At 42.3% G+C, this 72,089-nt stretch overlaps 1 long non-coding RNA gene and 1 pseudogene across 3 annotated transcripts; one reads left to right on the top strand and one right to left on the bottom strand.

Annotated features, from left to right (window-relative positions):
- The first annotated feature begins 16,941 nt into the window (after positions 1-16,941).
- LOC118656303 lies at positions 16,942-56,995 on the top strand. Of its 3 annotated transcripts, XR_004967577.1 has the most exons (5): positions 16,942-16,980; positions 20,703-20,816; positions 43,740-43,838; positions 52,956-53,095; positions 56,890-56,995. It is a non-coding gene; the product is annotated as an uncharacterized LOC118656303 (long non-coding RNA). The 3 variants fall into 3 exon arrangements; XR_004967571.1 differs by lacking the exon at positions 52,956-53,095; XR_004967583.1 differs by lacking the exons at positions 52,956-53,095; positions 56,890-56,995 and adding an exon at positions 54,356-54,531.
- Positions 56,996-60,685: 3,690 nt separating this feature from the next.
- Positions 60,686-64,917, bottom strand: LOC118664603 (annotated as a pseudogene).
- Between the last annotated feature and the right edge of the window lie 7,172 nt (positions 64,918-72,089).

The following is a 72,089-nucleotide window of genomic DNA, read 5'->3' as shown; positions in this document are numbered from 1 at the left end:
CAGTTCCTCATGTTGTAGTGACCCCCAATTTCATTGTTACAAATTGAACATAATTAAAGCATAGTGATTAATCACAAAAACAGTATGTAATTATATCCGATGGTCTTAGGCGACCCCTATGAAAGGGTCATTTCACCCCCAACGGGGTCTCGACCCACAGGTTGAGAACTGCTGGATTAGAGGCCTGGTGCATGAAATTCATACACTCGGCGGGGTCCCTCAGCCCAGTCTACACCTTCTCACAGTCTGGGAACCCTTGGGGGATGTCCGAATGACTGTGGGAAGCGGGCCTAAGCTGTCAGTCAGACATCCTTAGAGCTGCCGCGGAGGCAGGAGAGGCTCCCGCCACTGCCACTGCTCTCGCCAGCCATGAGCCTGGCTTCTGGCTGAGCAGCACTCCCTCTATGGAAGCACATTGACCACCAGGGGGCAGCCCTTACTTTGAGCCTCTGCCCCCTGGTGGTCAGTGCACATCATTGCTAGCAGTTGATCAGTCTTAGCATATTGTTGACATATTACGCTTTGATTGGTTGAATGGAAGACTGGACAACCAGACACTTAGCATATTAGGCTTTTATTATATAGGATTAGCCCTCAGTTTGGGTGTTTCCTCATGACTAAATTCAGGTCTTTGACAGCAATGTCACAAAAGGGATACTGTGCTCTTTTTGACTACATCCTAACAAGTGGTATGGGGTCTTGATTGTTCCATTATGGATGTCATTAATATGTTGACATGATTAAGGTGGTTTCTCCCTGGATTCTCCACTCTGGTGACATTTTTGTGTCATAATTATTAAGTGTCCTGTGGGCAGATACTTTGAGACTATATAAATATCCTGTTCCTTACCAAACTTCCAATATATTCATCTATTCATATCAATATGAACTCATGGTTTTATATTTTAGTCAAACGGATAAAATTATTTACATTCATTATTTATTTTGGTGTTCCCATTGTTTCTGATATGTCCATGTGGGAGCCCCTTCAAGCTACTGGCTGTGTCCTTTCCATATGTGCCCATCATTCTATGAATACTTCATTCCTTTTAGCACAACAAGGTATTCCAGAGCTATCTTGTACTTTCTCAGTCTCAAATCTGGAATCAGCCATTTCTCCAAGGAACTCTGGAGCCTTTTAGTTGATAATGGTATTTAGAAATAATATCTGGGGACTAAGTGGGTTCATTGTCCACACATACCCACATTCACATCTACATTTATTTCTATAGTTATCTCTTAAAGATATAATTAAAACCATATGTTCACACCAATACCTCCAAATCTAATCTATGTCACAAGGGTACTTCTAGTTCTTTTAGGTTTGTTTTTTGTTTTTTAATCCGTTTGTACAACTCCCTTCTTTTTAATATACTTATTTGTGTTCTCAGTGCTCCATTTATGTCAGGCCTCCCATGCTGCTGGCCCCATCCCCTCAGAGATGCCTTGACCCTACCTCAGCCCCAATACCTTCCCTGGATATCTCTCCTACATGGATTCCTTCTTCACCCCACTCCAACTCTGATGCTTGCAGGCATCCTCCTTATTCTGCTCATATTTCAATACCCCATGTGGACTCTAGACCGTATCAGCCCACTTAGGCTTCAACACTCTGTTGAGGACCACTGCACCTCTCCTCACTCCTGCACAGATTCCTTGCTCTGTGACCTAAATGCTTTTGGACTGAATTTGTCTAATAATATTCTGGTCTTGCCTCCTTCCCAGAATGGCTATAAATGTTTGATGGAACAAGAGGTTTCATCAGTGAAGACTTTAAAACTATGGAAGATTTAATGTCCTGGCTGGAGAACTTCCTTTAAACTGTCAACCTTGTCAAGCACCATACTGGCTCTCTTTTTTTAAACAATATATTTTTAAAAAATTTTCCAATTATAGTTGAGATACAATGTTATATTAGACTCAGGCGTATAATAACCCAGTGATTAGACAATATGTAACTTACTGAGTGATCACCCTGATAAATCTAGTACCCATATGATACCTTACATAGTTTTTATAATATTATTGACTATATTCCCTATACCAGTGATGGCGAACCTTTTGAGCTCGGCTTGTCAGCATTTTGAAAAACCTTAACTTAACTCTGGTGCCGTGTCACATATAGAAATTTTTTGATATTTGCAACCATAGTAAAACAAAGACTTATATTTTTGATATTTATTTTATATATTTAAATGCCATTTAACAAAGAAAAAATCAACCAAAAAAATGAGTTCACATGTCACCTCTGACACATGTGTCATAGGTTTGCCATCACTGCCCTATACTGTACTTTACATCAATCTAAAGAACAAAATAAATGAACAGACAAAATTGAAACAGACTCATAGACATGGGAAGGAACTGATATTTGCCAGAGGAAGGAGGTTGGGAGGATTAGGTAAAAGGTGGGAGGGGGGTGGGGGAATGGGTGAAAAAGGTGAAAGGATTGGAAAGTACAAATTGAGAGTTCCAGCCAAGATGGCCGGGTAGGAAAAGGTAATATTGTGCCTCCCACAACCACATCAGAATTACAACCAAAATACAGAACAACCATCATTCAGAACCACCTAAAATTTAGTTAAACAAAAATCCTAAAGCTGGAGAATTAAGTAAAAAGCACATCGAGACTAGTAGGAGGGGCAGAGACTCAGGGTGGAATCGTGGAACCAGCTAGCCCCACACCCATGTGTGGCTGTTTAAAATTGGGAGGGGTATTATGGCTGTGGAGGTTTCCCTGAGGAGCAAGGAGTCACAGCCCCACACTAGGCTTCCTTGTCCAGAGTTCCAGTACCAGGCAGAGAAGTCCCTAGAACTTCTGGCTATAAAATCCAGTGAAGGTTGTGGCTCAGTGACACAGAAGCTGTCGGCCCTAGGCAGTTCCTCTTAAAGGGCCTGAGCATGGACTTACTCAGATTCACTCCCTCTGAGCTCTAGTGCTGGGGAAATAGTTTGAAAGGAACCTGGGACATTCAGGGAGGAACTAATTTGCCTGGAATCAGGGCAAGAGCTGGAAGGGTAGCTTTCTCCCAGACAGAAGTGCTGGCGGAGGCCATTGTTCCTTTGCTGAGCCCTCCCCTCCAGGCAGATGCCATATATGAATTTCCATCAACCTGGCTCACAGGTTTCACCCCACTCTGGTGATTCCCTGTGACCCCACTCCTCCCTACTTGCTGGCTCATCCAAGCCATTTCCAGTGGCTTTTCCATACAACTGACTTCTCTTGCCTCATGCATTGGACTATCCTAAAATCTCTCAAACAAGAGGCTGGTCTCAGCATGCCCATACCTTTAGCTAAGTGGCCCCAGGCCTGGCACTAACAGCAGCCTGCCTTGGTTCATAGCTTGGCCTCTTCTGGGTACCTCTAAGCCTAACGCAAGTAGCAGCCATTTATAGATTGCTTTGAAGCCCATACTGGGTGGTCCCTTGCAGGGCATAAGCAATGGCTGACTTTGCACCTCCCAGAAGGCTTCAGAACTAGAGCACCAGATGGTCAGCTTCTACCACGCTGGATTACAAACCTATCACCTCCACCAGTGACACACTCAAGGGGTGGACTTGGTGAGCACCAATGCCCCACTGAAGCAAGTTCTGCATAGGAGCTCTTCTGTTGTAGTCACAGCTGATTAGAAACTATTTGGCCTGGGGGTCAATCCTTCCCAGTGATGCCAACACCAACCAAGGATCAACTACAATTGGAAAGTGTATACAGCTCATACAGGGGCACACACTGAGTGCCCACCTCAGGTGACTAAGGAGGCTGAGCCACTGGGCACTACTGAACACCTATTACACAAGGTCACTTTACCAAGTCTGGGAGACATAGCAGATCTACCCAATACATAGAAAAAACACAGGGAAACAGCCAAAATGCAGAGACAAAGAAACATGTCACAAATGAAAGAATAGGAGAATTCTCCAGGAAAAAAAACAACACTAAATGAAATGGAAATAAGAAAACAATCAGATACAGAGTTCAAAATAATGGTTATATGGATGCTCAAGGAACTTACTGAGAACTTCAAGAAACTTACTGACAACATCAACAACATAAAAAATGACCAGTAAGAAATGAAGGATACACTAACTGAAATAAATAATAATTTACAGGGAATTAACAGTAGAGTAGAAGATGCCAAGAATCAAATCAAGAATTTGGAATATGAGGAAACACCCAATCAAAACAGCAAAAAGAAAAAAAATCCAAAAATATGAGGTTGTCTAGGACAACTTCAAGCATACCAACATGTGCATGATGGGGTGCTGGAAGGAGAAGAGAGAGAGAGCAAGAAATTAAAAACTTATTTGAAAAAAAATGACAGAAAATTTCACTTGCCTGGTGAAAGAAAGGGACATACAAGTTCAGGAAGCACAGAAAGTACCACACAAGATGAACCAAAAAGGCCTATACCAAGACACATCATAATTAAAATGCTAAAGGTTAAGGACAAAGAGAGAATCTTAAAAGTAGCAAGGGAAAAGAAGTTAGTTACCTACAAGGTAGCGCCCATATGACTATCAGCTGACTTCTCTAACAGAAACTTTTCAGGCCAGATGAGAATGGCAGAAATATTCAAAGTGGTGAAAAGCAAGGACCTACAACCAAGATTACTCTACCCAGCCAAGCTATCATTTAGAATTGAAGGTCAAATAGAGAGCTTCCCAGACAAGAAAAAGCTAAAGGACTTCAACACCAAACCAGTATTACATAAAAAAGTTAAAGGGTCTTATTTAAGAAGAAGAAGAAAAGATCATGAAAAGGAACACTACAATGGCAATAAATAGATATCTATCAACAATTTAATCTAAAAGTCATAATAAATGAACAAACAGAACAGACACAGACTCATAGATACAAAAGACTTTTGGACCATTGACAGATGGAAGCGGGTTGGGGGACAGGTTGAAAAAGATGAAGAGATTTAGAAATACAAATTAGTCATAGCCCACAGACACAGACAATAGACAGGTGAAGGCCTGAGATGGGGTGGGGGATGGATGGAGGGGGCAAAGGGAGTAAGGTGGGGAACATCTATAATACTCTCAACAATGAAATAAATTTTTAAAAAATGGGAAAGAAAGAAGTACAAATTACAGAATAGTCACAGGGATGGATCTTAAAATGGGAGTGCCAGTGCACTCCCTTCTCTGTTGGCCGCAGTGCTCAACTCTTACTCCTTCACATCCATTTGATGGTTTGGACTTACCCTCAAATCTCATAGCTTCTCATTGCTACTGTCCTAGCCCCAGTCTTGGCAGGAGTTCACTCTCATAGAGAACTACCTACCTCTACTATGCTCTTTCTCCATTGTTTTTCAGGACAACCCCCACAGGGCTTACGTTGGCTTCTTGGGGAAGATCCAGGCATAAATGAGAATAAGATATTGATAGTGATGTTCAGTATACTCTTCCCATCTATTAGTTAAGATGAAACTGGTTTCTGTAGCAAACAAACCCAAAATATATAATAGATCACACAAAATAAACTGTTTTACACTTCTGTAAATTCCAAATGGGTGTTTACATTAGGTGGATGGCTGTGTGAGTTGGCTAGACTTGCTGTAACAAGTACCATAAACTGGGTGACATACACCAAAGAAATTTATTAAATAAATTTTTTTATATATTTTTATTGATTTTTTACAGAGAGGAAGAGAGAGAGATAGAGAGTTAGAAACATCGATGAGAGAGGAACATCGATCAGCTGCCTCCTGCACATCTCCTACTGGGGATGTGCCCGCAACCCAGGTACATGCCCTTGACCGGAATCGAACCTGGGACCTTTCAGTCCGCAAGCCGATGCTCTATCCACCGAGCCAAACCGGTTTCGGCCCAAAGAAATTTATTGTCTCACAGTTCTGGAGGTTAGAAGACAAAAATTGAGATGTCAGCAGAATTGCTTCCTTCAGAAGGCTGTGAGAGATGGATCTGTCCCAAGACTCTCTCCTTGGCTTGTAGATGGCAATCTTCTATCTTTACATTTTTACATGGTCTTCCCTCTGTGAATGTATTGTTTCTCTATTTTTTAAGGATACCAGTCATATTGGGTTAGAATCAACCTTAGTGAGCTCAATTTTAACCTGATTGTCTCTATAAAGACACTATCTCCAAATAAGGTCACATCTGAGGTACTGGGAGTTAAGACTTCAACATATAAATTTTGGGAGAATAGAATTCAGCTCACAACAATGGGAGACCCAATCTCCTTCAATCTTGTGGCTGGACCATCTTCAGCAAAAACTTCCAAGGTTTCTGTGGTAGGGTCAAGCTGGTGAGAGGGAAAAGAACAGAGAATATCAAACATTGACAGGCTCTGTGGGCCCAGTCTAGAAACAAGCATAGCACTTGCTTTCCATTGGCCAGAACTCAGTTGCATAGCAGAGAGATGGAGAATGTGGACTAAATGTGTGTTCAGAAAGAAGAGGAATTGGCATTAGCAATCAGCTAGGTAGTGTCTTCCACATTCTTCTCTATTCTTTTACCCAAGAAAGGAAATTAAAATTAGAATGTTGGTTACAATTTCTTTAAATAAAAAGAAAATATAAAAGAGATGATTTCTCTGTACTTCTTAGAATACTCTCAGTGTTTTAATTACCAATGTGTGCTCTGCCAAAAATGGATGCTGAAGAAAAGAGAGGTCAACCATTGTCCAATACAGCCTGCATGTTTTAGCACTTATGAGATCCTGCTCTTGGGTGAAAACCCATGTCAGACTCTGGCTTAGTTGATGCTCCCTTTTGTCTGTCTGGATTGTTCAGATCTGGATCAGAAACTCAAGCATTCTCTTGGGAGGTCATTCTTCTTTCTCTAGTGCTCTTGTTGTCTTTATTTTATAACTAGTGACCTGGTGCACGGATTCCTGCCCATTGAAAGGAAATTAATCAGAAGGTGGCCAGTGGGGCAGGACTGGGTGAGACGGGCTGGACATGCCCTGGAGCCAACATCCCACGGTCCCTCCCCAGCCAGCCACACCTGGGGTGTCACCATGCTTGAAAGGTAACTGCAGAGTGAGTGGGGTTCCTCTGGCAGGTGGGGTCCCTCAGCCTGCCCTGCGGGGATCAGGCAGAAACTGGCTCTCTGACATCCCCCGAGGGGTCCCAGAGTGCAAGAGGGCACTCTGCAAGGTTACTATCATAAGGGTGTGAAAAGCAAATGCAAGGGTGTGCAATAAACCAGATTTGGGCCGACTGTGCCCCAGCAACAACATAACTCATGGCCGTAGGTGGAATCATGTGGCTTTGCAAGGGATTGGGCTCCTTCCTCTCTGGTTTTGGGGTGTGTCACCTGAGAACTGCTGCTGCCAAGTCACTGCAGCTCTGCAGCTCCTACATTGAGCGTCTTTCCCCTGGTGGCCAGTGCACATCATAGCAACTGGTCAGATGTTTGGACACTTAGCATATTAGCCTTTTATATAGAGAGACTAGAGGCCCAGTGCTCAAATTCTTGCACGGGTGGGGTCTGTTTGGCCCAGATTGGGGCTGGGACTGTTGGGAGGAGATGGTGGGAGGTTGGCCTGCCGGCCTGCCCTTATTGGGGCCCGATCAGGGCCTGATCAGGGCCCCTAATCAGGGCCAGGACAGCTGGGGGGAGGGGCCATGGGCGATTGGCTGGCAGGCCCCGCTCCCGATTGGGGTGGGAGGGGGGTATGATCGGGGGCCAGCAGCCATGAGTGGTTGGACGGCCCACCCTGGCCAGGGGGAGGGGCTGCAGGAGGTTGGCTGGCCAGCCCCACCCCCTATTGTGGGGGGGTGGCAATCAGGGGCGGGGCTGCAGGCCAATCAGGGTGGTGAGGGCCCATCAGGGGTGTGGCTGGCTGGGGGGAGGGGCTGCAGGAGGTTGGCTGGCCAGCCCTGCCCCCTATTGGGGTGGGGGGGTGCGATCAGGGGTGGGCTGGCCAGGGGGAGGGGCTGGGGCCTATGGTGGTAGGGCAGGCTGATCAGGGTCGCATCTGGCTGGAGGAGAAGGAAGGAGGCATTTGGCTGGCTGGCCTGCTCTTGATCGAGGTGGGAGAGTCTGATCAGAGGCAGACCAGCAGCGGGGAGAGGCCGTGAGGTTGGCCTAATCCGCTGGTTTGCTGGCCACAATGGGCACCATAGTGACTGGTTGTTAGGTTGTTATGGCCATTATGGTAGCTGGCTTTATCCTATCTAATAAAGAGGGAATATGCTAATTGACCCTCAGTGCCCACAGCCAATAAGAAGGGAATATGCTAATTGACTGCCCCACCCTCAAATATGGTGGCGCCCACAGTCAATAGGAGGGAATATGCTAATTGACTGCCCTGCCCTCAAATATGGCGGTGCCCACAGCCAGTAAGGAGGGAATATGCTAATTGACCACCCACAACAACAAGATGGCAGCGCCCAGTCCCCTCAGCCCTACCTGCCTCCAGAGTCCCCCAGTCCCCTCAGCCCCCCAACCACCCAGGGACAGCCCGAGTCATAGACAACTTCAGATGGTGGCTGCCCAGCTGCCCAGCTGCCCAGGGCTGCCCGAGGCTCAGGTAATCAGGGCTGGCCAAGGCTTGTGCTGCCGGCAGTGGCAACAGCAGAGGTGTGATGGGGGCATTGCCTTCCCCTGATCGCCGGGTCGCCTCCTGTCCCTGAGGGCTCCTGGACTGTGAGAGGGGGCAGGCCCAGCTGAGGGACACCCCCTCCAGTGCATGAATTTTCATGTACCGGGCCTCTAGTATATATATAAAGATATTAATGATAAATGTAACCACCAGCTGGGCAGTGGTAAGAAGAGCATTATCTTACAAAACTGAAATTCACTGCTGGGAATTTTTTAACACTATTATTCATAACAATGTTTTTAATGGGTGATTCCTACCAACTGATTCACAAAATTCTTGTCATTTTTTAAAGCAGAATTAAATTGTGCCAGGCAGCAGAGTGTGTAAGGCATAAATTACAGATGGCAGGAGGAAAGACATTGTGTGGTGAATAAATTAAAGTCTTCAATTATGTGGCCAGTGAGAGCCATATGAGGAAGGAACGTTGAGGCCACTAGAAAGGAATGTTTTCAGATGACATTGCAATCAGGTGTGAGTCTGCCAGCTACTAAGACCCAAGGACTAAGACTGTACCTAAAAGAGATCTTTGCTACAGAACAGAAGCATTTTCTTGAACATAAAACGTTACCATAAAAATGTAAGCATTTAAAAAAACCTTCCACTAGATTGTAAAGTCCTAAGAAGATAGGTTTGAGTCTGGTCATGTTTATTGGGTGAACAGAGCTTATAGGTGAGATGAAACATGTAAATGGCTAGACACTAGTCCAGAGGAAGTCTGAGCTTGCCTTAACTGCAACCTCAAATTAAAATGCAATCCTTTTTGATAACAAGAGATTTGGTGGGTGATTAGGGAAAACATTTGATTTCTTTGTAGTCCCTACCTTTGTCAGCTCTAGAATGTATATATCTTTAGCCTCTCTTGCCATGGCTACTTATAACCTATAAATAGTCCCTCTGCCTCTGATCTCCATCTCTTCTCCCACCCTTTTCCTGACTCTCCATGTTGCTGCTATAGTCAGGTTTTCTAAAATACAAGACTAATCATGCAGGTCGAGTCATAATTTACTTACATGAAAAACTGATCCTATAAGATCAACCCTCAAATTTCTAACATGCTTAAAAAGATTCTGAAACCTTCTCTCCAAGCTTGGCTCTCTCTGCAGTCCATGCTTAAGCTTCACTAGGCGTTCTCAAATATGTCATACTCATTTTCAAATTCTTGACTTTACACAGATTATTCTAGGACTACTGACAGAACATGTAGAGCATTTGTGCAAATCAGGAAAAGGCTCCTTCCACCAGCAGGATGTACCTCTGGGCCAAGGCACATTGCTTGTTGAGAAGAGCTGGGTTGGATTTCAGCCTTCCCTTCCATCATCTGCACAATCATTCTCTAGATCCTGAGCTGTTCCTGTAACAACTGCGATCTTTCCCCTTCCTCCTTCTTTATAAAACAGATCAAATGTCACTTACAACTGCTCCCAGGCACAGTGTCACTTTTTTTGTTTATACAACTAGTATTTGTCACTCTATGTTCTAAAAGACTGTAAGTGCAAAGCAAATTTATTTTATTTTTATATCTCTTTCTTTTTAATCCTCAACGCCAAGCATACCACCTCATGTAAAATGGCTAGCTGCTCAGTAAGTGTTTAACAGAGAAGGCAGGCAGAAGAAGGGAAAATCATTATCTAAACTTGCAAAGAAAACTGATAAAAGATAGATTTCCAACATTACTAAAGAAATTAATGATTAGGAAAAAGCAACATTAGATTACCATCACACACTATATTCTGGAGTAAAAATTCCAAAATAATTAAATATTTAGCAGCAAAAACAATATGGAATTATAAAGTTTTTAATTTCAAAAAGCTTAAATATTAAAAAGAAAAATTAAATGGAATTAAATATTTCTTGAAGAAAACAATACTGTGACGGCAATTATATATATAATATCAGGATAAGAAAGTATGTTCTAAGCATGGTACCAAAACCAAGAACCATACGGGAAAAGATTAGTAATGATTACATAACACAAAGTGAAGTGACATATAACAAGCTGGAAATATTTATTACATATAACAGACAAAGGATTTATAACTTTCTTATAAAAAATATATGTAAAAAGCTCTTATAAAGCAAAACAGGTGAAAATACGAAAAGAACATCCATTTTAAAAGATTTACTTATCTTGACTTTCTTTTATATTAATGTTTGCTTCATATATTTGAAAGTTTTTTCAAGTGTATGCAAAATTAGTATTATTGTACCTTCTTAATTGGTTGACTCTTTTATCATTATAAAATACTAGAGGCCCGGTGCACAAAAATTTGTGCACATGGGGGGGTGGGGAGTGGGAGTCCCTCAGCCTGGCCTCTGCCCTCTCACTCACACTCTGGGACCCCTCGGGAGATAACGCCCTGCTGGCTTAGGCTTGCTCCCGGGTGGCAGAGGGCAGGCCCAATCCCTAGGTGCAGCCCCTGGTCGGGCTCAGAGCAGGGCCGATTGGGGAGTTGGGGTGCCACCCCCTGTCATGCACAGAGCAGGGTGGATCAGGAGGTTTCAATGCCACCCTCAGTCACGCTCAGGGTAGGGTCGATTGGAGGGTTGGGGCACCGTCCCCTGTCACACTCAAGGCAGGGTCGATGGGGAGGTTGCGGCGCCACCCCCTGTCACCCACAGAGCAGGGCCAATCCAGGGGTTGGGGCTCTGCCCCCTGTCATGCACAGAGCAGGGCTCATCAGGGGGGTTGGGGCTCCTTACCCTGTCACACACAGAGCAGGGTCGATCAGGGGGTTGGGGAGCTCCCCCCTGTCACGCACAGAGCAGGGTCGAACATGGGGTTAGTGAGCTCCCCCTGTCACACACAGAGCAGGGCCCATCAGGGGGTTGAGGAGCTCCCCCCTGTCACCCACAGAGCAGGGCCGATCAGGGGGTTGGGGCGCTGCCACTGTCACACTCAGGTTAGGGCCAATGGAGAGGTTATGGCTCTACCCCATCACACACAGAGAAGGACCCATGGGGAGGGGGTTAGGGGGGGCACCGCACCCTGTCACACACAGAGCAGGGCCGATCAGGGGGTTGGGGTGCCACAACCTGTCACATACAGAGCCGCAGGGTGATCAGAGGGTTGGGGAGCTCCCCCGTATCAGGCACAGAGCAGGGCTGATCAGGAGGTTGGGGTGCCTTCCCCTGTCACAAACAGAGCAGGGCGGATAGGGAGGTTGTGGCTCTGCCCCCTGTCACACACAGAGCTGCAGGGCAATCAGGGGGTTTGGGTGCTTCCCCCTGTCACTCTGATCCTGGTTCCGGGAGGCCTCTCAGCTCCGATGATCCCGGTGCTGGGAGGCATATTACCCTTTTACTATATAGGACAGAGGCCTGGTGCATGGGTGGGGCTGGCTGGTTTGCCCTGAAGGGTGTCCTGGATCATGGTGGAGGTCCCCACTGGGGTGCCTGGCCAGCCTGGGTGAGGGGATGATGGCTGTTTGCAGCTGGTCACACACCCTTCAGGGTGGGGGTCCCCACTGTGGTGCCTGGCCAGTCTGCGTGAGGGGCTGAGGGCTGAAGCTCCCAACTGCTCCTTTTTTTCTTTTTTTTTTATTCTGGGCCAGCTTTAGCTCTGGCTCCAGCTCTGAGGCCTCTGCTGCTGCTGAAAGCAGGTATCTGGTTTGTTTGGGTTCTATAATCCAAACAATGTATAACTCCAGCTCTGAGATCCCGGCTCGCTGAAAGCAGGTTTCTGGGGTTTTGTTTAGCTTCTATATTTGTTACAATGTTTCAAACTGCAGGCTCAGAGGCCGGCAAGGCAGGCGGGGAACGTTGGTTTCCTCCGTCACTGAAGCAAGCAAGTCTCATGTTAGTTTCAAGCTGCCTGGTTGCTGGCCGCCATCTTGGCTGGCAGTTAATTTGCATATCGCCCTGATTAGCCAATGGGAAGGGTAGCGGTCATATGCTAATTACCATGTTTCTCTTTTATTAGATAGGATACCTTTTAGTTCTAGTAACATTTATTATGTTTAAGACTATGTCATCTTATATTAATACTAGAGGCCCAGTGTACAAAATTCATGCACAGGGGTGGGGGCGTCCCTCAACCCAGCCTGCACCCTCTCCCATCCGGGACCCCTTGGGAGATGTCCAACTGCCTCTCGCAATCTGGGACTACTAGCTCCTAACTGTTTGCCTGCCTGCCTGCCTTCCTGATCGCCCCTAACCCCTCTGCCTGCCTGATTGCCCCTAATCACTTCTGCCTGCCTGCCCGATCACCCCTAACTACTCCCCTACTGGCCTGATTTCCCCTAACCACTCTGCCTCACCCCACACCTGGGACCCAGGATTTCCTCCTCCGGCCAGTTGCAAGCACCTAGGACCTGGGCTTCCCTCCCTCTGGCTGGCCACAGGCACCCAGGACCCAGACCGGCTTCACCCAGGCCAGCCGCAGCCTCAGGGGACTGTGGTCAGGCAGCTTGTCCCTTTCCCTGGCCAAAGCCACAGCCCCAGCCCCAGCCACTGGTGCCCGGGACATTGGGCAGGTGGCTTGTCCATCTCCCAGGCCACAGGCGCAGGCGTAGTCACTGGAACCTGGGACCATGGGGTGAGCGGCTTGTCCCTCTCCCTGGCCACAGTCTGGCTGGTCCCCATTCCTCTCTTGCTAGCTCATTTGTGCCTGGCTGGTCCCCATTCCTCTCTCTCCAGTGTTGAGTGTCTGAGCCATTACAGCATGGCGGTGTGAAGGCATGATGACCATTTGCATATTAGCTCTTTATTATACAGGATAGCAGTTCCATCTTTCTTAAGATTACTGTTGGCATGGAATCTTTTTTATACTTTTACTTGTAATGTATAGGTATCTTTATATTTAAAGTATATTTCTCATAGACAACTTATTTTGGATCTTGTTATTTTACCTATTTTGAAAAATCTCTGCATTTTAATTGGGGTATTCAGGCCATTTATGCTTAGCATAATCATAAGTACTCTGTTTAAGTTTACCATATTGCTATTTGTTTTCTAGTTGCCTCATCTGTTCTTTGGGAGGTGTTTTACCCCTCTTTTTATGCCATCCTTTGGATTAATTGAAGTTATTTTAATGGTTTTTCTTTTACATCTACATTTGGGATTTTTAGCTATGTCACTTACTTTGCTTTGTTTTGTTTTGCTTTAGTGGTTGTTCTAGGGATTACTCTATGCATTCTTAACTTATAGTCTGTCTACCTCCAAATAATATTACATCACTTTCTGTAAAATCTAAGAACCTTACAACATTATACATGCCTTCCCCACTGTGTATCCCTGTTCATATTTACCAGGCTCACAGCATGGAGGAGGGAATTATATGATCATCCCAAATGATGCAGAAAAATATATGATAAAATAAAAACTTATAGATAACTAAGAAGAAAAGGCACTTCTCTAATCTGATAAAGAGCATGTATGAAAAATATGCAACTAACATCATACTTGATGGAAGACTAAATGCTTCTGCCTCGAGGTCAGGAACAAACAAGGGATATCTTCTTTTCCCATTTCTATTCAACATTGTGCTGAGAGGTAGGGAATGGAGTCTTGCTCAAAAAGTTAAGAAACAAGAAATAAGAGTAATACAGATTGGAAAGAGGTAAAACATTTTATTTGTAGACTAGTAGCCCAGTGCATGAAACCTGTGCACATTGAAAGGGAATTAATTAGAGGAAATATTTTAATATTGCTATTTGCCCTTTCTCTATAATAGAAGTGTCAGAGATGAAAGAAAATTAGTAAAATGTATATGAAAATCTTCCTCCTGTCAGAGTCTGGGGCATGCTGTGGGACCCAGAGTCAAGTCCTTGCCCACCCACTTGCTCCTCGAAATCACGCAAGACTCAAACCCAACCAGCCCCACCCTGTCAAGCTCCGCCAGGTGGGGAACACAGCCTCAGGTCCCCTGTCCTGACGCTGGGTGGGGCGCACAACCTCAGGGCCCTCATCAAACCTCACCAGGCAGGGGCGCACCCTCAGGTCCCCCAGCCTGGTGCCATGGCAGGGGGCATGGCCTCAGGTCGCCCAGCCCGGGGCAGAGGTGTGACCTCAGGTCCCCCGGCCCAGTGCTGAGGCAGGAGGCATGGCCTGAGGTCTCCCGACCTGAGCCGGGGTGGGGGGCACACTTTGAGGTGCCCTGTCAAGCCCTGCCGGGCAGGGGGCACAGCCTCAGGTCCCCTGGCATACCCCCAGGTCCCACCCAGTGCCATAGCAGGGAATGTGGTCTCAGGTCCCCCGGCCTGAAGTGGAGGCACGGCCTGAGGTTCCCCGTCAAGCCCCACTGGGCAGGGGGTATGGCCTGAGGTCCTCCAGCCCTGGCCAGGGCAAGGAGCACAGCCTGAAGTCCCCTGGCCTGGCACTGGGACAGGGGGCAGCCTGAGGTCTCCAGGCCTGAACCAGGGTGGGGGGCATGCTTTGAGGTCCCCCATCAAGCTCCTCCAGGCAAGGGGTGTGGCCTGAGGTTCCCTATCAAGCCCCACTGGGTGGGAGGCGCAGCATCAGGTCCCCTACCCCAGCCCAGTGCCATGTAGCCTTAGGTCCCTGCTGACCCCTGGTTATAGCTCATTATGGAAACCCCTGCTTCTGCTGTGGGCTCAGCCATCTTGTGATGGTGTGAGGGTTAATTTTCATATTACCTCTCTATTATATAGGATTTCTATTTGCCTTTTCTCTATAATAGAAGTGTCAGAGATGAAAGAAAATTAGTAAAATGTTTATGAAAATCTTCCTCCTGTCAGAGTCTGGGGTGCGCCTCCATACCCAGAGTCAAGTCCCTGCCCACCCACTCACACCTTGAAATTGTGCGGAAACCCAGACCCGGCCAGCCCCACCCTCGTCAAGCCCTGCAGGGCAGAAGGCACAGCCTCAGGTCCCCCTCAAGCCCCGCTGGGTGTGGGGCACAGCCTCAGGTCCCCCATCAAGCCCCACGGGGTGTGGGGCACAGCCTCAGGTCCCCCAGTGCAGCCTCAGGTACCTTGGCCCGGCACTGGGGCGGGAGGCATGGCCTCAGGTGCCTTGGCCCCGGTGCAAGAGTGTGAGGGCCCGAGGGTGCAAGGGCTTGACAACCATTTGCATATTAGCTCTTTTTTCTATAGGATGGAATAATTGTGTACGTAGCTAATCCTAAGGAATCTACAAAAATTACTACTAAATATAATATGCACACAAAATGCAAGGTCATTATACACAATTTAATTGTATTTCTATATACCAGCAATGAACAATTGAAAGAAGAAAAATTTAAAACAGTACTATTTGCAATAGCATAAAAATAAAATAATTTAATAAAATATGTATAAGAACTGAATGCTGAAAACCACAAAAGTGAGAAAAATTAAAGAGATAAACTATCTTTGTTGATTGGAAGACTCAATATTATTAAAATATCAATTATCTCTAAATTTATCTACATATTCAAGGCCATCTCATGTAATTTTTACATGTTTCCCTATAGAAAACTTACAAACTAATTCTAACATTTACATTAGGATACAAAGAATGTAGGATGCCCAAAACAATTTTGAAAAAGAAGAACATGTATTGCCTGATTTTAAGTAATACCAAAAAACTATAGTAATCAAGAAAATGTGGCATTAGCATAAGAATAGGCATATAGATCTATTACATTATCTATGAATACAGAGTCCAGAAATAGAACCACATATATACGGTTAATTGATTGATTGATTGATTTTTTTACAAAGGAGCCAATGAGAGAAAGCATATCATTTCAGTAAAGGATGCTGAAATAAACAAACAAAATAAACCTCAATTCTTACCTCACACTTTTCACTAAACTATTTCAAAATGGATCACACACCTAAATGTATTTGCTAGTATCAGAAAACTTCAAACAAAACATGGATAATCTTTATAACGTTGTGTTAGACAAAGACCTTAAGTAAAACACAAAAATCTTGAAGTATAATTTACAAAATTGATACTTTGGGCTCCATCAAAATTAAAACTTTCTGCTCTTTGAAATACACAATTAAGAAAATAAAAAGGCAAACCACGGACTAGAAGAAAATTATATATGACAAGGATTTGCATCCACTTCATGTAAAAGACTCTAGCAACTCAATAATAACCCAATTACAAAGCGGGCTCCATTTAAACTGATATTTCATAAAAGAAGATTGGTCAATAGACACATGAAAAATGCAAATATCACTAGCTACCAGCAACTGCAAATTTAAACCACAATGAGATACTACTATGCACCCATTGGCATAGCTAAAATGAATGGATGAAACCCTTCTGTAGGGTAATGCTCCAATACTTAGCCAAAGCCTTAAAAATGTAAATAGTATTTTGATATTTTTTCTCATTTGTTTCTAATGCTTTAAGTAAACAATTTAAATGTACAAAAGTTTAGCTACAAGAATGTTCATCTAACTATTGTTTATTATAGGAAGTATGGAAAACAAACTAACAATAGGAAAAAGGTAAGTAAATTATTTTCATACATCAAATGTCATTCAGCCACTAAAAAAGATAGAAAATTATATTTGTTTATATCAAAATACATTCATAATATCCTACTTCATTAAAAAAACTTCTTATGAGACTATCATATCTTTTTTTTTAAATATATTTTATTGATTTTTTACAGAGAGGAAGGGAGAGAGATAGAGAGTTAGAAACATCGATGAGAGAGAAACATCGATCAGCTGCCTCCTGCACATCCCCCACTGGGGAAGTGCCCGTAACCCAGGTACATGCCCTTGACCGGAATCGAACCCGGGACCTTTCAGTCCGCAGGCTGATGCTCTATCCACTGAGCCAAACCGGTTTTGGCCATATGATCTTAATATTATACAAAAGCTCACAATAAAAAGGTATGAAAACAATGCGTTATTATCAGAAGTTTTACCTGGATGATTAAAATGTTATGATTTTTTTTCTGCTTGTAGTTTATCTACATTTTCTCATTAATTTAAAATATGCATATAATGTTTGTGTCATGGCAAAAAAAAATATAGGAGTTTATGATGGTATTGCAATTGCTGTGTTGTTCTTAAAAAGTAAAATAAAGAGTAGAATGGCTAGGCCAGGTACTATGTGGAACATGATTGAGATAAGCAATATTGATGTAATAGCGGCCTTAGTGTTTGTCTGAAAAAGACACTAAACCCAAGTGGGGAGTATCCTAGGTCCTGCCATTGCCATCTGACCTCTTCCTATTTCAGGTCTTCCTGGCATGAATTTTGTCAGTTCCCTCAACCAATGGGCTCTTTTTGATAAATCAATTTTGAAAGAAAGCTGCTTTAGGAAGAGCAACCAACATTAATGATGACAATATAGTAAATTTAGGCTGAAATGATTTCATCACTTGAGAATGTGAAATCCTCTGCAATATTTAACTACCACGAAGAAAAGAGCTGTCTAGCATACAATATAAGCACCTGACAGCTTTGCCTGGTATAAAGGATAGATGCTGGTAGATCTTAGCACCTAATGGATGGTATGCATTTAAAAAGTCATCACAATAGAATACCTTTGGTTGGAATTCCTTGAGAACCTTTCAAATGTCTCATGGCCGTTTAAAATATTTTGAGCGCTAGAACTGAGAATTGTTATGTACGTGAGGTATGACAGCTATGTGTAGTCTTATAAGGAAAGATTCAAAGAATTGGACTAAATAGCCCGGTGAGAAGAAAGATGAAGAAAAATGCAATAACAATCCTAAAGAATCTGAAAGATTATTATACATAGGCTGTTTCCCAACTGCTCTCAATACATGGAAGGCAAAGCTTTTGATTCAGCAAGAAGGAGTTGAATAAAACATGGTTAAGAACTTCCTGATTCAACACTGAAATAGGCCAAATAGTGGATAAAATATTCATTCTTAGAATAGACAACCCACTGTTTGATTACCTGGATCAAAGAATTAAACAAATGCTCATTATGTTTCCTTCTAGTCAGTTTGTAAAAGCACAGAAGGAAGTTACTGAAATAGCCACAAAGTGCTTAGTGTTAATTGTTCTAAATGTCACATATAAGAATGACATTGAATACATGTAGAGCTCTAGACATTGCAGAAGCTGTATTTTTAGACTTAAAAATGCATCCAACCAAAAATGCTTTCTAATGCAAAGAAATTAAGAATTAGCATATACACTGCACCTTAGAATAAAATTTTGAAGCATGCTATCATACAGCACCAACCACACTAATGTCTAAACTTTTGTCAAATGTCAAGCAATAAATCAAGTGAGTTTGTGTGACCTTCTATAGAAGCCAGGCTCCTCCAGTTCTGGTCACAAACAATAAAAAAGCTAAGGAAATTCATTGATTTTCCTGAACCACTTGAAAATGACACTTTCTTGTTTGGAACTGTTCCAACACCTAAGGTGCAGTGAGGTCTCAGTAGTCAAAATATTCAAAAATAACAAAACCAGCCGAATGGGGTATTAAACACACCCTGGTGAAATTAGTCATCGAAACAGGCTGGTAGTGCATTCAATTAAAATGACTTCAGTTTATTTAAGACTCAGCCCATGAAAAACGTTCCCCAAAGCTTCAGCTATGAATAGTTTTCTTGTGCAGTTTTCCTGCCGCTTTCCAAACCTTAGCCTCAGGGCCCCAAACATTGTGCATAAAGCACAAGAGCTTGGCAGTGAGACTCAAGGGTCTGGAGGTTTGTATTTTCTTCTACAAAGCCTTTAGGAAAACAAGCTGCTAGCAAACTTTTGTGTCCCACTCAAATTCCAGGGTCCCAGAGCAGTAATTAACGATTAGCTTTGGCCCCAAAATAAAGCACCAATATATTTTGGCAAAGAGGCAAACACAACACATAAGGCGTTTCGCATTAGTTAATGAACAATTATTAATTAGTCAACTCTGAAATAAATAGCCATCTTCCATTTTGCCAGAGACTGTTTACTTCCAAATTACTCCCTCATTACCAGTAACAACCAATTTAGAGCTGTATTATGGCATCAATTTTATTAATGTCACACTGATAAGGCTAGCATAATAACTAAATGGCATACAGCTGTTAAAGAGACTTTTTTATGTAGTAATAATGTATTTATGGTAGATTTTAATATTCTATGTCTTCAGCTGCAATGCTTTATATAGAGGACTGGCTAAAAGATTAGCCAGTAATGAATCTATCACTCTTTTCTCATAATAAAGTCTTAAGTAACATATTTTTTGCATTTTGCAAAGATGTTTGTGTATGTAAACCTTTGTTACCAAAGTCTTATTGTTAGGCAATATTATTATTTATAATTTGCAAAACTGCTCAATAAGAAGCTTGGTAATATATTTCTGTGTGATTTATGGATCCCTCTGAAAAGGAGATAGAATAATATATTTCTGTTTTTCCAGTTAGTTCTGTGTAGAAGGTGAGCAGTAAGCAGTTTCTACAGTGACTATTGCAGCTAATTAAGGATGATATTGGGCAGACTCCTAATATTTTTGTTTTACTGGTAAAAAGAGAAAACTTTAAGAAATAAGCATTCAGCTACAAAAATAATCAGAACAGAACAGCTACAAATAGATGGGTTGCACATTTGTAAAATCTATATGTAAAAATCTAGATGTATGTAAAAGACAAAAGTGCTTTTACAAAAAAGAACTCCACTGGAAATCCTTAAAATAACAAGCTCCCCATGGTGGTGTTAACTGTAAGTGTTGATATACAACAAACTTGGCAGGAATACACATCTTACTTAAGAAAGTGGCAGAGAGGAGAGTGGAAAGAGGGCAGTCCTTGTAATCTAAATAGACCTAAATTCAAATTCTATGAGTGTGGGAAATTCATTTCTGAGAACCTCATTCCTCATCTACAAAAAAGGGTTAAAAAGCTATATTTGCAGGGTTATCATGATGATAAAATTACATAAAGTATGTAAAATGCAAGATTTACAGGAAGTACTCAATTAGTACCACACACATATATAAAAACTAGAGGCCCGTTGCACGAAGAGATTCATGTAATAAGCCTTCCCTTCCCCTGGCTGCCGGCATCAGTTTTCCTCTGGCACCTGGGACCCAGACCTTCACTGCTCCAGCCGGAGCCTTCAGTCTCCACTCCACTGCTTCGCGCCTATGTATGCAAATTAACCGCCATCTTTGTTTGGGTTAATTTGCATACTTTCCTGATTGGCTGGTGAGCATAGCGGAGAGACAGTCAATTTACATGTTTGTCTATCATTAGGTAAGATATACTCTAAGGAGTGACAGTGTTGGGAACCTAAGAGGGAAATCCTTCGTTCAGACTATGCACTGAGTAAATTCCAGTTCACTGAGCATCATTCACGGGCCACATGTGGTAAGTTTCTCTACATCTCTCTTTTTCTCACAAAGGTATCTACAGGACTCTATTGGGTGGCGATTTGGTTGTCTTTTTCTTATGAATTAAAATGAAAAAAGAAGAAAGGAAATGACTTTTTCAAAGAAAAATTATGAAGTTATTTCCAGCCAACAAGAAAGCATGAGAGGACAGAGTCTGCAAGGCCCTGGAATCTGTTCCAGCAGGCATGCATGCCCATGGAGAAATGCCATCCTGTGAAATGAAGTGAATATTTATAAATCAGTATTTCTAAATGTATAAAAATATTGAAGTCCAAGCTTGAGGGGTTGATTTTTATACTTTTCCAAAGAAATTCTAGAAAAGCTTCTAAAAGAATCTTCTCAATGAAGGGATGAATAAGAGCTTGGAAAGGGTGTCATCCATGCAAAGGAAACTAGGCTGATAGCAGTGTTCCCTCCCAGCTTCTGATTCCAAATGTCATCTCCTTACCTCTCCTTCTATTAGCAGCTCACTGTGTGGTTTGTAGGTGATCATTCATCTCCTCTGTAACATTATTCTTCCCTCTTTCCTCTTCCAAGGCTAACAGTTTCTGCTTCTGTCACATCTCCAGTACTTTGTTTTCTTGGTTTCTCCTTCCATGTCAAGCAGCTTTAACTTTTTTAGGTCTGCAAATTTCTTCCCCTGACTCCTGCTTTTCCTCTTTCTCTCTCCCCGTCGGGTCTTATTCCATCTTGCTTTTTTCCTTGCTCACTGCAGGCCTTGAAAGGGTGGTTCAGTGGATTTTCTCTCTGTCACCCCCTTTCAACTAGGTCTCTAAAACATTCTATTGGAACTTCTGGAATAAGGATTGCTTTTGCTGAGGAAATTATGTAGACTGATAGAATCAGATTCTTTCTTTTGTCATATAATAAAAATTGTAATTATCATTTATTATGATGATGACAACAGTGATGATAATGATGATGTCTTGGCTACTAGGCAGCTCAGAACAAATTTGCTGCTCAAATGCAGGAACCATTGATAGTAGCTATTGTTGGCTGGTTTTCTAACTAGCATCAATTTCCTCCCTTTTTGTTCCTAAGAGAATCTCAACTTTCCTTTGGTGTGCCACCCACGTTGCATAGCTTTGTTCTTCAGAGGAAGGTGACTTTATTCTCAGGGACAAGAGATTCCCTCAACCTCTCACCTCCCCACACCATCCAATTACTTTACCCACATGTGTACCCGTATGTGTTTGCCACTTCCTCTGTTACCCTGATCAATCTAGTTGAGTCCAAGTAAGTGGGTCCAATCAGGCTATATGGGACCAATTAGGTTCCATGGTTGGTGATGAGGTTTTCCTGTCTCTCTTACTTTATAAAAAGCATGCTGCCCCAGCCATCTTGCAATTGCGACCAGATCCAGCCTCAGGACAACACTCACACTGAGAATAGCAGATTCCAGAGATGGGAAGAAACATTGTTGATCCTTGGACACCACTTTCCTTGCCCTCCCTTGAGACCTTCTGTTTGGTGAGATGACACAGTCCTCCATCAGGAATGGTCATACTTTTCTAGGAAAGGGCAGATAGTGAGTATTTTGGGTTTTGTGGGCCATCGACTCTCAGATCAGCTCTGCCATCGTAGTGGGAAAGCAGCCATTGACAATATATAAGTGACTGGATATGTCTGTATTCCAGTAAAATTTCATTTACAAAATCAGGTGCTAGGCTGGATATGGTCCCTTTGAGGGTTTTTGTTGCTTTTGGTCATCCTGACAGATCAACTAACCCCAGACATCTGACTGCATTACTATCTTCTGGTAATGAGTTCAAATATTTGAAAAAGTGATTGGTGTGTTTTTTGTTTTTTTTTAAAAATATGTTATTTTGAGGGGTTTTTTTTGAAACATTCATGTTACAAATTCTTCAAAAGCAGACAAATTGAAATAATTTCTTATACAATTATATCTTCTTTCTCCAAATCTTCAAATGTTTTGTCACATTTTCATGAATATTTGTCCATGCTTAGGAATCTCTGACCTTAAAATTTTCTTACCTTCTCATCTACTTCTGCTACTGCTATACTTCTCCCCATCTTTGCAAAACCTCTTTTTATCATCTAATAACTTCCAAATCCAGCCTCAATATATATGTAATATTCTAATTAACATTTCTTTATATATATCTCAATAGTATCTCAAAATGAATTCAGTGTATGGCCCTACTAACAATCCAATCACACTAGTCAAAACTAGGATTTGTTGTTGATACCACCCTCTTTTTTATCCCCTTCCCCACTAACTCATAAAATATCCTCTTGATATGACTCTAATTATTCCTTTCCATTCCCTCCACCCCAACCCTAGCCCCAGCTAGTACATTGCTTGCCTAGTCTGCTGCAGTAATTTACCAAATGATCTATCACCTTCTTTTACTCAGGTCCTAAACATCCTTCATGGCCTTATCCTGCCTGTTTCCCCAGCCTCACCGTCCACCCTGACTCTGCATGCACCAGCCTCTTAGCTCCCATCTATCCTCTGTGTTTTCCATGCTCTCTCCCACCATAGGCTGCTGATTATGCCTCCAGGAATGCTAAAGGTTAGGGCCTCAGAGTAGCAGGGAATAAGGGGGATTGACAAATTCTTTTATATGCAGGTCCCTGCCTTGCCATTTTATCAATGTTTATTGAGTGTTTTGTGTCCTTTCTCTCCCACCCTTCCTTCCATCTTCAGAATATTTATTAAGTATTTTCCTCGTGAAAGGCCATGGTTATACATTTTGTAATATAGGATGTCCACTTGAATCACATAGAGCACACGCTGCTAATAGTAAATAGTTGGAAGCAATAGTAATTCTCATAAAGCTAATATTTATTAAAGATTTATTATGTACCAGGCACTGTACTGAGTTCATAGGCTAATCTAACCCTCAGAACAATGCTACTATGTTAAAATTCTTATCACCATTTTATAGATAAGGAAACTGGAGCTTAATTTTTCTCAAGGTCCTACAACTTGCAAGTGTTAGAAACATGACACAAATCCCTTCAATCTGACAGCAATGTCCACACTCCTAGCCCCTGCATGGTGTTGCTTCTTAAGCCTCATCATAAACTTTTTAGGGAAGAATTAAAGTGAAACAAAACCCAGGGAGAAGGGCCAGAAAAAAAAAGGATCTCTTTTTAGATATTTCAGACCAGGACTACCTCAATTTGTGTTGTGATTTCCTAGATCTGGGGGAAGACACAGACATCTCCTGGGTGAAGGGGGCTCCAAGAAAGTCAGCAGTCTGACAGAAGCTGTGGATAACTCCCTTTTTTCTTGTTGCTTTAAAAATTAGGACAACTGGGAAAACAAAGAAGTCCCTTCTCTCCTCAAACATGATAAAACAAAGGGATACTCTGCAGTGATGGTATACCCTACAGCCAATATAGTCCTCAATATTTTCAGAGCACAGTCATTCTTTGATATAACCCGATGATTATGCTTTTCTCCAAACCCCAGAGTACTGGACTTGTCCTTCAGATGGTGAACTGAGAGCCACAGGCTTCCCTCATCCTATCATTGACCAACCCAACCCTGTGCCCTACTCTCCATTCACCTATTAGTCCACACTCAGTGGAAGACCCCATATGATTTACTGCTGAAAGTATAAATGAGCAATAGTAAGTGACCTCCTCTTGTCAAAGGGGTACTTAAAATCACCAGGCAGGAAGGTCACTGCGTGTGCTAGAGACAGCAGTAATTCTTTGCAGAAAGGAGGTGAAATGATTAGAAAGACAGGTCAAGGGATAAAATGGAGTAAGTAGATGAGTGGAGATTTGTGGGTGAACCATCAAGGCCAGTGTTTCCATTTTCCCACCACTGCTGTCAGGAAGCAATTGCTCCTTTGTTCATGTAAATGACAGGCTTTTAAGAGGTGGACCTCAGCCATTAATTTTAAACAAAAGCCTCTCTTTGGTTGTCTCTGGTGGATCAAGCTACTTTCATGAAATAGCAATAAATTGCACTGGTTTCCCTTGGAGTAGAAGACTGTCCCACCCCTCTCACTCAGCTTGGGAGGGAATGGATTTGTTGTTGTTGCTGTTGTTTTAAGAGAAAGAGAAGATGATGAATCTCATTCCTGCTAAAAGTTTAGTAAGGAATGATATACAATTTAAAGTATTTATTTTCAGTACCTTGTTTTGTTCTTTTCTCCAGATTTCACCAGCTCCTCCCTATCCTCCCATACACACACTTGCAGCTTTTTTTCAACCTCATCACAGTTCCATTTATGCTCAGGGACCCAGTCAAAGTCATTTGCAAGGACCATCTAAGATCCAGGGACTCAGTTCCTGGGGTCATTCTTTCTCTTTCAAAGTCATCATGTGACTGATTTCAGTGGTCTCCAGGAGACTAATTAATGGCATTTTTCATCGAGGAGTCTCTCCCTTCTGGCTGATGTTACCCATATCTAGACTTCATCTCTTCCTTTAGGGACACCCAGGTCTGGGGTTGTGGTTCTGAATGGGAACTACTTGAACTAGGAGAGCTCGACTTCATTTTGTGCAAAAGGTGAGCCTGAGCCTTGTTTTCCACACATGTGAAGAGGAAGCTCACACACCTCCTGTGAACTGGGAGAGGCTCTCAATACCAGTTGCTGCACAGAGCAAACCAGTAACGAGTAGCAGAGCCAGTTTCAATCCATTGGAGAGAAATGGTTCCCAGAAGCAGCTCTGAAACCATCAAATAGCCTAAAAAAGGACCTCTTTTTAAGTTAAGATGATTAGGTAAAGCATAGTTAGAAAGTCAGCATTCTGGACAAGAGGTGCACACGTGCAGTCTTCTGAAAATCTAAGAAATGATGGTGTGGTGCTCTTAAATATTTATATGAGAAGGTGAGAACCTGCCAGTTTCCTTAGCTAGAGGCGGCGTATTTTATGCCAAATATGAATCATCCTGTAATTTTCTTTCTCAAAGGGACTATACTACTGGTCATAAATCAGTGCACTAGAGTGATCCAGACACTTTTATCTGTTTATAATCTCTTTTTCCTCCAGTTGCAAAATCATTTTCAGTTTACTTGCAAGAAGTTCTGCTTGGCGTAGCACAGCTGTGCCTCCCCCTTCAACCACCCATGCTTTCTTAAGTAAAAAAAATAAAAGAAGAAGAAGAAGGAAGAAAGAAAGAGAAAAAGAAAAAAGAAAAAGAAAAAAAATGATTAAGCTTTTCAGACCAACACCATAGGAAAAATATATAAAAAAGCTAGTACAGTATTTTAAAAACCAATATTGCATGATGGTTAGGGATCTAGACTCAGTTTGTGACTGACCAACATTTCAGGTGTAGCTCTGTTATTTACTAAATGTGTCAGTTGAGTAAATTATTTTCAGTTTCCTCCACTGTCAAATGGGAATAATAATAAAGGAGTGCATGGAAATAGTACTCTCTACAAGTTAGCTACTCTGATTATTACACCTAGAAGCCCATCCTTTTCTAAAACCAGCTCCACTGATTCAGTGTCCCTAGGAAGAATGTTTATGTCAATCAATAAGACAAATGCCAAGCTGCTCTTGGCTTAAACTAAGCAGCATAAAAACAAAACCAAACTAAATCCATCCTGCTTTGGAGCCATTTTGGCTTTCAGGATTTTGAAAGAGAGAGAAAGACAGAGTGAACTGATTGCATTTTCAAGAGCTTAGTTTATTTTGCTCAAATTAGAGTTAGACTGGAGCAGATTTCTACACGTGGATGGATCAGGGATTCTCAATCTTGCACTATTGACATTTGGGGCTAGGTAATTCCTTATTGTGGCAACCGTCCTATACATTATAGGATCTTTAGCAGCATCCCTATCCTCTACCCACTAATTGCTAGTAGCACATTCCTCCCCCAGGAAAGTTGTGATAACCAAAAATGTTTCTGGATAGATATTTCAAATATCCCTGGGGGACAAAAATGCCCCCAATTAAAAACTACTATGATACATTTTTAGATAAATAGATTTATATATACAGATATAGGTAGATAGAAATAGATCTAAATCTATTTATCTTTTTGTGGATAAAAAATGGGCCACATACTAAACCTGAAAAGCTCAGGGGAGATCTGCATGGCAGCCTTACACACTCAGAGATCTAAAGTAACCACATAAGATGGCCTCAAATTAAAACTTCCTAACTAAAATGAGTCATGGTGGGTAGTCACATTCTCAGGCAGTATCTCCCTGGACAAAGGTCAATCTTTATCTTAACTGAGTCTATCTATTATCTTTTTGCATCTATGAAAGATGCCTTTGGAGTGTCAGAGTAATTCCCCTTTTTCCAGACCCCTCAGGAAATCTTGTTGCCCAAATACCATGTCTATGTGCTATAAATGTTAATTGTTAACTATCCTATACCCACCGATGGAAAAGAAGTATATGACTCTTCATTTTACTCTATTTAATCTCAGAGATTTCCCTGCTTTGCTTTCTTCCACCTCCTTAATCTATCACCAGTGAATGTCATGTAACCCTTCCTATGCCTCCTCCTTTGATTCTAATGTATAAAATAAGGTGCAAAACTTCTACTGTCCAAAGCATTTTCCTTTCCAGCAATTGTCATCAGTGTGACTCAAACTCATAAAAATTCCCTACAGGTTTGGATATCTATCTATCTATCTATCTATCTATCTATCTATCTATCTATCTCTATATATACATATCTCCAAATCTTGGTGGGTGTTGCAAAAATCAAGCAAAATAACACACGTAAAACACTTCACATTGTACCTGCCATGATAAGTACTCAATAAATAGTAGCCATCATTCCTGCTCACGTGTGACTTAAACTTACATATAGCTTTGACTTGCCATGGTATCATTGTTATAAAGATCTTTCAGTTCCAAACCCTCGTCTATGCTGACTATTGTTTCTGTGTCCTCTGTTTAACTTTGAGAGAGAAAGAGAGACTATGAGAATGAGAATCTGGTTGGTCACTGGCTGTCCATGGGCCATGTGCCCTCTGGTGGGCTGTGGCCAGGGGATTGGATCTTCTGGTCAGGAGGTCTTTAGTGAGTTGAACACCAGGTGATTTTTTCAGGTAAAACTAGATCCAGTGGTCAATACCACAAGCCTTTAATGCTGTCGTAGAAGATTGCCATCTTGAAAGAGCACAAGTCCAGGAGTCTGTGAACAAACTTGCATCTATCTTACACAGTTTGAGAAAACTAAGCAGGTCACTTAATTTCTTTCCCCTTCCACTTCTCCCCCCATAAAATGGGTGTGGTAATCTTCATCCTGTCTTCCACCAGAGGCATTTGAGAGGACCACATGAGGTAATATAAAGTAGAAATGCTTTTTAAGCTATACAGGATTACAAAAGTCTGAACCATTATTACTGTGTCTGGCATATTGTGGATTCTAAATAAATATCCAATAGTAAATATAAAATTTTTCAGCATTTCAATTCTGTGGGCTTTTACAAAATGGGGTTTCTCTCCTTGAAATACAATGTAGATAGACTTGAGATAAGAGAGACAGTGTTACTGCATTTTAATATCTGAAGCCTTATTACAGTAACAGAGCTTCACATATTAGAGTGGGGAAGACCTACAAGAGGATTTCATCCAAGTTCCTTGTTTTCAAGGTCAAGACACTATGTCTCAGTGAGATTTCAAGACCAATACCATGCACATGGTTTCCTGGCCCAGTGAGTCCTCAACCATACCATAACATCAGTTTTTTAAATTCCCAACTATAGGTAAAACATAACATCAATAAGCCATTTCCATTTGGTTTTTACACAAAATGCATTCCCATATATTATTTCATTTGATCCTTTACATGTGGAGGAGAGATGTCATGACCCCTTTGTCACCATCGAGGAAAATAAAGTTCAAGTACACAATATAGCATGTTCTGGAAATAACAAATGACATGTAAGGCTTTTTCCTCTACTTGTACTATATATCTCAAAAATCTACAATTTTCGTAAAGGGAGCAGAAGACAATAGTTGCTTCATAGCACACATTAATGACCAGACATCAAAACAAGGCAATTAAGCAAGATTTCTGGGACATAAAATAAAACAAGTGAGGCTTTGTTGGTTTTTAGAGGGAAAATTTTGAAGGAATTGAAGTCACAAGTGGGTGCCAACTTAGGTTAGAGGTGCTGATGTTTTATGAGTTCATTTAAAGAGTAAGCATGACTTGGATCACCAACAAACTACTCTAGACATGTGATTAGATTTGGTATTTATTGTCCCTTAGAGTGAAATGTTATTAAATAGACTGTGCTCTGTAATTTCACCCTAATTTAACTGAAAGGGCTAATTTGTACTATTTAAAGGCAAATTTCTTTCTTTCATCATGGGACATACAGTAAACCAAACGAAGGGGCCATGGGGCACTGAGCAGGAGGCTCCTAGAGAATGAAGGCCATCAAGAAGAGCAAGGGGCAGAGTTCACGGTGTCACAGTACCAGATTCTCCTTCCTTGGATATTTGTTTTTAGAGACATTAAAAAGCAATGTGTCAATGTTTTTAAATACCTTTTGAGACAAAATTGTTTGTTATCCATTCAGTGAATATTTACTGAGCATGTATTTTGTTTTATGAAATAATTGGGAACAAGATGGGCTTATATTCTAGAAGGGAGGGTGGGGTGCTAGTAAATAAGTAAAAACAAAAAAACTGTTTCTAAAAATGAAAAGTGAAGGATACAAAAAAAAAACTATTTGATTGGCAATGGCAAGGAGATAGGGAAGGTATCTCTGTGGAATAATAAGGGAAGGGAGGCCTGATGGATGAGAAGCCAGCCATGGGAAGACCTGGGACAAGAGCATTCTAAGTAGAGGGAATAGAGAGGCAAAGACCCCAAAGCAGAATGTGTTCGTAGATGATCAAGGCGCCAGTGTGGCTGAAGTGTGGGAAGAGAGGCAGCATGGGGTTCATAATAAATTCAGAGAAGTGGGCAGGGGGTGTTTGTAATATAGATTTCATCTTCAATACAATGAGAAATGGCAGTAACAGAGCAGGAGGGTTGGTTAAGCAAGGGAGAGACAAGATCTGATTTACATTTTGAAAAAAATATTTATTGTTGAAAGGATTACATATGTCTCTTCCCCCCCCCCCCATTGGTCCCTTTTAGCCTGCCCCCATCCCCTCCCCAGGCCTTCACTATCCTATTATCTGTATCTGGGTTATTCAAATATTCAGACAAGTTCTTGGGTTGATCTCTTCCCACCCACCCATGCACCTCTGCCTTTCCTCTGAGATTCAACAGTCTGCTCCATGCTTCTATGTCTCTGGATGTATTTTGTTCAACAGTTTATTTTGTAACTTAGATTCCACATATGAGTGAAATTATGTGATAGTTGTCTTTCTCTGACTGGCTTATTTTGCTTAGCATAATACTCTCCAGGTCCCTCCATCCCATCTCAAAGGGTAAGAGATGCTTCTTTGTTACTGCTGCATAGTATTCCATGGTGTAAATGTACCACAGCTTTTTTATCCACTCATCTATTGATGGGCACTTGGGCTGTTTCCAGACCTTTGCTATTGTAAATTGTGCTGCTATGAACATAGAGATGCATAAAACAACAATGAGTTATCACCTCACAGTTGTCAGAATAGCTACCATCAACAAATCAATAAATGGCAATGCTGGCAAGGATGCAAAGAAAAGGGAAGGTGGGAATGCAGATTGGTGCAGCCATTATGGAAAACAGTATGGAGTTTCCTCTAAAAATTTAAATATGGAATTGCCATTTGACCCAGTAACCCCATTTCTAATTTACATTTTAAATAAACCTTGGTGGCTGTGTGGAGATTGAATTGCAGAGCAGCAAGAAAGCTTCCCCAGCAAGAGTTTGTGTGGGAGATGAGGGGCTCAGTGTGATGGGATTGGTACAGGATGATGGAGGAAAGTCTATAGTTTGGGGATTCATTTTGAAGACGAGGGAAAGGCAGAAATGAAGAATGGCACCTATAATTTGGGTGCCATGCTGAGATAGAGAATGTGAAGAAAGACCAGATTGGAGGTGGAGAGACAGATTAAGAGCTCTGCTTTGAACATGTTAAATTTAAGTCACTTAGTCAATATCTTGGCAGTAGAGAGTTGAATACATGCATTTGGAGCACGGAGGTTCAAAGTTCGGGCCCTCAATGTAAGTCTGAAAGTCAATAAATGGAAGACATTTCCAACCAAGAGACTGGATGAGCACACTTAGAATGAGGCTGCATGTAGAGAAAAGAAAATGTTGAAACTAGAACTTTGCATTCCATGAATTTCTGTGTCACTCAACAATGAGAACAGAGAGCACAGTTAATGCAGTAAGAGCAGCTGCAGTTTCTAGAAGGCAGGAGCAACTGCACTGTGTGCTGCGGAAATTTGGGGTATGATTGGATTTTCAAAATACTTCTTTTAAAAAATATATGTATTTTTATTGATTTCAGAGAGGAAGAGAGAGGGAGGGAGAGAGAGAGAGAGAGAGAGAGAGAGAGAGAGAGAGAGAGAGAGAGAGAAACATCAATGAGAGTGACACATTGATCAGCTGCCTCCTGCACATCCCTTACTGTGGATCGAGCCCACACTGAGGCATGTGCCTGACCAGGAATTGAACCAGGGACCTCTTGGTCCATGAGATGACACCCAACCACTTGGCTGTCACAGCAGCCAAGTTCAAAATACTTCCTTTAAGTAAAATGTTAAAGTACCTCAAAATGATTGTTAGCTATGTTCAGTAAATGTTTGTTGATTGAATGGATGAATAGAAGAATGTATAGATGAATACAGAAAAGGCAAAAATTATGGGTCCAACTCTTGGTTCTGTCAGTGACTAATTGCTTAGACTTGGGTTCACTTAAGATGTGAACTCTTTATTGCTGGAGGTTCTGTAACAGAGCACAGTAGTCTAGGTTCTCCAGAGAAACAGAACCAATATGTAAGTGTATACATAAAGAGATTTACTATAAGGAACTGGCTCACGTGACTACGGAGTTCTGCAAGTCCCCAGATCTGCAAGGTGAGTCAGAAAGCTGGGAACTCAGGGAAGCTGATGGTATAATTCCCATCCAAAAACTTGCACACTGTATGGAGAAAAGCCAATGTTTTAGTTTCAGTCCAAATGCAGGAAAGACAAACAAACAAACAATATCCCAGTTTGAAGGCCATTAGGTAGGAAGAATACTCTCTGACTTAGGGTGAGATCAGTCTTTTTGTTCAATTCAGACCTTCAACTAATTGGCTGAGGCCCTCCCACATTAGGGAGGGCAATCTGCTTTACTCAGTCTGCTGATTCAAGTATTAATCTCATCCCAAACACTCTCACAAAACACCCAGAATAATGTAAGCCTAAATATCTGGGCATCCTGTGGCCCAGTGAAGTTGACAGATAAAATTAATCATCACACAAAGGCTTGATAACTCCCTGTCTGGGATTTTGCAGGATAGATTCTTAAGGTTAAAGTATAGGTTGGATTGCTTTTAAAAGCCTCCTCCACTTAGTGGAATGGATGATGCTAGGATTTATAGGATACTAGTGGCCCGGTGCACAAAATTTGTGCATGGGGGGGGGGTGTTCTTCAGCTATGCCTGCACCCTCTCCAATCTGGGACTCCTTAAAGGATGTCCTACTGCTGGTTTACAGGGATCAGGCCTAAACCGGCAGTGGGACATCCCTCTCGCAATCTGGGACTGCTGGCTCCTAACTGTTCACCTGCCTGCCTGCCAGCCTGCTCGCCCCCAGCTGCCCCCCGCTGCCAGCCTGCTTGCTCCCAAATGCCCCCACCACCACCCTGATCACCCCAACTGCCCCCTCTGCTGGCTTGCTGGCCCCTACCTTCCCTCCCCACTGGCCTGCTAACCCCCAACTGCCCCCCTGCTGGCCTGCTCACTCCAAACTGCCCCCCCCCACTGTCCTGATAACCTCCAACTGAACCCCACTGACAGCCTGCTTATCCCCAATGGCCCCACCCCCCACCAGCCTGATCACCCACAACTGCCCTCCCCTCTTGGCCTCTAACCGCCTCTACCTCGGCCCCACCACTATGGCTTTGTCCAGAAGAACGTCCGGAAGGTCTGTTGGAAGGTCTCCCAGTCTAATTAGCATATTACCCTTTTATTAGTATGGATAGAGGCTTGGTGCACTGGTGGAGGCTGGTTTGCCCTGAACGGTGTCCCAGATCAGGGTGGGGGTTCCCTTAGAGCGTGGGGCAGCCTGGGCAAGGGGTCTGTGGTGGTTTGCAGGCTGGCCACGCCCCCATGGGGTGAGGGTCCCCGCTGGGGTGGCATGGCCAGCCTGGGTGCGGGGCTGAGGGCTGTTTGCAGGCTGGCCACACCCCCTTCAAGGTGGGGGTCCCCACTGGGGTGCCTGGCCAGCCTGGGTGAGGAGCTGCTGGCTGTTTGTAAGCTGGACACAGCCCCTGGCGACCCAAGCTCCCAGCCCCTCCTTTTTTTCTTTTTTCTTTTCATTTCCTCCTTGAGCAGAGGTCAGGGCAGCTAGAAGCAAGTATCTGGGATTTATTTATCTTCTATAGTTGAAACTTTGTAGCCTTGAGCAGAGGCCAGGTTGAGCCAGAGCAGGCGGAAAGCTTGGCTTCCTCCATTGCCGGGGGCAACCTAAGCCTCCTGTTCACTCCAGCTCCGTGGCTGGTGCCATCTTGGTTGGGTTAATTTGCATGCTCACTCCTGATTGGCTTGTGGGCGTGGCTTGTGGGCATCGCAAAGGAACAGCTAATTTGCATGTTTAACTTTTATTATATAGGATAAGCAAGTGAAAGGAACATGGACTAAGTGAGAGTAATAGGTACTTTGTTGCAATATTGTGTGGAATGTAAATACAGCTCAGACAGAGGCTCAGAGGTCAAGCAAGCCCAGGGTGTATCTAAGTGTTTTCCTTTGTAAAGTCAGAATTGTTAAAGCCCTCAGGTTCTGACTGGTATGCGAGATTGCTTTCATTTTTTGGGTTTTCTCTTCTCTCCAACACAGGTCTGTTGAAGTGGATTCCTTTATTTCACCTAAAGGTCCTTGGGTGCCCTCAGTTTTCTAAGTGACAGAAACAAGTGAAAGCGATTGCAAAGGTTGGGAACAGCTTTGACACAGGCAGAGAGAAGGCTCCCTTTGCTCTCTGTTCGACCCTTAATGTCTCCTGTACTCATCTTTCATGCCTCTTTCTTCTTTCTGTTGCTCTGTTCAGGTTTTCTCCACTCTTAGGTATCACATTTGTGCAGATGCTAACAGGTGCCTATAGGTGGCAGCAACCTTCTGAAACAGTGGCAGACGCAGGATGGATTTCTGCCTTTCACACACTTTCTTGGGGGCCCTGGGGTGTGGTGTGGATCATGTGATGGGTAAATATTCAGACAAACTGCATTTTCCGTTTCCAAAACAAGGAAGTGGCACTGTCCTGGTTTGTGCTAAAATATTTGTTATCCTAAATAAAACTAATACTCAGTGTGGAGGGAGGATAGTTGCAACTCTCATCCTAAAAAAGTTTAAAAACTTCTGGTTCACATCTATTAAAAAGCGAGGGCCCACTGTCTGCAATTGCTGATTCTAACATATGTTGAGCTCTTATCATTTCCCAGCAGCTGTAAGAACAAGGACAGAACTAGGCAGTTCACTAAGGTATGTAATCAGTTAAGTTCAGAAGTGCAAATAGATATCTCCCCCTACCCCTTAAAGATAATTTATGCAGAGTAAACAGACCAGTGAGCCCATTTGCCCAAATACAGATGGCTTTGCCTGATAGGAGTGTGTTACAGAGGTCGTTAAAAGTGAAAGTTCAGTAACCTCACATCCAAATACAGTCCCTTACAAGAAAAATAGCGGATGCCAGTGCCATGGAGTTTGTCCATATGGAACACTGCTGTCTTTGAAAGCCCTCAGGCTGCAGGACAGAATAGAGCATTGAGGACAACTTAGTTCACTCCGTGGGGACACCCAACAACTGTTTAAGCCTTTTACTGACTTGAGAAAGTGTTTTTATTTAAAGCCAGGTTTCCAAAAAAGAACTTTATATAGTGTCTTGGTTGGAATATCTATAGCCTTCCTCCTTCACCCAGCAACCTTCACGGTTATGCTCTAAATTCTGAGGTGAGGCATTGTAATAGAAAGACCAGTTTAGGTTGACATGCACCATTCTTTAAACTCTTTGTGTGGGTATTCATCCTAAATATTTCATATTCATTGTTGAGTAGGTCATTTGCACACACAGTTTAAGAAATTAAAAATATATTAAAAGGAATATAGTAAAAAGACACCTTCAAATATCTGCTTGCTACCCATCTATAGGTTACCGCTGTCATAAATTTTTTATGTATCCTTCCAGAGTAGAAGTGCATACAAATAAAGGCACAAAAAGGAAAACTCTATTCACATCGTTCTCCATCTTGCTGTTTTAAATAACACTATAGCTTGGAGAACACTCCATACCAATACCTAGAAAGCTCCCTTATTTTGCTTTACATAAAGCTGCATAAAGCCTCTTGCATAAATCAAAGTATATACCATATTTTTTTACTAACCATTTCTCCACTAATAGATATTGAAGTGATTACCAGTCTTCTGCAATTACAGACAGTGTTGCCATTAATAATCCTATAATATATATTTTTTATTATCTGCCAAGACATCTGGGGATAAATGGTCAGAAGTGTAATTGCTACATCTGAGAGTAGATGTATACTTCCTGTAGATTGATTGTTTGTGTGCTCCCAAACTTCATGTGTTCAAATCTCAACTCCCAATGTGATGCTATTAGGAGGTAGGGCCTTTGGGAAGTGATTAGGTCATGAGGGCAAAGGCCTTATTAGTGCCCTTATAAAAGATCCCAGAGAGCTCCTCTGCCCCTTCAACCATGTGAGGACACAGAGAGAAGATGCTGTCTGTCTGTGAACCAGAGCGGGAGGTCAAGGTGGGAGGGGGTGGTGGCGGGGGGAGTGGGGAAGGCTCTTCCAGACGCTGAATCTGCCAGTGTCATGATCTTGGCCTTCCAATCTCCAGAAGTGTGAGAAATAAATTTCTGTTGTTTATAAGACCCAGTCTATGGTATTCTGCTATAGCAGCCCAGATGGACCAACAAATATTTTAAAGTTTTCTTTTACTCAATCTTGTACACTTTGTATTACATCCAATTCCATATTATCTTTGGGTTGTTATTGAAAAAAAAAGGGGTCATTGCTTTCATTATATCTTCTAAGTGGCTGCTGTTAATATATGTATATGAAGTTACTGATTTCTATGTAATAGTTTTGCATTGTATTACTTTAGTAAGACTTCTGGTCGTTTTTAAAATTGATTAATTGGTTCCTTTAGTTTTCCAAATATTTAGTTTTATTGTCTTCTGCATATAGTGATGGTTTTCAATTTTCTGTTCCATTTTAAAATCTGAATTATTTTTTAAATTTCATATTTAATTCTATAGTGAAATATTAAAAAAATAATGATATTGGTAGGCATCCTTGATCTGATTATAATACTTAATAGAAATATCTCTAGTACTGGCTTTTGAACTGAGATACAGACATTTTATCTAGTTAAAATAGTGTCCATATATTCTTACTTTTTATTGATTTTACAGAGAGTGGAAGGGAGAGAGAAAGAAACATGGAAGTGAGAGAGATACATCAATCGGCTGCCTCCTGTATACTCCTCAACTTGGGGTGGGACCCGTGCAACCTAGGAAAATGCCATGACCAGGAATTGAACTGGCAACCTTTTGGTGCATGAGACAAAGCTCAACCAACTGAGCCACGCTGGCCAGGGCCATGTATTCTTTTTTTTTTTAAATGTATTTTATTGACTTTTTACAGAGAGGAAGGGAGAGAGATAGAGAGCTAGAAACATCGATGAGAGAGAAACATCGATCAGCTGCCTCCTGCACACTCCCCACTGGATATGTGCCCGCAACCAAGGTACATACCCTTGACTGGAATCAAACCTGGGACCTTTCAGTCTGCAGGCTGACTCTCTATCCACTGAGCCAAACCGGTTAGGGCAAGGGCCATGTATTCTTACTTTATTGGTATTTTCATCAAGAATGGTTATTGAAATTTTTAAATGTCTTTTGAGAGACTATGTAGATAATCATATGATTTTCAATTATTATGGTATTTATATCAGTAGATTTCCTAAATTCCATCTTTGAATTTAGCCAAAGCTTCACTTAATTATAATTATTTTAGTGACACTGAAGTCTGTTAGTATTTTATTTAGGGTTTGGAATTACTATTCATATGTAATATTTCTTGATAAGTTTTTCAAATGTCATCATGTTGATAATAATATATTTGCTTTAAAAATAATTTGGAGGCTTTTCTTCTTTTTTCTCCTCTCTTCATAATATTGAAATTATCCATTCTTTAGTTTTGGTAGAATTTCCCTGTGAAGCTGTCTTGCTCTTTGTCATCTCTGTGGTTTTTTTGTTTTGTTTTGTTTTGTTTTCTATGAAAATTAGCCATTTGGTTTTTATTTCTTATTTCCTCTGGTGTCCACTTTGGTGAATTACATTTTACTAGAAAATTATTCATTTCCTCTAAGTATTCAGAACATTTCCAGAGAATTGAACAAGTGAGCTCATATTATTCTTTTAATTTTCTCTCTTTCTTTGATATATTCCCTTTTTCACTTCTAAGTTTTTTTTCTAATTTTATCCTTGTTAAAAGTGGGTTTTTGCATTTATATATTTTTTCATTAACAGTGCTACTATTTTCCTATTTTCTAACTCATTAAATTCTGTTTGTAACTTTGAAATAGCGGGTATTGTAGGGTTTTATTTTCTAATTTTTTGAGGAAGATAAAAATGTGTTTGTTTTCCATCATTTTTTATTTTTGTATGTTATAAAAGTTATTATTTTAAATATATATTTTTATTGATTTCAGATAGGAAGGGAGAGGGAGAGAGAGACAGAAACATCAACGATGATCTGCTGCCTCCTGCATGCCCCACACCAGGGATCAAGCCCGCAAGTTGGGCATGTGCCTTGATCAGGAATCAAACCATGACCTCCCGGTTCACAGTTCAATGGCTTAAACGCTGAGCCAAGCCGGCTGGGCTGAGAGTTGGAAAACTTTGCATTTTTTTCCACATTTCAACTTATATACACATATATATATTTTATTAATGATCATTGAAAAGTTAACATTTCATGACTCGGCTATTAGCAGAATATTTTTATACATAGGTGTGGAACAGGATAATAATCCAGGCTTCACAGCAAAGGGCTTGCTTCTTCTCCACTGCCACGAAAAGTGACTGCTACTTATTGTTTGTCTGTGTGATTTGTATTTCCATTTCTCCTCTGCCCATCTGAGCCAGATTGAGTCCATCATGACTTCTGTTATCAACTGCCCTCATTCTGCTACAACACATCCATTGTTAAAAATACAAGATGTATCTCTTGCACTATCTTTTAAAAATGTGCTTATTATGGCTGCACTCACCACTCTCTGAGCTTCTTATTTCCATTTCCTCCCAGCTGCTGCCTAGTCTTTGGCTTTTGCAAGTCCCTACAGGTTTCTGAAGCGTGCAGATGATCTGACTTCTAAATTTCATGACAGTTTAATTTGCAGGATTTAAAACATTCCCCTAGTTGCTTTTGTTTTCTTTTACAGGAGAAGAGGGGGAAAGCCCTGATTTACACAGTCATGTTCATAAGAAATTTTCTTCTGAGTTTTTAATGGAATCTCTGATTCCGTTATCCTATCTTCTGTGCCCCTTGTGCCCCATCTACTCATCTATGTGCAAGTTCTTTACTGCCCTTTGACTATCATGGATAAGCTCTTTGCCTGTGTATTTTTTCCTTCTGGAAACCACATTCCCTGCTATCATTTTTGCATATTAATTTATTTTCAAACTTGAAAATGTATTTTTCCCATTCTCTTCCTTAGTTTATAAAAAAGTTTTGAAATACATAATGTATGGAATGAAAATTTAGTTATCACTGTTTTTGTTGTTAATCTAGAGTACCTAATACTGAAAATTCACTGTTTGTTTGTTTTTAATACTCATATAACAATGCTGTGTATAAATAGCAGTTCCTTGATTTCCAGGAAGTTTATGATCTACTGAAATCACCTACTTCTTTTTATTACCAATTAATTTAAATCAAACAATGAAACAAAAAAAATGATAATAGGCAGCCTTGAAGTTAGCTTGCAAACAGTGTACCAGTCAGTAGCTATTTTTATCAAAATAGCCAAGAAGACAGCAGCTACTTGAGTTGTGGTTTCAGCTGGTTCATTTCCTGTGTGCACTCACATGAATTGTCTGCCTTCTCTGACTCCTTGCCTCCTCTTCTATAAAAGGAAGGGTTTGGTGGTCTCCAAGTCTCCTGCTGTACTTAACATGTCCCACCACCCCAAGGTTACCACTTAGGCATTGCACTGAAAACTCCAGGCTTGCTTACATTCCAGCATATCGGGAATCCACGCAACTCCATCTTCTACCCACTCTCCCTAACATCCTCTCTGGGCTCCAGCCTCTATTAGCTGGCCCTCCGACCTGCACCTGCTTTTATCACCTTCTCTCCACCCTTGTAATTGGTGCTCTTTGTTTCCAGTGTAACTTCACTCAGAGCCCTAGTTTCTGGATCTTGCTTGACTTTTCATAGCAGCTACCCTAAACCCACCTCCTGGGCTCCAGTTGTTGCCCAGTTTCACAACAGGAGCACAGGGAGGTGCTCAGCTTTGTTTCCCTGCCTACGCAGCAGCTCTCTACAAGCCCCTGAATGTGCAGTTTCACCAGCTGTGTCTCAGCTTTCAACCAGTGCTTCACAAGTGGCGTAGATGGGATAGCCAGGGATGAGGATTGTGTTTTCCTTCTGATTCAAAGTCATTTAATCTAAAGACTATTTCCTTTTCAAGACAAACTCTTTTTCTTTCTTTCTTTAGTCTTTTGCCTATGTTTTATGTTTACTTCTAATAGACTCTCTCTCTCTCTCTCTCTCTCTCTCTCTCTCTCTCTCTCACACACACACACACACACACACACACGCGCACACACACACACAGTGTACATACCTCACAGGAAACGGAAACTTGCCTCCATTTGGGGTCCTGAAACAAAGCTCTGAGGTACAAGTCAGGGGTATTTTGCTAATCAGATTTTCTACACCAGGAAATGAGTGTAAATATCTACCCCCCCCCCATTTTTTTCAGAAACAGATTATGAACAAGTGGAAGTCAAAACCCTCTTTGAATACAATTCTTGGAAGTTAGAAATCGCAATTACCATTATTTCCCCATGAAAGGCTTTGCAGTACTTAATAGTTTATCTCCATGACAACCAGATGAGCTGAGTTTTTTTTCTGCTATTTTTTCTTTTTTTTTTTTTTTAATTCACATGTAAATCAGTTAAAATATGTATCCCAACACCTCATAATTAGTCATTTACAAGGCCAGTATGAGGACGGGCTCCCCTAGTTTGGAGGTCAGATAGCCTCCCCAAAGTAGGCCATCAGAGTTTCAAGAAGTTGGTTACTTTGTTTAAAGTGTTGGGCTTTAAACAAAATTTACTAGCGATATGACTTTATATAATTTAATTTATTAACTCCCTCGTATTTGAGTTTTTTCACATATACCTTAAGAACTGGTGAACGGATGCATTAGATAAGGTGTGAGCAATTGCCTAACAGTGCCAACCATGTAGGAAGTGTTCAAAGTCTTCATCCTTTTCTTCTTTTCCTCAGGGGCATGGGCTGTGGCTGGGCTGTTGACATTCCTGCTTCACTGGTTCCCGGAAGGGAGGAGGCATGCAGTAGTCTCTGTTAGGGCTCTCTTCCACTGCTGGTGGCAAAGCCCTGCTCCGTGTCAGGGATGGGTTGGCCCATTTAGCCGGTTACTTGTGAAACAACTTGTTCTCTCAGAGAAGCAGCTGTGGCTGTGTGCTGATTTCACAAAAGGGAAATCCATCCCTTCACCAAGTAGTCAAGCATAATGAAGAAAAACTGGCAGAATAATTGGGGTAGTTGCTGGATCTCACTTAATAGTGTGGGAAAGAAAATATATAGAACAGCATCCTTTTTTGGTTATAAAAAATATCACCTGAGGATATTTTCTCCATTGATTTTTTTTTTAAGAGAGTGTGGGAGGGAAAGAGAGGTGGGGGCAGAGACAAATATCAATGTGAGAGAGACACATAGATCTGTTGTGTCCTACACCCACCCAACCAGGCCGGGGATCAAACCTGCAATCCAGGCACATGACCTTGACCAGGAATCAAACTTGTGACACTTTTGTCTAACTACTGAGCCATGCTGGCTAGAACAACAATCTTTAAAAGGGGGGTGTCCACCTCTGTGTGTGGAGTGCTCAAGTACAGCCAGTCAAACATGCAGAGTCAAATAGAGGGTGTGAAGGTCACTCAACGCTACAGGTAGACCCAGAATTCTAGGCAAAATACCTGATGAGTTGAAAAATGAAATATATGCCTGAAGATCTACCTCTTTGTCTCTTAGCATCTTAGTCAGAAACCTCAACAAAAAATCAGAAGACAATCATGTAGATATAAGTGGTTCAATTTTAGGGTATTTTTAGGTTTAAGAAATTCAGGATCAAGAGAAAATGGTTCCTTCATAGAACCGTCTTTGAGTAGAGCTACTGCGTAGAGTACAGAGGAAAGTTGTTGCTGGAAGTGAGGCAAGATGAAAGCGCAGGGACAAGATCATAAAGGAATTTGTCATCTTAAAGGTTTTTATTTTTTTCTTATCTGGTGGATGACATAATGCACCAGAATTAGAATGTTCTAGAATGTTTAGAATTTATAATGGTTCCAAGTTATCAACCTAATTCTATACAGTCATGCATGACAAAAAAAAATACATAAATCGATATCTATTCTCATGGTTATTGTGATGGGTAAAAGTTTCTCAGAAGTTCCAATTCTTTCATTGAGGCACCATTTTTATAGACCTGTCCATTAATATTCTAATGAAAATGTTATCAATGTGGGTTCTGCTGTATTGAAAAGAGGCAGCATGTACTAGTATTAGTGGTTAAGTGTTGGACTCTGGACCCAGATTGTCCAGATTTATATCCATTAGACTGGTGTGACCTTGACAAAATTACATGGCCTCTGCATGTGTCAGTCTTGCCAATTATAAAATAGAGGCCATAGCAGTCCTGTCTTCAGATCAGAAAGTGGTGGGAAGTAAAATTAATATAAGGCACCTTATAAATGTTAACTCTTACTAGTTCTTTCCGTACTGTTTTTGCATCAAAGCTGAAAGAATTCTTATGCACTGGCTGAAATGGCAAGCAAATTTTGTTTGGTGAGATGCAAGTATAGGGTCACTGGTCTGAAAGAATTTAGGGCTAGAAGTAATTTTGCCTATAAAGTGGGAAAGTGGTCAAATAGACTCAGGAGTCTCTACCCCTGGAATGATACCATTGCATGGATTCCCTTGGTTGGAATTCTGTAGATGCAACACTCCAGGCTCACTGTTCCCCTTTGCTCTTGTTCAGCAGCAACAGTTGTCTGGCATCTGTCAGCCATCCGAGTGGCTTCCCCCACTATTATCATTTTCACAGAGAACAGTTCCATGACGCCAGACACTGACTGCTTTCCGTTTCATTCATGGGGTACTTGTTGCTCTCTTCCTTTGTGCTTCTCCACTCCCTCAGTACAGCAATAGTGTGTAAGGTGGAAGTTGTCCAAATGAAATCTCATTTGTCAGGGACCACTCTATTGAGATTAAGTAGCTGATCTGGACTTTTGTTCAGCTGTGGCTCTCTGAGTTCACACAGACTAAGCCTCTGGCAACCTGAAGGTTTTCCCCTTCTTTCCTTCCTTCCTTCCTTCCTTCCTTCCTTCCTTCCTTCCTTCCTTCCTTCCTTCCTTCCTTCCTTCCTTTTCTCCTCCTCCTCCTTCTCCTCCTCCTCCTCCTCTTCCTCCTCCTCCTCCTCCTCCTCCTCCTCCTCCCTCTCCTCCTTCTTCTCCTTCTCCTTCTCCTTCTCCTTCTCCTTCTCCTTCTCCTTCTCCTTCTCCTTCTCCTTCTCCTCCTCCTCCTCCTCCTCCTCCTCCTCCTCCTCCTCCTCCTCCTCTTCCTCCTCCTCCTCCTCCTCCTCCTCCTCCTCCTCCTCCTCCTCCTCCTCCTCCTCCTCCTCCTCCTCCTCCTCCTCCTCCTTCTTCTTCTTCTTCTTCTTCTTCTTCTTCTTCTTCTTCTTCTTCTCTTCTTCTTCTTCTTCTTCTTCTCTCTCTCTCTCTCTCTCTCTCTCTCTCTCTCTCTCTCTCTCTCTCTCTCCAGAATCCATGGACTACATTAAACTAGATGTATAATAGCCATCACAAACTGACCAGTTCAGAGAAAGCACATTTAATACTCTCAGGCTTCTTTCTCTGAAGTGTCTTTTCTCCTGCTTTTAAAGCTCTGTCTTCCTGGCACTCATCCCACACCAATTCCTGTAGCTTTCAGACGAAATAATGCTTTCCAATGTGAAACTCTATTGAATCATAAAATGGAACTTCAAGGCCATGTAGGACCCTTTGCCACACTTACCTGTTCCTGGGGTTACTGAGGGAGAATGTCTTGTCTTTTGTTGTGCTGTGTGCTCTTCTTAGCAGCTACATCTTTAAAATAGAGTCACCATTACATCCTCAGTTTGTATCAACAAAGAAATATGAAATATTACCTATAAAGTGGGAAAGTGGTCTGAAATATTAAAGTTAATAAAGACAGGTAACAGTTTTGAAAAAATTAATATTACAAATGACACTTATATTTTAATATCACTTTCAGGTAAAACATTGGACATCTCTTTTATTTGGGGTTAAATAGAAAGTATCAGTACAGATCTGTTTAGTGGATAAATATTATTCTGTTCAATTCTTCCCTTCGGGTTTAGCAGGACAACAAATATAAGAAAATAAATGTTATTTGTCCTTCCTGCAGCAGACACTTGAATTCCATATTATCATAAACATGCACATCAACCAGAAAATCAGTTTTAATTTTTCTTTTAAGATTGTAAATAATGCTTTCATTCACCATTCAAATTTCAGCTTACAATGTCATTTTTCAACAAAACTTCCCTGGACCCCAGCTTAGAAGATGTGCCTTTAATTGTGATCCTACAAAACCCCAACCCTCTTCTTTGTGAGGTAATAAAACTTTTAATTAAATAATTCAAGTATTCACTTGTCTAATGCCTACCTCTCTTCTAGATGGTAAACTTCATTGATGCATGGGCTCGCTGATCAGTGCCTGGCAGAGGGTAAACCCCTGTCAGGTCCTCATTTAGTCTTCCTTGAATGAACAGGTGAACAAATGGTAATGACAGATTAGTAGTAACATTTTCAGAATCACCTCTGGATAGTTATTTGGGGAAGATGATTGCTTACCATCTCAAAAGAAATGTAAGCATCATTTATATGTAAACCCTTCTCATTTTTGGAGTTCTTATGTAGGATGAAGATTTTTGAAATTCCAGTTTTATTAACAATTGTACATGCCCTGCTCTCTGTGCTTAGTGAAGGGTTACAGGGAAACACAAGTGGGGCCTGAAGAATTCTTTCCCTCAACACCATAGTCTAAGCACCATATCCTGCCTTCTAAGCCTGTTAAACTCTAGCAGCACCTAACACACTTTTGCAAGTGCTTTAGCTCCTTAGAAATGACATCATTAACTCAAATGGCTTCCTTGACTTAAAATGACAAACTTGAACCCTGAAGTCTCATCTCAATCAGATCCTAGCTTACGAACCAGGGAGCCTTGGTTCTGATTGTGCAGAATGCAAATGGTAATGATGACAGTGACAGTGCCATGCTCTGGGGCTTCCTGTGAACACTGTTATTCATAATCACTGAGGCCACTATGTTATTGGCATTTTCTATTTATGCTTCAGTGAATAGAACAAAGTCCCTGTTCTCATCAGGCTTGCATCTTGGCTCAGAGAGGCAGACTATAAACAAGGAAGTGCGCCCACACGTGTGTGTGTGTGTGTGTGTGTGTGTGTGTGTGTGTGTGTGTGTGTGTGTGTGTTTGTGTGAAGCATTTCACAAGGTAACTAATGTGATGGAGAGAAATGAGAGTGGTCAGGGAAGGCCTCACTGATAAGGCAACATAAAGACAAAGATTCAAAGAAGCTAGATTAAGGAATCATGGAAATCCCTAATTTAAATAACTATCTAAACTATTAAGTGACATGCACTAATGGAAAGTGCCTAACCTGGAAACCTTGTAGAAGGTCACAGTGGGGGTTTTGGGAAAAGTCCCTATTTCTCTCTTGGGGCCTACCCAGATTGCTCTCCAGCAGGTTTGAACAGGCCCAGCCTTATTATTATTGTTATTATTATTATTATTCTTTGAGGCTTCATGTCAGGGTACCATGCCCTGGAAGGGAAGGGTTCTTGGGGCCACAAAGCAATTACAGACTTCAAAGATCACAGGCCTGTATCCTTGAAGAAGTGAGAGAGGGGAATAGGATAACTGGCCAGAAATAGTGCTGGGGCATCCCTTGCAACTCTGCCTTATCTTACAAAAGCCGAAAAACGTCAATTCCACTTCCTTACCTTTTGCGTTTATACCCTTTGCAGACTATGGAGAAAAGTCCATCTTATTGTCTCAACAGATAAGAAAGGCAATCAGTAGGAATTAGACTTTGCTGCACATTAGAATATCCTGGGAGCTTTTAAAATTTTGATACCCAGGTTGCTCCCCATACTAATTAAGGCAGAACCCCTGGGAGTGAGACCCAGATATCAGTATTTTTTAAAACACCCTATGAGAATGCAGGGCCAAGTAATAGTAGTGAAGTTGAGCCTACTAACACAAGATCATTTGCATATTCCTTTGATAAAAGAAGAAATATATCTGATCTTTCTTCCAAGTTCCTGGCTCAGAGTGTCAAGAAAACGCTTGGAATTTCTTGAATGTTTAGAGTTTCTTTTGTTACATGAACAAGCCCCTTCACACTACACATGAGTTTATGTTAATGATATGACTCAAGGTGGGCTCTTAGATAGCTTCAGGGGAAGAACCAGCCACAGCAGAGAGGCCAAACACGTATTTGAGCATTGTAACTTCCAGCCACACCTCTGACCACTGGAGAGGAAACAGGGGACTGGAGATTAAATTTAGTCATGTGGCCAAGAATTTAATCATGTCTCTATAATGAACCCTGTAAAAACAGCAAGGTAGCATAGCCTGACTCCATAGGGACAGATGCTCCTGCATTTAGGACCTCCCTACACGTTGTTCTATGTACCTGTTCTTTTGTAATCCTTTATAATCCTATCTAATAAAAGAGAAACATGGTAATTAGCCATAACTTTGCTACCTTTCCCATTGGCTAATCAGGGCAATATGCAAATTAGCTGCCAACAAAGATGGTGGCCAGCAGCCAAGCAACTGACACGAACAGGAGGCTTGCTTGCTCCAGTGACGGAGGAAGCCAAGGTTCCCCGCCTGCTGCTGCTGGGCTCTGAGCTGCTCTCTAAGAAACATTGTTACAAATATAGAAGCTAAACAAAACCCCAGATACCTGCTTTCAGCAGGCTGGGATCTCAGAGCTGGAGTCACAACAAAGTTTCAAATACAGAAGGTAAACAAAGCCCAGAAACCTGTTTTCAGCAGCCGAGGTCTCACAGCTAAAGCCAGCTCTCAACTCCAGTGACAGCCATAGAAGGTAAATAAATTCCAGAATAAAAAAAAAAAAAAAGGAAAAAAGGAGCAGTTGGGAGCTTCAGTCACCCGCCAGCCTGAAAACGGCCATCAGCCCCTCACCCAGACTGGCCAGGAACCCCAGTGGGGACCCCCACCCTGAAGGGGGTGTGACCAGCTGCAAACAGCTCTCATCCCCTCACCCAGGCTGGCCAGGCACCCAAGCGGAACCCCCACCCTGATCCAAGACACCCTTCAGGGCAAACCAGCCGGCCCCCACCCATGCACCAGGCCTCTATCCTATACAGTAAAAGGGTAATATGCCTCCCAGCACCACAATCAGTGGAGCCACAAGGCCTCCCAAACCCGGGATCAGCGGAGCCGTGAGGCCTCCTAGCACCAGGATCAGCAGAGCTGCAAGGCCTCCTAGTACCGGGATTAGCGAAGCAGCGAGGCCTCACTGCCCCTGTGTCAAGCGAAGCCATGAGGCCTCCCAGCACCGGGATCAGTAGAGCAGCGAGGCCTCCTGGCCCATGGAGCAGTGTGACAGGAGGCAGCGCCCAAACCCCCTGATTGCCCTGCAGCTCTGTGTGTGACAGGGGGCAGGGCCACAACCTCCCTATCCGCCCTGCTCTGTTCGTGACAGGGGAAGGCGCCCCAACCCCCTCATTGGCCTTGCTCTGTGCCTGATAGGGGGGAGTTCCCCAACCCCCTGATCAGCCCTGCTCTGTGTGTGACAGGGTGTGGTGCCCCACCTCCCCATGGGCCCTGCTCTGTGTGTGATGGGGTGGAGCCGCAACCTCCCCATCGGCCCTGCTTTGTGCGTGACAGGGGGCAGCACCCCAACCCCCTGATCGGCCGGCTCTGTATGTGACAGGGGTGGCACCACAACCCCCTGATCCGCCCTGCTCTGTGCGTGACGGGGTGGTGCCGCAACCTCCCCATCGACCCTGCCTTGAGTGTGACAGGGGACGGCGCCCCAACTCCCCATCGGCCTTACCCTGAGCGTGACTGAGGGGGTGGCACCTCAACCTCCTGATCGGCCCTGCTCTGTGCATGATAGGGGGGAGCTCCTCAACCCCCTGATTGGTCCTGCTCTGTGGGTGACAGGGGGCGGCGCCCAAACCTCCCCATCGACCCTGCCTTGAGTGTGAAAGGGTACGGAGACCCAACCCCCCTGATGGGCCCTGCTCTCTGTGTGACAGGGGGGAGCTCCCCAACCCCCTGATCGGCCCTGCTCTGTGCATGACAGGGGGGAGCTCCCCAACCCCCTGATCGGCCCTGCTCTGTGCATGATAGGGGGGAGCTCCCCAACCCCCCAATCGGCCCTACCCTGAGCGTGAATGAGGGTGGCATCACAACCTTCTGATCCGCCCTGCTCTGTGTATGACAGGGGTGGCGCCCCAACTTCCCAATCAGCCCTGCTCTGAGCTCGACCAGGATCTGCAGGGCAGGCACCTAGGGATTGGGCCTGCCCTCTGCCACCCAGGAGCGGGCCTAAACCAGCAGGTCGTTATCTCCCGAGGGGTCCCAGACTGTGAGAGGGTACAAGTGGGGGGAGGGGTGTCCCCCAAATTTTTGTGCACCGGGCCTCTAGTAAAATAATAATCATTAATATAGCACCTTCCTGAGCTCTGTACATCATTCTGACAAATTATTGAACCTCAGTGTATTGTGAAAAGCCCCAAATTTGTAGTCAGCTGGACAGTAGTGCAGGTGGTATGGGGATGCCTGAAATTTGTGGCTGCCATCTAAAATGGGGACAGTCTTGTAAAAAAATACTGCCCTTAATTTATAGGTAGTTAGTGCAGTCACTGAGTTGGGTAGTTAGTGCAATCACTGAGTTGAACTTCAAGAACCCTCCCAATTGTTATCAGAGACTTGGTGGCAGCACATACTTCCCAACTCTGTGTTCAGTGATTTCATATTGGCAGCTGAAAATCAGCCATAGTGAGAGTATTTACACTGTGGCAAATGGCAAATGCCGTAAATCAGGGCTAACCCTCTCTCTGCCTCTGAGAACTGGTTGTTAACCCTTTATCAGCACGCCACTGTTTAGAACCAGTAGCTTGGATCATTAGACACTTATTAAGAAACTAGAGGCCTGGTGCACAAAAATTTGTGCACTCGCAGGGGGGAGGGGAGGGCGTGTCCCTCAGCCCCACTTGTGCCCTCTCACAGTCTGGGACCCCTCAGGAGATAACGACCTGCTGGCTTAGGCCCGTTCCTGGGTGGCAGAGAGCAGGCCCAATCCCTAGGTGCAGCCCCTGGTCGGGCTCAGAGCAGGGCCGATTGGGGGTTTGGGGTGCTGCCCCCTGTCACACTCAAGGCAGGGTCAATGGGGAGGTTGCGGCGCCACCCCCTTTCACGCACAGAGCAGGGCCCATCAAGGGGGTTGGGGCTCCGTACCCTGTCACCCACAGAGCAGGGCCGATCAGGGGGTTGGGGCACTCCCCCCTGTCACACTCAGGACAGGGCCGATGGGGAAGTTGCGGCTCCACCCTGTCACACACAGAGCAGGGCCGATTAGGGGGCTGGGGAGCTCCCCCCTGTCAGGCACAGAGCAGGGCTGATCAGGGGGTTGGGGTGCCTTCCCCTGTCACGACAGAGCAGGGCAGATAGGGAGGTTGTGGCCCTGCCCCCTGTCACACACTGAGCCTCAGGGCGATCAGGGGATTTGGACGCTGCCCCCTGTCATGCTGCTCCAGGGGCCAGGAGGCCTCGCGGTTCCGCTGATCCCGGGTTCAGGAGGCCTCGCGACTCCGCTGATCCTGGTGCTGGGAGGCATATTACCCTTTTACTATATAGGATAGAGGCCTGGTGCATGGGTGGGGGCTGGCTGGTTTGCCCTGAAGGGTGTCTTGGATCAGGGTGGGGGTCCCGCTTGGGTGCCTGGCCAGCCTGGATGAGGGGATAGGGCTGTTTGCAGCTTATCACACCCCCTTCAGGGTGGGGGTCCCCACTGGGGTGCCTGGCCAGTCTGGGTGAGGAGCTGAGTGCTGTTTTCAGGTTGGCGGGTGACTGAAGCTCTGAACCTCTCTTTTTTTTCTTTTCTTTTTTTAATTCTGGGATTTATTTACCTTCTATGGCTGTCACTGGAACTGAGAGCCAGCTTTAGCTCTGAGGCTGGCTGAAAGCATGGGGATTATTTAGCCTCTATATTTGCAACATTGTTTCTTAGAATGCAAGCTCAGAGCCCAGCAGCAGCAGGCGGGGAACCTTGGCTTCTTCCTTCACTGGAGCAAGCAAGCTCCTGTTCGCTTCAGCTGCCTGGCTGCCGGCCGCCATCTAGGTGGGCAGTTAATTTGCATATCTCCCTGATTAGCCAATGGGAAGCGTGTCGGAGTTATGGTTAATTATCATGTTTGTCTATTATTAGATAGGATGCTGAATAACCATGGCCGATGTTGTTCAGTGGTTAGAGTATCAGCCCACACACTGAAGGGTTGTGGGTTCCATTCCCGGGCAAAGGCATGTACCTGGTTTTAGGTTCATCCCTGATAGAGATGGGGCACTGTGTGGGAGGTAACCAATTAATGTATCTCTCTCACATATCTCTCTCTCTCTCTCTCTCTCTCTCTCTCTCTCTCTCTCTCTCTCTCCATTCTTGCCCTCTCACTCTCTCTAAGAATCAATGGAAAAAATATCCTTGGATGAGGATTAATAAACAAACAAAAAAGAAATGCTGGATAGAGCTTAGGCGGGCAGAGTCTGAACATACTGAAAATTCCCATTTCACGCCTGTTCATACGAGGCCAAAGTTGCTTATGAGTGAAGGTCAAATCTTCCTTCTGCAAATCCCTTCATAGAGTCCCACTTCAATGGGAGTTGTACCCAACCTGTTTATTATACTAATCTTCAATCAGTAGGCAAAATTCTACTTAAGAATGTTATTGGACGAAGTAGGGGGTCTTTTCCCCCACTGGGTGCTGGGGGTGGGAGATCTTACGATATTTTGAGAAAATGAATTTTCTGAGACTCACATGGGAGAATGAGTGATTTTTATTTGTGTGGAATTATATCCCTGAGTTTCTCAAGTCCCATTTCCCTTTGTTTAGTCATAGAAAAAGTGCAGCTAGGATTTCAAGAAAGCCAGAAGCAAAGACAGTGTCCAGAGTTGCCTTTCCATGTTGGACCTGGGTCCAGTTCAACATCAGGTTAGTTGCAGCCCATTAGTTCATTGTGTGCGGGCTCCACATGCCTGTGGGCCAGGTGGGTGAACACAGAGGATCCCCACAAGCCCAGAATCACAGGAGTCCCAGGAATCCCAAGAGTCCCAAGAGCAGTAAGAACATCAAAGAGTGAATTTCTTTGTTCAGGGGATTACATATCCTGAATTTCTGTCCTTGCAGTTGCCACACCCATTCTGGCCAATGACACTTGTTCTCAGGTGTGACTGACAGCAAGCACCTTCCCTATGTCCCCAACATTACTGAACATGTATCTATCTCCCTTTGGACCCATAGGGACTGTAAAGTTGTAGCTTCCTCATGAAGCTGCCCAAATGACATGCCTATAATGTCTGGCCTTCCCTTTTGTTCTTTTTCTTATTATGAATAATTAGGTTAATGACAATGCCATCGAGAAGACAATTCTGCTGTGTAATAAATCAGAGAGAAGCCATAATTACTTCTTCATGTCAACTTCCTGTATTAACTTTTCATGCTTCTTTCTTTTTCCTTTTGAATTGATAAGTTTGTTGTAGATCTTTAGAAGTGGGTGGGTCCTGTTCACATCTTAGCCTCAGTTTGACTCAAATCCCTTTCCGGGAACTCAGAAAAGACATTAGGAAATTCACTTAAATGCTATGAGTTTTCTGAGATAATTAACCCACCAGTTCAATTCCCTCCTGGAACTCTCCCCTTCCCCACTGCCCAATCTTCTTTAAGTTTTGTTCTAATTTGCTTAATATTTCATCTTTTCTGACCCATAATTCACTTAGGAGCAGGAACATGCATACATTGTTCAGGAAACCACTGTTTGGGAAATCTCTGACCCTTTCATATCCATTTTTCACTGTTTATTTAAAGCAGAGGTTCGGCTCTTCCCCTGACATTTGCATTTGGGGTTCAGTTGCATTCTTAAGGGATGTTAAAAATTTTGCAATATATTATAAGAATTGACTCACCTAAAGGAATGAATCATAGTAAGAATTTAATTAGGGTCTTGTGGGTGGGGAAGCAGGAACAACAGCTGGAAGACATGGAGACTTAAGAATGCAGTTCAAAGTAAAATGTGACTTCATAAAGAGATGCCCCCCATACACACACACACACACACACACACACACACACACACACACACTCACACACCCCACATACACATACACATACACCACTTCTTGTAGTTCCTCACATTAGAGCAAGCTAAACTAAACTCCTCCCGGGACTGGGGGAGTAGGGCAATAAGAAGATGTAGGTAAAAGTATACAACTTTCAGTTATACAATGAATAAAATCTGAATATCTAATGTATAACATGGTGACTACAATTGATTATATTGTATAATTGAAATTTGCTAAGAGTAGAAATTAAGTGTTCTCCAAAAACAAGAGCAAACATATGATGTGATGGATGTGTTACCTAACCTGATGGTGAGAATCCTTTTACAATGTTTACACGTATCAAATCATCACATATATTTTATATTATAATTGTGTTTGTCAATTATATCTCAATTAAGCTGAAGAAAAAGGCATCCACTTAGAGGTCTCTTACATACAACTTACCAAGCCTCTGCTAAGCCTCTGTTACCCTGATTTCTTCTTTATTTCCTCTTCCAGGCACCTTTGCTCAGAGCCTCCTTTCCCTTTCTCAAGCTTCCATCAGCTAGGGGAAATGATACACTTACAGCTAGGCTTAAGTTAGATTTAAAAACTGGGTTCTGGGTTGTGGGGCCTCTGTAGGAAGGTGCTGGGCAAGATTGCCATATTTCATCTCTCTTCCTTATTAGTGGGATTTAGCACCAACTTTCAATGTTCATTTGTACTTGGTTTCATTTCTGTTTTCCCTCTCTCTGTTAAATTTCTTTTTTAAAATATATATTTTTATTGATTTTTTACAGAGAGGAAGGGAGAGGGATAGAGTTAGAAACATAGATGAGAGAGAAACATCGATCAGCTGCCTCCTGCACACCCCCTACTGGGGATGTGCCCGCAACCACGGTACATGCCCTTGACCGGAATCGAACCCAGGACCCCTCAGTCCACAGGCAGATGCTCTATCCACTGAGCCAAACCAGTTAGGGCAAATTTCTATCATGTATATCAAAACTGTCTAATAGAAACATTCAAATTACATTAATTAGATAGGAGAGGGCATATCATGTGATAGTGCAAGTACAAGCTCTGGAATCAGACCTTGCTTCCCTGCAAGTTAGGAAACCCTTTGAGTCTGATAATTTATCTATACAACAGAGATAAGAAGAGAGGTTTGTCATTCATTAGTTAAGATAAGGCATGCAAATTGCATAGCACAGTACCTGGCACATAGAATACTATTTTCACGTTAGCTATAATTATGATTTATTTCAGAAATATTATTGCCAAACAAATAGGGGAGGGTAGTATAGCAGAGCCATGTACTCAGACCAACTGCAATATGTTTTCCGATTGTAGAGATCAGTAATGTATGATTTAAAGAAAAGAAAAAGACAATTGCCTCACCTCATCGTTGGCTGAGTTTCGATAGAATAACAACATTGAAAAATATTGCCCATTTGAAGAACTGGGATTCCTGAAGCACTTTTAATTTCCAAGTATGTATGCTTTTCAACGACAACTCTCAAAGCACCTGTGGTATTAAGCATTTCTCTTTCAAGAGAGCAGCATGCTTTCTTTAAAGCATATTCTTTTGCATCACGCATTGCCAAGGTGATTTTTTCCTGATCCCAACATGTGTTCTTACATCGTATTTAATTTAGGAAGATTATAACCAATGATCAGATCTAGCTCCCACCTGAATTCATCATCTTTATTTTCATATAAAGCTTTTTGATGTGTTTGTACTTTAGATTTCAAACATATTTATGAGTACCATTTATGGCTCACAAAAACCAAGAATCACTCACTCTCATAATTTTTCTCTTCTCCTAAATTGTCCCTAATGTCCCATGCAATCACTTTTTCAATATCTGTTTCCCTGATAGACAGGTTCTAAATTTTTACTAGTATTGTATACCACAATCTCCCCAGCAGCTAACACAATGCCTAGATCCTAGCAGACACTTGCCAATTCTTTGTAAAATTGTTTTGCACTGTTTTGTTTTCCCTGCTCCATTGATTATAAGCAGTGTTGTAATAAGCAGTGCTGTAAGCTACGGGGATAAGAAGCAACAGATAAAGGCGATGGCCCTTCCAGTCCTACCATACCTGTAATATTTTGCGTCCTGGAAGCTATCACTTGTAAACACCCCTGGTTTTGTTCGCACCCCAGTGACTCTAAGAAATGCATTGTGCATCTTCAAATAACGCAGCTGATATCCTGGCTCGTAGGCTGAGATGGAGGAGTTCAAGGAATTAGGATGATTCTCTTCTTCATTAAGCCCCGGCACTTCATCATCTCCTCCATGTCCCACCTACTAGTGGGAGGATGGAGACGAGGAAAGGAGGAAAGAAGCCAGTTGCTCATAGTCAGACAGGACTGAAAGCCTTTTACCCGTTTTAAAAATGGAATGAAAGCCCACAGAGAAAGAGAACCCTTTTTCAACCCCAGGCTCTGTTGTAAGCTCTTACCTATAGGTAAAGTAGCAGGCTGATGGGTGTGACCATTAACTGTGAGAGCATATTTATTGCTTGTATTGCTGACTTTGGCTGGGGAAAAGCCTTGTGGGGGAGCTCCAAGCAGTGCGTTGCAGTGGAGAGCTCATTGCTCCCCACCTAAGCATCCCTGCAGACAAAAATCTTCCTTACATGTCAGGAAAATATTTGTTTTTATTATTTAAATGAAGAGAACACTTTGGTTTCCCCTAAAATGAAAGTCACAGAGACCTCTGATTTTAATACACTTTAATATACAGATACTTGCAGGCTTTAGAAAATTTTAATTACAAGCAACTTTCAGAATTCTGCTGGGGTCATCATTCTAGCCTGAGGAATGACCATGACCTGACAAATCAAGACAGACTAACAGAAGATAAACTCTTTCCAAAAGAATCAACTAACCGCCAATTCCCAATATCTCTGAGGAGGATCCTGAAGTGAAAGTATCATATGAAGGTATCACATCTTCACATGCCAGAGGAGGACATAGGAGCTGAGGCTGAATTGCACGTTGAGAAATTCAGGCATGGTGTCTTCTGACTCCACACTGGCGCTCACAGGAACTTGTTTGCTCAATTCCAAGTGCAGCTGCAGGGTTATGGGGAGGTAGTTCCTGTTGTTTCTCTGTTGCTGTCTCTGTCTCTCTCTTAAGTTTACACAACAAAATCATTATTAACTCCAAAAAACAGTTCCTTTTACACTCTAAGAAGATGTAATGTCTCCTCTGTTTATTACAGAGATTCGCAACAGTGTGAAAACAGATTCTCTGAGAAATAGAGTTTTTACCTAATGAATATAAGTTAATAGCTTAGTGAGTGGCATTATCCTTTTTTAAGATTCAGATAAAAGCAAGGATGACTACAGCATTGTACTAGTATAGGGGTGAAGGAGCGGGGAGAATCTCTGGAAATGTGGATTCCAGATCAAGCTTGCCCACACTATTTTAGCAGTCTTAGAAAAAGAACTCCAGCCCCTACCCCCTTGCCCACCATGAGCCTCAGCTCCTTCATTGCACAATGAAGATATTGAGCTGTGGGTTTCACACTGCTTCCTAGAGGTTTGCAGAGCTCTCCCCAGGAGCCATTTAGGATAAAGGAAGAGAAAGAGTCAGGCCTGCTGCATCCCATCCAATATGTCCAGCCCCTGCTCACTTTCCTCTTATTAGACAAACAGGAGGCTTGTTCTCAGCAACAGAGATGTGCTCATAGACCAGACAGACAGATGCATCTGCAACACTGTTGTCTTGGTTTGAAGAGAGCATTTGAAATGCTTTTTCCTGTTTTTTTGTTTTTTGTTTTTTTTTTAAAGAATTACTATATATATGATGTAGCAATTTTACTTCTGTGTGTATATTGGAAAGAATTGAAAACAGGGTCTCAAAGAGATATGTGTACCCTCAGACTCATAGCAGTAATATTCACAGTAGACAAAAGTTAGAAACTACCCAAGTGTCCATGGATGGATAAAAGGATAAACAAAACATGGAATATACAGATAACGGAATATATTCAGCCTTAAAGAGGAAGGTAACTGTGGCATATGCTACAATGTGGATAAACATTGAGGGCATTATGCTATGTGAAATAAACTAGTCACAAAAAGACTAACACTGTACAGTTCCACTTATATGAGGTCCTAGGTTCCTCAAATTTATAGGGACAGAGAGTAGAATGGTGGTTTTCACGGGCTTGGGGAGGAGAATGGGAGTTACTGTCTGGCGGGCACTGAGTTACAGTTTTACAAGATGAAAAGAGTTCTGCAGATGGATGGTGGCGATAATAGCACAACAATATGTATGTATTTTAATGCCACTGAACTGAAAACGTAAAAATGGTTCAGATGGTAAATTTTATGTTGCATATATTTTTACCACAATTTTAAAAACTGCCCTTTTCAGTTGTTCCTATTTATAAAGAGCCTTATAATCTCTGTTGTACATAGTTGCATCTTAGCGACATTTTCAAGCATGATAAATCATTTTGCCAATGCTCCTCAACTCACCCAGACAATAGGCTCTTGTTCCCTCGGGAAAATCTATTTAGAATTGAGGTAACCAGACCAGATATATTGGCTGTGTTAGTCAGCGTGGGCTACTATAACAAATAGCACAGATTGGGTGGCCTAAACCACAGCTATTTATTTCTCACAGTTCTGAAGGTGGGAAAGTCCAAGATCAAGGTGCCAGCAGATTTGGTTCCTGGCGAGAGCTTTCTTTCTGGCCTGTAGACAGCAGCCTACTCACTATGTTCTCACATGACAGAGACGGGAAGTTCTGGTCTTCCTTCTTTTTCTTATAAGGGCACAAATTCCCTCATGAGGGTCCCACCCTCACTACTTCATCCAAATTTAATTACTCCTAAAAACCCCCCTCCAATACCATCATACTGGTAGTGTGAATTTGAGGGGAGGACATAAACTTTCACTTCATAACATTGGCTAAATTTACAATTTATGAGATAGAGGTTATAGAGGAAATGACACTCTGTGTAAAGCTTGGGGGGGGGGGGGATGTTGAAGAATCCCAGTATCTAAAGTCAAGTTTATTCCCCACTTCCAAAGTAAACAACCATATTTGAGGAAGCCACGTTAAGTCAGTAAAGATGACAATGCTGTCAAAAACGATCCATCTGGATTATTAAGAAATCATCACTGATTATTATCCCAAATTCCACCAAATAAAACTTTATATCCTGGATTTAAGTTTTGAGCCCTAAGAAATTGGAAATATGCTGATTTATTTGTCCTTGACATTTCTTTATATAACCAGACCCTTTCTGCTTTCTTCTAAAAGGAGGTTGTGACAAGGAATAAGCAGAGGGAAGTAGTGAGGAGAGCATTTCTGCCTGAGAGGCAAGGAAGGAGGAGAATAGTTGTGAACGGGGAGGGAACCAGTACAGGTAAGATGGCCTGGGTGTCACAGACTTCACACATTAAATCAAGACCAGCCTAATCATACATTCATTTCAGATCTTCCTTCCAACAATACGATGATCTCAGAATCAATACAGTTGAAATTTACTTCACTAAAGCATTGGAGAATTTCTTTAAGTCTTGAAGGTCAAAGCAAGTCCCTAAGAGTAATTTAGATGCATCCAGAGTTTTAACTCTTTTTCCATGGCATTATGTTGCCTTTTGGTGCCCTACACACACACACACACACACACACACACACACACACACACACACACACACACACTGTTGATTTTGTAGCTAGAGCTTTACTGGTTGAATTCTCAGTATTTTCATGAAATCATATGGTGTTATTTGGGGACATAAAAAATAAAGATCAAGTGGGAGCCTGAACACTTGAAGTGGTGAGCATGTTTCCATGAGAACAGGTAGTTCTTATAAACAAAAATGTGAACTGAACATGGTGAGAACTTGACCTGTGGACTCAGAAGAATCACCCCTTATCCTAGAGCCCCAGGTTATGGAAGTCAAGGCATCATCAGAAAGCAAAGTTTTAGTGGGGGCCACATCATCTGCAATAAAACTTTTAAATTGCATGTGGCTGTTTCTAGAGTTCCAATGCGTGGCATCTGCACTTGCCTTTTGTGGCGATTCTCTGGAGCTATCAGCCTAGAGAAAAGCTAATAAATCATCCCGCATTGCATCTTGGTACTGGGACAATAGTTTTGATAATGCCGGGGCTCTGAGACGGTGAGGCGGTGTTTCTTTGATTGCTTGTGAGAGTGCTGCAGAAACATAATTTCATTTATTAGAAGCAGACAGCCTATAAAATGGTGTGAAACAACAGGTGCCAGCAGAAAGCTGGAGGCTCTAATGAGGTGCCTGGACACTTGGGTCTGGAAAAGGCAGAGATACAACCAATGCCGTTTACATTTCTCTTTAGACGCAAATCAATCAGAGCCTTCAAACCAGATTGTCCCAGCACGCTACTGCGAGCAGTTTTCATCTAAAGTTATTGATGATTTTGCTTTCAACCAAGAAAAAGGATGAAATGGAGGAAAGCTGTGTGCAGTGCAAAGACTTGGAACAAACAGGAATATAAGACGAAGCTGAAAGAAAAATAAATAATCAGAGTATACCCAGTGACACTTCAGTTGGCAAATGAAGTGTTGCACACACATAATGACATTTTCCAGATAAGGGAAGTTCATCCATTCCAGAACACAGGCTTTAAAAATCGTAACCATTTTTATGAAGGATAAACATAAACTCTCTCTACTCTCAAAAACAAAGCATCCTGAACACCTTTTAAGTGTTTCTTAATTACATACATATGTATTACATAATATGCAATTACACATTCATTCAAATATTTCTTTGTATTCCCCACAGTTGGGTCTTAGTGTGTGTGTGTTGATGGGGGGGGGGGGCAGTGTAGGAGAACTCATTTGTTAAAAACATGCTGTTTAGTTAGAGTTAATAGTTAATAGCTCAGTGTGACAAACATGGGTGCAAAGTGGGGTGACTTTAGTGTGTGGGCTTTCTTTCCTGAATTTAGGTTTGGAGCTGTGTTCCAGAAAGTTCAAATTTAGGGAAATCAGACCTTCAATGTATAGTAAAGTGTTATGTGTGTGTTTTTTTAATTGGAAAGATTCGTGTGCCACTGAAGCGTGCCTATGGGCTCAGGACCCTCTTTCTCTGATGGAATGGCGGTGGGGGCTCCCTGCAGAGAAGAGGCACATGTTTGCTGAGAACAGTGGGATGGGAGGGGAAAGAAGGGATCTGCATCTTGTAAACGTGGCCTAGGACGCCAGCATCTGGGATTCTCCTGGCGTGGTTTGCTGAACCTTGGCCAGACTACCAAAACCTTAAGTCCAGTGAGATTGTGCCAGGAATAATCAGGATTGACCATGGCTGTGGCCTCAGTAAGTACCATGGGCCAAGAGCCTGCAGGGCCTGAGGGAGTGATGCAATTACCACGAGCCGTCCAAGTGGCCTTTATATCAGGATGCATGCATGACCAGCATATGGCTCTTGAGTCCTTCTACCTAAACAAAGATGTAATTGTTATGTCTCTTAAATGGTCCTAGAAACTCACAGGCCTTTTGTGTCTGTGCCAGAGCAGCTCTAATAGTCGTAACTGCCAACACCAAGAACAGAACAGCCCCGCTGGATCTTGGTCCAAAGGAATGATTTACTTAAGAGTCTATCTGGAACCTTCCAACGACAGTGATAAAAACAGTGATAATTACTTAAATCCTCACCCTTGGCTGCCACCACTTCTTGCTGTCTCTGCTGTCCTGGAGGCCCTGAAATTGAATAAGGCAGTGTTTCCACTTCCCCTCCCACACATTCCTTCACCTCAAACGCAGTCTTGGTCTTGCTCAGGCAAACTCAACTTAGCAGGAAGCTAGCCCTTGTGTGGCCCCCACACCACCCTCTGCTAGAAGTCCCGAGCCTCTTCCCTACCCACATCAGGGCCAGGCTCCTGGGACCTCCACCCAGGCCCCCAAGTGATGAACTTTGGTTGGCCACTTCGTAAGTCTAGAGATAAGAGGTTCTCTGCCCATGTGGTATGGGCAAGTGACTATACCCAGGACTCAAGTATGGCCTGGACTGATGAGGCCTAATCTGATTTTCCAACTCACGATATCTTTCTTGTATCCACAGCCACCTAAATTCTATGCTTTGCCCAGTGCTTTCCCTTTATTTTCCCCTTCTCCCCCCACCTCCCCCACCCCCAGCTCCAGTGCCAACTGTTTCTGCCACTCTCTCAAGCCAAGCCAGGTCTTGACTCACTATTCCTCTCTAACTTTTCCAGAAGGAATCACTGTGTCTCAGATCTGAGTTCTAAAGGACGACATGGGTCACTCTCAGAAGGTGCCATTCACTGAAGTAAAACTCTATTTCACAGTTTCATATCCAAGGGCACATTCATTTATCACCCCTACTGAGCTCACTGGGCTCCTATAATTAACACACCATACTTCCCCCTGACTCACTGAGTCAGGGATAGCAGAGCATTTCATTGGCCTTTCTATGCCTGCCTATAATCATTTTACCTGTGACTTTGTGTATCTGTAGTGACCTATTTCAATTCTTTTTGGGGAGAAAGTGAAGGGGTACAAATTCCAAATCCAGCTTTATTGCCATGCTTCAGAGGCTGAACAGGAAAGAGAAGGCTCAACCCTGCTTAGCTCTTCCCAGACCCAGAGGCAGCTGGAGGGCAGCCCTGGAAGTCTTTTCTGCCCAGCTGAAGGGTTAAGGGGAAGGGGAGAGGTCTTTGCTGCTGCTGCCAAGAGGAAGAAGACCTGGAGCAGCAAGCTGACCTCCAGAAGTCAGGAGAGACCCACAAACAGGCAGGAACACCAGACATTGGGAAGGACGGTTGGACTGAGGAAACTCATGGTGTCCCCAAATAGCACTTAGATCTCACAGAGGGGCACCCAATTTCTGCTGGCTCTAGGAACTGAGACCCTAAGGAAGGCACACCCAGACTGAGATGCTCAAAAAGGGTCCCTGACAGCACCCTTGCCCTCTGTTCAGCAAGGATCAGGAGAAGGTCTGGAGAAGCAAGGACAGGGCCTGGGTGGGCAGAAGGCTGAGAGGGGGACCTGGGATTAGCATGAGGAGCAGGGATCATCAGAGCTTGGCATGAGGGGACAATGTGGGGTCCTCTAGCTCTTGCTCTGCTGCTCCTATTGGTGGATAATGGTGATGGGGCTGATGATGTTGCCTATCAAGGTCCAGTACTGGTCAAAGTTGATATATCTATCCTGGTTGATGTGCAGGTTCTGGATGAGCTTGTCAGCAGCCTTCTGGTTGGGTCCCCTGTCTGTCAGTGTGTGGTGGAGGCTTTCTGAAGCATCTTTCTGAAGCTGCTCTTGATGATCTTGTTCTTGACCGGGCTGTGCATAGACATGTGTTTATAGAAGTTTAATACCAGGACCGTGACTGCCGTCTCCAGCTCTGTTAGCAGTCTGCCATCTCACTGCCACTCCTCGAGGGGCCTGCCCTCGGTCCACCTCTTTTTCAGCAAGGCTCTGTGGCCTGGGTTCTGGCACCACCAAGCAGAACTCCTCACCGTCCCACTCCCAGAATGGGCCCACCCCCTCCTTCCCTGCCTGGCTGAGCTGGCTCAGTGGGGAGGTAGCAACTGAGTTCACTCTTGACTTGGCCCTGGGGTTGGCCTGATTCAATTCTAATATTGTCCAAAAGACCTTTGGAATCTTTGTGTAATGTCATAGGTTTAATCTGTCTCCCTAAAAGACAAAAGCATTGCTGGAAAGGTGGTTTTTTTTTATTTTTTTTAAATATTGACTGAAATCTAGAAAATTCGCATGAGGCTTGCTTAGGTACTTAAAAGGAAATCACAGACAACTTTTCTGACATCTAAAAAAAATGTGCTTATATTCTTAAATTAAGAGCTACATTCTGTTAAATGACCACTAAGCCAGCCCAATTATCACTTAAGGAAACAAAGAAATCAAACAAATACAAACACTAGAGGCCTGGTACACAAAATTAGTGCACTCTTTGGTGGGGGGTCCCTCAGCCCAGCCTGTGCTGCACCCTCTTACAGTCCAGGAACCCTGAGAGCGGGGCTAAGCGGGCAGTCAGACATCCTTAGCACTACCACAGAGGGTGGAGAGGCTCCCGCCACCGCTGCTGTGCTCGTCAGCCATGAGCCTGGTTTCTGGCTGAGTGGCACTCCCGCTGTGGGAGCACAATAACCACCAGGTGGCAGCTCCTGCATTGAGCGTCTGCCCCCTGGTGGTCAGTGCTCATCCTAGCAACTGGCCATTTGGTCGATTTGCATATTAGCCTTTTATTATATAGGATCGGAAAGGAAAGCAAACACATTGCTCCTGTCAACACTAAAAATGGATGTTTACTTTAAATATCAGAAATATAGGGAGCTCACATTTTGAAGCATGAATAGTTTCTATGTGGGTAAGGTATTTATGAATGTGATATTTCATTATCAAAATGGTCTTTAAAAGTAATTTTATACACTAGATTCTATTTTAAAAAGAAGTCAAAGATAAAGAGAAAAAAAAAAGAAGATATGATGAGGAAGGAGAAGTAGGAAAGAGCCAGGAAATTAAAGAGGAGACAGAGTTTTAAGCCAATATACAAATAATAGGGACTTATGAGCAGAAGGCATTGTATCTAAGGGAGCTGAGATGTCACAAGGACAACTATAAGTTTGGAATTCTTACAAAGATAGAATGAGAACAAACCTGGCATTGGATCTATCAGGCCAAGAAAACAGTGAAAATCCCAATTTATTTTAAAAGGAGAAACAATTTGAAAGGATCTCTAGTTCAGTTATGGCAGATAATTCCCAAAGAGAAAGTGTGAGTCCAATGTCTAGCAGGAAGTTTTCCCTATTGGGTTATGTCAATAATGATATATTGGTTGGACTTTCATGTCATCTCCTTCCTTTGTCTTTCACTATGAGATGAGCAGTTATGAGTTTCATATCACACTGTACCTTGATCTAGACCAGCTATTTTCAATCTTTTTCATCTCAAAGCACACATAAACTAATTTCTAAAATCCAGCAGCACAGCAAAAAATAAATTTTTTTTGCCTAGCTAACAAAAAACAGGTATAATTTTTATTTATTTACACCTAATGGCTATTGTTGTGTTGGCTGTTGTAATTTTTTTTTTATCTGACAATCTAAGGGAAAAGAAATCAGTGCCCCTAGCTATATAGTCAAGTTTTGCATGTTTTAAAAATTCTTGTGGCACACCAGTTTGCCATGGCACACAGGTTGAAAATTGCTGATATAAACTTTAAAAGGAAGACATATACCAAACCAATTTTTTCACTGATACAGCTCCTAGAGCATTGGAAACTAAAGAGAAAATAAACAAATGGGACTACATCAAAATTAAAAGCTTCTGCACAGCAAAAGAAACCATCAATAAAATAACAAGAAAGCCCGCTGCATGGGAGAATATATTTGCCAATGTTATCACCGATAAGGGTTTAATCTCCAACATTTATAGGGAACTCTTACAACTTAACAAAAGGAAGATAAAAAATCCAATCAAAAAATGGGCAAAGGACCTAAATAGACACTTTTCAAAAGAGGACATTCAGAAAGCCAAGAGACATATGAAAACTTGCTCAAAGTCACTAATCATCCGAGAGATGCAAATCAAAACAACAATGAGGTATCATCTCACACCTGTCAGAATGGCTATAATCAACAAATCAACAAACAACAAGTGTTGGAGAAGATGTGGAGAAAGAGGAACCCTTCTGCACTGCTGGTGGGAATGCAGACTGGTGCAGCCACTGTGGAGAACAGTATGGAGTTTCCTCAGAAAACTAAAAATGGAACTCCCATTTGACTCAGTGATCCCACTTCTAGGAATATATCCCAAGAAACCAAAAATACCAATCAGAAAGGATATATGCATCCCTATGTTCATAGCAGCACAATTTACCATAGCGAAGATTTGGAAACAGCCTAAGTGCCCATCAGCAGATGAATGGATTAGAAAACTGTGGTACATCTACACAGTGGAATACTATGCTGCTGTAAAAAAGAAGGAATTCTTACCATTTGCAACAGAATGGATGGAACTAGAGAGCATTATGCTAAGTGAAATAAACCAGTCAATGAAAGAAAAATACAACATGATCGCACTCATTTATGGATAATAAAGACCATTATAAACTGATGAACAAAAATAGATACAGAGGCAGAGCAGCATTGAGCAGACTGTCAAACTATAGTGGGAAGCCCGGGGAGGGTTGGAGGGGGGTGGTGAGGGGTAAGAGATCAACCGAAGGACTTATATGCATGCATATGAGCATAACCAATGGACACAAGACACTGGGGGGTAGGGGAGGCTGGGGGAATGTCAAGTCGGGGGAAAAAGGAGACATATGTAATACTCTTTGTAATACTTTAAACAATAAAACAAAATTAAAAAAAAAAAAAAAACTTTAAAAGGAGCCAGAAAGCCAAACACAGTAATCAATTGCATACTAAACTTGTTCCTGGAACCAGTGTGGATGAGTTAATAATAAGTGTGTTCAGTTAATAATAATAGTAATAATAACAATCTGGGGCCCTATGTTTTCAGTCATTAATTCAATTTTAATTTTTTGTCAAAGTTTTACATATATTTAGTCGAATGCATCTATAAGGTTTCTAATAAAAACAGGTCCCCTGCTTTATCTTATTCTCTTTCCTGATTCCTGTTTGCCAGAAGCTAACATCTTTAAGTTATTTGCAACTTATTTTTGTTATTTACCTACATAATTTTACATACTAACATTTTTTAGGTTGTGATGTTGTCTTTATACTATGGATGATAAGGCTTAGCTCTCCTAAGCACCATCACCTGTCTTGCTTTCTCTCTCCACTGTCAACATTATCCCAATACAGTGATACATGGTTTGGGGCAGGTAAACTTATGCATGTGTTCATATTATTCAGAGTTGAACATATAAAGATCATCTATTCCTTCAAAACTCTTTCATTTCCCTAAATGTAATAATTTTTAATTTACTTGGCTTCTTATGTAATTGCCACTAACTCATTTGCAAAACTCTATAGGCCAAAGTATAAATCTCACCCTTTAAATCAAATGCTCCAGATTAGTTATCATTTTCTTCTTCCTTTTCTTTTTTTCTCAGTGACATTTCCTCCTGGGGTTCTCTGTCCTCCTGGTGCAGTCTGGACTGGCTATTCCCCAGACCATCCCTTCTTAGGTGTTCTCATCCTGGTCCCTGTGACCAATGTCTTCCTGTTTTTTATTTTATTTGTTTACTTCCTGGTTTAACACATCCTCCAGAAGCTTCCTGAGAAAGGATATGTGTGAGATAATTATTTGAGGTCTTGTATATCTAACTTTTATTTACCTTCGCATTTGATAGACATTTTGGCTGTGTGTAGAATGTGAAGTTGGAAACCATTTTCCCTCAGAAGTTTGAAGGCTTTTCTGCATTATCTTGAAAGCCGTTTTGTTTCCTACTTCTCTATATGTCATCCTCTCTCTCTCTCTCTCTCTCTCTCTCTCTCTCTCTCTCTCTCTCTCTCTCTCTCTCCTCTCTCCCTCCCTCCTCCTGGTTTCCTGAAATTTCACATTGACACGACTTGGTGTGGATCTTTTTCCATTCATTACCCTGGACAATTGTTAGATCCTTCCAATCCTGAAAGTCATGTTCTTTAGTTCTGAAAAATTTCCTTTTATTATTTCTTGAAAATTTTCTATGCTCTTTTTTATTTCTGACAGTGATATCTTTTTGACTCTAGAGATTTCAATTTTATCTTTTCAGCTTCCTGTTTAAATTTTAATCCTGCTTTCTTATTTCTAATCTCCAAGAGTTATTTTTGGCTTTCTTATCTCTTATCTCTGAAGTTTCCTTTAGAATATCTCTGTTTTCTCCTTTTTGTTTGTACTCTTACATTAAATACTTTCATATAATGGTGATTCATGGGTGCCTATTAAATTTAAGAGTGAGGCACTAGAAAGTTCTTTGGAAGCTATCTATGTGAGTGGTGCTTGTCACTTGATAAATGTAATTACAGGGTAATTTCACCAGAAATTTCCAATGAGATATCACCATCTATGAGTCATTTCTCTTAGATTGAAACTTTCCAGATAGGATCCCACCAGTCTCTTGCCTGAGGAGCACATTTCTGATCTATTTTTTCCAAGAAATAAGGAGAGAAAGAAGGTATGGGGATGGTAAATTCAATGGTCAGGAGTTAGACTTTTTCTTAAACATTCTTTTTTCAGTAAGGTGTCCCTGGTATCCCCAAGTGCAAAGTCCCTTTGGGTCAAAGTTACCCAATAAATTGTTAATATTCTATCAGGATGGGGGAAGGGCAGTCACTCAACTGTGAATGATAGGGCAGAGGGTCAGGCATGTCTAACCTTTTATTCAGAATTTTATGAAATCCTTCTATTCTCTGCCCCATTATTTTCAGATATACCTGGTGCCCCAGTTCCTGAGTTTTTCTATGGCTCTGTGATATAAATAAGCTTGGTTAGAAGCTTCTCCCGCTGCCTGCTTAAGTTGAAACCTTTATTTTTTATTTAGCTCAGTCAATTACTCTTTCTCAACTGCTTTCCAAAATTGTATTGCTGTCTTCTCTTCTGTTTAATATGTCTGTGCATGTGCGTGTGCGTGTGTGTGTGCGTGTGCGTGTGTGTGTGCGCACAATTATATCCTTATAGTAAAGTTTGGGAGGGAGCAGAGATAAACTGCTGTGTTACTTCCGCTATGCTACATTTAGTTTAAAGATCATCTACATGTGAAGTTGATATTTTATACATCTTCATTATTAAGCTGTGGAAATTTCCAAACTGATTTAATATTTAAGTTTTTTTTTAAGAAGGGGGTGAGTGATTTCATACCAGTAACACTTGAGATAGTGATATCATCATCAGAACTCCAAACTGATTAAATTACACCAAAAAGTTTGATGTTTATCTTGTCTTGCTGATGCCCATATCAGATGTGATCAGCTTCTAAGTCAAAACATTGTTTCTAATTACACTACAAATGGCCTGAGAGCTGAGAACCAGCAGCTTCCTTTTAGCTCTGTACCCCTTCTTCTACAACAAAGTGTCCTCAGCCAGAATTTAGCTGGCAGATTGGAGGATGATTCATAAGATAGAATAGGATTCAACTTGGCTTTTCCTCTGGCTGCACAGAGCCAAAAGGAGCCAAAATGTGTTTGTTTCCACACAACAAGCAGCTTTCACAAAGTGGCACATGGGGAGCAGCCATGAGGAGAAAGATAGTCTGATATTTTCTCTGCAACATGGCCTGTTTACTCAATAGATATATGCTCTCTGTGCTGAGCAGTGCACCACACTAGACCAAGAACGTTTCCCCCTGAGGCCTAGGAAACCTGCCTGAGTCTCCAGCTCCTGGTGCTTAAGGTCCCAGAATTCAGACAGAGCCTTTCAAACCCCCTTTGAGAAAATCCTATGACTCAACTCGTCTCTACTCACATAATCTGTTTTTAGGAAAGAAGTATTCAGCGCTGCCTGTGAGTCTGAAAAGAATTCCTCAAAGATTGGCTTACATTGTACAAAACAATGAGAATGGACAGAATTGCACCCACCTGTCAACACCAAGCACTCCCTTTGCCTGGCAGCAAACTGGCCCATGCTGCCTTGGTACTTGGGCACCTACCTCATTTTAGAGGCCTCCACTCAAGCTAATTCAGTGGCTTATGCCAGGCCCTAATTGTGCACACAGACAAAATTTTTTCATGATTAGTAGCAATTTCTCTCAAGACGAATTATTTCTGTGATCATTATGAATAATAGCTGGCTGGTCCTTTCATATCGCATGTTTCAATCAAAAACTTCTCCTTCAAGCATTCCCTTTTTCAGGGTAAGTAGTCTCAACAAAAGGAATCCCTTCTCTTCAATCCAGCTTTTTCTCCCTCTCTAGATAGACCACAAGCTTCTGGCAGGCTGGGACAGTCATTGCTATAAATCTTGGTCTGGCACGGTGTCCGGCACACAGTTGCTTAATACATGTTTGCAAACTTAAATATTTTCAATTATCTAATAATTGGTATGGTTCTTTTCTGAACTCATCATTGTTGTTTTCCCTTTGCATAATCAAGGTTACCTACCAATACAGCCATGATGGCTGTTAAAATAGTGACACGTCACCCTAGCTAGTTTGGCTCAGTGGATAGAGCATTGCCTGTGGACTGAAGGGTCCCAGGTTTGATTCCAGTCAAGGGCACATGCCCTGGATGTGGGCTCGATCCCCAGTGGGGGACATGCAAGAGGCAGCCGATCAATGATTCTCTCTCATCATTGATGTTTCTATCTCTCTCTTCCTCTCCCTTTCTCTCTGAAAGCAATAAAAATATATTAAATAAATAAAAATAAAATAGTGACACATTTCCCTGTGTCCACAGTGCCCTCACGCAGGCATCCTTATCACCCTGACTTCTCATCCAGGACTCTCTAGAACAGTGATGGCGAACCTTTTGAGCTCGGCGTGTCAGCATTTTGAAAAACCCTAACTTAACTCTGGTGCCGTGTCACATATAGAAATTTTTTGATATTTGCAACCATAGTAAAACAAAGACTTATATTTTTGATATTTATTTTATATATTTAAATGCCATTTAACAAAGAAAAATCAACCAAAAAAATGAGTTCGCGTGTCACCTCTGACAAGCGTGTCATAGGTTCGCCATCACTGCTCTAGAACTTCCCATTGTCCAGCACATAAAGGGTTAACACTAGCTGCAGCATGGGCTTCCAGGACCCTGCTGACTGACTGATCAATGCCTAACCCCTTTCATTGAACAGTTTTGCAGTATTTTAAATACATTTCTGGCTCCAATGATATTGAAATCATTATGTGATCTATAATAACACTTCACTCAGATAAATTTAAATAATAAGCTACAGATGTTACCAGAAGCTCCTACCTTTCATTCATTATTACCAGAACCAATTGTTGACTTTAGGACAAATGTTTAGAACATCAGGGAACCCAAAGAGAAAGAAGCCAGGGTTGTGGGAACAAGGCGAACGGAGGAGCTTTAAGTGCTAAGATTCAGTCTATTCTGCTAAGGGTACCCTGAGAATATTGTCCAACTTTTAAAGTCTCCCTACAGTACTGCATTGATAGGAATAAAATTTGACAACCTCTTCAAAACTTTGAGAAAACACCTGCTTGCTGAATTATTTACCAAGTTTTCGGTCTGAGTTTAGATGGGTGTTTTATTGTTGTGCTCTGTTTTATTTTTAATTTATGTTATGAGTTAGTGGGAAAGGCATTGGAAAAGGAGCTACAGTTGGAACAAGAAAGTATTTCCTACCAGTGGTTTCCTTTTCTCTCTCCATGGAAAACAAGCACTTTGTGCAATACAGGTGCCCAGAGAGAGGTTTGTTTTGCAGTGAACAAAAGAACTTTTCTGAATTATTGCTTATGAGACAACTTTCTAGCAACAACCCTGTATATGTCCTCAGTGACAAGTGTTAAGAAAGTCTTTGTTGGCAAGATAGTGGTAGGGAAAAATATGTGAATTTCCTATTAACTGACTTTGGAAATTTAAATGGAGGATAAAAAACAATAAAAGGCATCTTCCCCTTTTAGCACATATATTATTCTTTTAAGGCTGTGGGGTAATCCGTTTTATGGAATTTAATTAATTTAACTAAATGATGAACATTTGGTTTGTTTCTAGTGTTTTGCTCTTAACAATCAAAAGATTGCAATGAATTTTTGCATAGGCATCTGCATATATTTTTTAGTGATGAATCAAAAGTTACATGCATTTTTTTAAAGCAGAAAGCCAGTTGTAGAAAACTATAACATAAATCCATTGGTGTTTCATTTTCAGAGGTATGTATATATTTATTTATGTGTATGATTGTAAAGGAGTGATATATTTCTGGATGTTGGCCAAGAAATTGCTAATGGTGGTCACCTCTTGGAAATGAGACTGGGAGAGCTCTTTTACTTTTAGGACTGTTAGGCATTTTTATTGAGAGTCTTATTACTTTTGTAATAATTATGAATAAAATTATGTGCAAGACAAAACCCCAAATCAATTGCATTATGGACCAATAAGCATTTTTAGTATGTTGTTAATGCATTTCAAAGCAACCTGCATTTTTTTAAATCCAGAATTGTTACTATTTTATAGGAAAAGCAGCAAGTCTTTTAACATAACAATTTATAGTATCTTGATTGTACTATTTAAGCACAATATGCAAATAAAAAATGTCAGTTACCATCAATTTGGACTTAAATTCGCGCATATAGATCTCCTCCCTCCAACTCCATTTGAGAAGTTTAGGTGTGTAAGAAAGCAGAGCACGGAGGTTAAGCTTTCAGTTGTCAGAGTCTGATCTTCCGGGTTTGAAACCTCACACACCATTTCACAGGCCTTGAAAGGTCAAGGGAGTGCCTACAGCCTTCTGGGCCTCAGTTTCCTCACTGAAAAATGAGAAAAGGAAGAACTGCCCTTTTCCCTCATGAAGTCACTGTGAGGGTTAATGAGATAGTGCGGCTTGTGAGCCACATGCGGCTCTTTGGCCCCTTGAATGTGGCTCTTCCACAAAATACCACTTGCGGGGGCGCACGTACAATGCGAAGTTGACTTAAAACTTTAAGTAAAGTTTATTAACTTAATTTTAGGGAATGTTGTGGAGTGAAAGAAGATGTAGTGTCGAGGATTGACAAAGGTATGTTGAGATGGTTTGGACATATAGAGAGGATGAACGAAAGGAGACAGACGAAACAAGTATATAAGACAAGTGTGGATGGGAGAGTTGGAAGGGGTCGACCTCAGCGAATGTACCTCAATCAGATTGAGGACGTTTTTAGCAAAGACCAGCTTAGGAGTACCCTAATTAAGTTAATAACAATGTACCTACCTATATAGTTTAAGTTTAAAAAATTTGGCTCTCAAAAAGAAATTTCAATCATTGTACTGTTGATAGATGGCTCTGTTGACTAATGAGTTTGCAGACCACTGAGATAGTCTATGCAGCACTCAGCATGGGGGCTGAGGGAGGCACTCAGTGCATGTTAATTATGTTTATGTTACCATTGTTACTATTTTATAGGAAAAGCAGCAAGTCTTTTAACATAACAATTTATAGTATCTTGATTGTACTAGGTAAGGACAATGTGCAAATAAAATTTCTTCAATGGTGGAAGAAGAATGCATATTAATAATTGTACAAATATTCAGACTTCTCTCTAAAGACATTGTCCATCTAAACTAGGGGTGGGGAACATTGCTTTCAATTACTCATCACAGCAACAGCAAGTTACCATAGCAAGCTGAATGCAGTGGGTCAGGGAGCTATATAGTTTAGTGATATATGCCAAAGTCTCCCAAATTCAGCACTATTTATTTGCATTCAAGGAGGTAAAGATATCTGGTTGATGTTTTGGCCACTCCAAAGAAAACAGAATCTGCTCCAAATGAGTGGCCATTGTTGGCTCCATTTACCTTACTCCCTACTGTCTCTGATTTGGTTGATCCTAGTACTGGCTTGGACCACACTGCAGCTTCATGTCCTGAGCCATCCATAGGGGAGGCAGCAACCCACATCCTCCCCAGGGCCCATCCACAGTCCCTGCCTGGTTGGACTCAGCCACACAGGGACACCACTTCCTTCCAGTTGTGTCCCTCTTGTCTTCATGGGTTACCTGGAGTCACCATTTTCTGGCCATTTTGCTTTGGTTTCTGCTACCAGGTACTGCTCGTCCATCACTTCCCCCGGAATGGCATCTTGAACTGATTTGGGGTTGATTTTATGAAATCAAAATATCAAAAGGAAGGAAGGAAGGAAGGAAGGAAGGGAAAGAAAAGGAAGGGAAGGGAAGGGAAGGGAAGGGAAGGGAAGGGAAGGGAAGGGAAGGGAAGGGAAGGGAAGGGAAGGGAAGGGAAGGGAAGGAAGGCAAGTGCCATCTCTATTTCATTGAGACCTGGCTTCATACTCTCATACTCTCCCACAGACACACCAATCTGCCTAAGGAGGGCGGAGGGCAAACCCGGGGCAGATGGCACTGGCAGGTCTGAAGGTGCACAGATGCCTCCACAGGCTTTTCTTCCATGTGACATCATCCCACTTAATACTTAGAGATACTTTTCATTTGAACTACAAAAAGAAGCATGTTCTTGTTGCAAAATAAATAATGAAGAAGTGTATCAACTAAAAACCAAAGGTTCTCCATCCTCAAAGTTAACCATTGTTAACATTCGATGTGCATCCTTCTCATTGTTTTTGCTTATCCACTGACTTCACAAATATGGACTGAGAACCTGCTATGTGCTGGGCTCTGGGCTAGATGCTGGGACACAGGAGTGGAAAAAGCATATAAAGCCTTTGTTGTTCCCCTGGAATGTTTATTGTAGTGGGGAGAGCGGGGGATACAGAAATCTAGGAGAGAGTAAATATATAGAGAAGGCAATTCTTAATAGATGAGCGATGGTGAGGAAGGCTTCCTGGGGGAGGTGTTATGTAAGTTACTATGTGGCTAGGGTCCTGGCCAGTGGAAGACTCAGGAGGAACATTCCAGGAGAGGGTAGAGGAAGCATAG

This window comes from Myotis myotis, unplaced genomic scaffold, assembly GCF_014108235.1.
Source record: "Myotis myotis isolate mMyoMyo1 unplaced genomic scaffold, mMyoMyo1.p scaffold_m19_p_1, whole genome shotgun sequence".
Taxonomy (NCBI): domain Eukaryota; kingdom Metazoa; phylum Chordata; class Mammalia; order Chiroptera; family Vespertilionidae; genus Myotis; species Myotis myotis.
Note: the sequence above shows the minus strand (reverse complement) of the source record. Positions and strands in the feature narration are given on the sequence as shown.